The 72,089-nt window shown below is 35.6% G+C and overlaps 2 protein-coding genes across 2 annotated transcripts; one reads left to right on the top strand and one right to left on the bottom strand.

Moving 5' to 3' along the window:
• Positions 1 to 30,316: 30,316 nt before the first annotated feature.
• On the top strand, positions 30,317 to 34,441 carry LOC145675349 (E3 SUMO-protein ligase ZBED1-like). Its single transcript, XM_081745750.1, has 2 exons — positions 30,317 to 30,333; positions 32,629 to 34,441. Exons 1-2 carry the CDS (start codon positions 30,317 to 30,319, stop codon positions 34,439 to 34,441), a joined length of 1,830 nt encoding a protein of 609 aa, XP_081601876.1.
• Positions 34,442 to 41,569: 7,128 nt separating this feature from the next.
• On the bottom strand, positions 41,570 to 41,923 carry LOC145675348 (uncharacterized). Its single transcript, XM_081745749.1, has one exon. The coding sequence runs from the start codon at positions 41,921 to 41,923 to the stop codon at positions 41,570 to 41,572; it is 354 nt and encodes a 117-aa protein (XP_081601875.1).
• Between the last annotated feature and the right edge of the window lie 30,166 nt (positions 41,924 to 72,089).

Here is a 72,089-nt window from a genome sequence, read left to right as displayed (position 1 = left end):
CGTCTCCGACTGTGGATGACAGCACAGCTTTTGTCTGCATTTATTTTGATCCTCCAACGTCTTGCCCATTCTTGAAAACCTATGAGTTGGCGTTGCATGTATATGTAACACTGTGCAAGTGAGCTACTGGTCGTGAAAAAGGCAGTATCGTCGGCGTATGTTGCAACAAAGCAATGGGGTAAGGTCGGGATATCTGCTGTGTACAAATTATATAATAGCGGTGAAAGTACAGCGCCTTATGGAACACCTGCTTTAATAGGTCTAGACGTGGATTTAACTCCGTCAACAGACACATGGAATTTTCTGCCAATGAGGTAGGAACGCAGTAAATGCAGAAGACGATCTGAAAACCTTGCGTGTATAGTTTATATAAAAGTCCAGCTAACCATACTTTATCAAAGGCTTTTGAGACATCCAGATAGACCCCAAGGGTGTGTTGTCTTCTGTTGAAAGTCACTGTTAAATGATCCACTACTCGCACGAGTTGTGTAGTAGTGTTATGTTGTGCACGAAACCTGAACTGATGAAATGGTAGAAGGTCTCTAGTAGCTACATGCTGTTTCAGCCTCCAGAGAAACACAAGTTCAAAGAGTTTACTTAGGTGTGACAGAAGACTTATTGGCCTATAGTTTTCCGGGAGAAGTGGATTCTTCCCGGGCTTGGGGATGGTGATAATACGAGCTTCCTTCCAGGTCTTCGGGAAATGGCATAAGTGAAAGATGGCATTAAATAAATAGGTTAGGAAGACCAGTAGTTTTCTGGTTGGATGTTTTAGGATATCAGATCGAATTCTGTCGGGCCCGGATGCTGTCTTCGCCGGCAGACATTTGATATGTCTTTCTATTTCTCGAGGTGTAACTAAGATGATGTCATGTATAGGGTTTTGTCTAGTTAGGCTATGTAGTGTGGTTCGGATGTGCTGTTTGAGATAGGGATCAAGACGTGATCTGTTAGGCTGGAACTGTTCTTCCAGGGAGTCAGCTAAAATATCCACTTGGGACTGTGGGTCTTGAGTCAGTCCTTGTTGGCCTTGAATGACTCTAGCTCTGGATGCATTTGTAGCACGCTGAAAGGATTTAGAGAATGTCCAAATTTTTCGATCATTTGCTGTGATATTTCGAAAGGTATCTTCCCAGTACTGTTGATTTTGTCGCTTTGTGAGCATCTTGAGCTTCGCACGCAGTTTATTCCATAATGTTTTGTATGCTGGATGTAGTGTATGCTGCCATCGGCGACTAGCCCAACATTTAAAATGGAGATAGATCTGCAGATGTAGACTGTCACATTGTCCTGTGTGTGTTGGAGATATTTTGGTAGTGGAGCTCGCTGCCTCTGCTGTTCGAAGTGCTAATGTGATGCGAGAAACCGCTTGGTCGATGTCCTCAATGGTAGCTGGCCGATCTCGGAGATCTATCATAGTGTTTAGTTTTTGTTTAAAGATATCCCAATCAGTTTCTATTTGCTTAAAAAATAGGGGCAGAATGGGCAATGCTGCGGTGTGATACGTGAAAAATGACTGGATCATGGTTAGAGTCTAAATGTGAGATGACATAAGGATGGACAGTAAAGGATACGTCTTTACAAAGAGCGACGTCAAGCACATCGGGTTGTTCGCCGAACTTTGGATAATGAGTTGGGTCTGGCGGAGCACTGATGTTGAAGTTGGATGTGAGGAGGTATTGGTGTAAATCGTCTCCAGCACTGTTTGAAGTAATCGAGTTCCATTCTCCATGTTTATCATTAAGATCTCCAGCTAAAATGACCTTTGGCCCTAAGTTGGCGATGACATCGAAGTCTGTGGGAGTAGATAATCATGGTTACTTCTGGGCCAAAACTCTAGACCAACACATTTCGGACATATTTTTGACCAGCGCAGAAGGAACCAAATAATTATTCAAAGTTACACGGCCCAAAGTATTCCCATAACTACAATACTAAAGTGAGATAGAATATACTTTTATGACATTTAAAATCATAAAAACTTATATCTAAAACTTATAACTTATAGTGCTGTCTTTGATTGAAAAAGTAGTTTTTGTTTGATTGAAATCGGTCCACAGATGGCTGAATGATGATAAGTTAAAGTTAAGTATGTTGATTCGCTGGTTACACCAGACGCACATACATATATTCAGCTTACAAACCAGTTTCAGTTCAGAGAAGCAAAGAGTATACAGCCTCTCTCTTTCCTTCTTCTCCCCACACTAACATACATATATATACATTAGCCTCCTCACACCAACAGAACTTCTAGCTGCAGTAGACACCAGATGGAGCTGTTATGACGTAATCCCACGAGATAGGACTACGCAATAACTATGACATAATCCCACGGGATGGGACTACGTAATAACTATGATGTTAATTGATATACGTCATTATATCCTTCCACCTTCAGCAAGAAAGAGAGAGAATGACTTACATATAGCTCAACATGATTTCCTCAAATAAAAGAAAGAAATTCACAACTCACAAATTGTACATGCTGTTCTCACTAGATCTCTTTTTAGAATCAGTGTCTCCAACTCAATATTTTTTTCGGAACGTTCAAGGATTTTAATTTTTCAAGATATCGTTTTAAAACATATCGGGATGAATTCACCCCATTACTAATATATATGATAATTGTTAAAAATGAGTTGGCAACACTGATAGTTTCACCCCCAAATAATGTTAAAATTCAATAGCTCGATCCCTAATTAACCGATTTCAAAAATTCAAACGGCAAATGAATACTAATAACATAGCCAATTTTACAAAATGCATAGATGGTTGCATAACCCACAGGATATGTTTCCCTTTTTTAATATCTTTACAAAATTTCATTAAATCGAAAGAATAAAAAATACTACCATAATTTAAATAAAATTTTAAGACTTTTTTAAAGAATAACATTTTCCCGAAAACTCAAAAATAAACCCGCAAAAAATTCCGAAATTTCGAATTTGCTATAACTTCATCAAATAATAACCGATTTTCAAAATTCAAACTGCAATCAATAGAAAAATAAATTTCCTATCTATTGAATGTCTTATAAATTGCGTAACTCTAAGGATATAATTACAAAAACTAAAATAAATCCCTTATTTATACATGTATCTTTAAAATTCAAATGACATTGTGTTCTATATATCCAAAGGTCTTAGTTTTTATAATCTTGAAACTATAAAAGCACTTATACACTTAAAATTACAAGTTCAGATATTGATAACGAAATCATAAAAACACTTATACACTTAAAACATACTTAAAATTACAAGTTCGGATATTGATAATGGAATCTTCTGCTAAGCTCGTTCTCTATAGAAAACAATGACTTCTTAAACTCTGTCCACTGATCATAATTCAAGCTGAATAGAAAGCTGTTAATATCAAAAACTACTTGAACTTCGGTTTGCACATTTTTTACAATTACATTGAAATTATTAGTAAGTATTGATACGGATAGCATCTTAAACAGATGGAAAGATTTCTTTGACGATTTGCTGAACACAGAGCCAAAAATTAATGTGCGTGGAGAAAAGGAGATACACACCGCAGAACCGTATATTCCAGAACCCAATCGAATAGAAGTGGAAGCCGCTATAAAGAAATTAAAGAAACACATATCTCCTGGTGTAGATGAAATTCCGGCCGAGTTAATTTTAGCTGGAGGCGAAAAATTGTGGAACAAGATACACAAACTCATTCTCCTTATCTGGAATAAGGAAGAATTGCCACAAGAGTGGAAAGAGTCAATCATTGTTCCAATTCACAAGAAAGGCGACAAAACTGACTGTAATAATTATCGAGGCATTTCTCTTCTGTCAACATCCTATAAAATCCTTTCAAATATTCTGTTAGCAAGATTGACCCCATACGCAGATGAAATTATTGGAGATTATCAGTGCGGATTTAAACGAAATCGGTCAACTATCGACCAAATATTTACCATTCGCCAAATACTCGAAAAGAAGTGGGAATACAATACCCCGGTACATCAACTATTTATTGATTTTAGAAAGGCTTACGACTCGGTTAGGAGAGAAACATTATACAACGTTCTTACACAGCTTGGAATACCGAGAAAGCTAATTAGATTAATTAAGATATGTTTAAGTGAATCCCAAAGTAAAGTCCGGGTAATAAAATTTTTGTCCACGAGCTTCCACGTCGAAAATGGCCTGAAACAAGGAGATGCGTTGTCGCCATTATTATTTAACTTTGTGCTGGAATACGCTATAAGGAAAATCAAAGATAGCAACCAGGGCCTAGAGTTGAACGGCATTCACCAGGTTATGGCGTATGCTGATGATGTAAATTTAATAGGGGATGATAGGAGAACAGTAGAAAGAAATGCAGAGATCTTATTAAACGCTTGCAGGGACATGGGTTTAGAAGTAAATGCAGAGAAAACTAAATACGTGGAAGTGCGTCGGGACCGTAATACGGCAAATTGTGGAGGCATTAAAATATTAAATAATACTTTTGATAAAGTGGATACTTTCAAATATTTAGGATCAATATTAACAGACGAAAATCATATTCACGAAGAAATTAAATGTCGACTAAAAGCAGGGAATTCGTGCTACTATTCGGTTCAAAATCTCTTGTCGTCGCGAATTCTGTCGAGGAATTTGAAGCTTAAAATATATAAAACGATAATCATGCCTGTTGTTCTATATGGTTGCGAAACATGGTCGCTTACTCTGAGGGAAGAACATAGACTGAAAGTATTTGAGAACAGGATCCTGAAAAGAATATTCGGACCTAAGAGGAACGAAAATGGGAATGGCGGAAGCTTCATAACAAGGAACTACATAGTTTATATGGTTTACCCAACATTGTTAGGGTCGTCAAGTCTAGGAGGCTTAGGTGGGCAGGTCATGTAGCTAGAATGGAAGAAAGCAGAAACGCTTTCAAAGTCTTGACTGGTAGACACATAGGAAAACGACCATTAGGAAGACCTAGGCGCAGATGGGAGGATATTATTAACATGGATCTCGCAGAGATAGGAATACAAAGTAGAAACTGGATCCAATTAGCTAAGGATAGAAGTCAGTGGAGAGCTTTTGTGAACGCGGTACTGAACCTCCGGGTCCCATAGGCCATAGAGTTAGTTAGTTAGTTAGTTAGTTAGTTAGTAAGTATTAATTTCTTTTGAGGATCCATTCTATCCACTCCATTTTTTACTTCTGACGACATATTTTTGGTCATTTTTATTATTTTTTGGATTTACAAAACCGATCCTCATTTGAAATTTACATACAGAACTCAACAGTTGGATAATTATCTTTTAAACCAGTGTATTTGATTTTTATTCCATCTTTAACGATCTCATCAATCATTTTATCTGTTAAGTGTTTTGTAAATCTAGGTGGAAGAAATACCTTAAACTCTTCACATTCAACTAAAATGCTCTTTCCAAACTTAGTTTAAATCTTTTCCATTTTCGCAGTCTTATATTCTGTATCTAATTCTAATTCTCTTAATCCAATAACTTGTTTTTGTTCAAGACTTCCAAGCTTGTTTAAAAAATCAACGTTTTTTGCCATATTTATTATATAGAATTTTTTCTAATAGTCTCGAATTTCGTTAGGTATGTCATTGATTCTGTTAACAATATCTCTTACATTTTCATCTGTTAATTCTCCATTCATGAGCTTAATTACATTAAGCTCATCTTTAAACAGCCCAATTCGATTCACCATATTTTTATAATATTCTTTCTTTGAAGCTATATTAAACCGTGTTGATAGACCAGTGATAACAGCAGAAGCCGAAGCAAATGCAGTTGTAATAATTGAATACACTGTAACAGGAATAAATACATTGATGAACCCTGTAGAAGCTGATAATAGAATTGATAACGTAATAAGAGTAGTATAAACACATTTTATTCTCTTGAACTTCCTTTTGTTTTTCATTAATAACTTCTCAAGATTTAATATAGTATCTTCAATTAACACAATTAAATTCTCACGTGGAATGTTATCTGGAATAGTCATTTTATTAAATAAGTTTTTATGATATTGTCATAAAACACTTACAAACTAAACACATGTAATAAACATATAATTGATTTATATCTTCTCAATTATTTTTTCTTTCTCAACATCATACTCGAAATTTTTCTTACCAATCATAACAACATAGCAAATTGTTTTATCTGGTACATCGCTTTCAAAATTAACAGTCAGTTTCAAATTAGTTCTATCACTTACAGTTACTGATTTATGCTTGCTTGTGTTAATTACGAACATCGGTCTATTTTCTAAAAATTCTTTAGGATAATAAAACATCTCAGTGTTTCCAATTGTAGCTCGCTTATATACCGTATACATTTCATAATCTTTCAAATACTTATGTTTTGCAAAATCTAAGTTTAAAGATTCTAATGGGAAAGATTCATTTCTAGAATTACGAAAATGGATATTCTGAACTTTACAATGATCAAAATAGCTTGAATCTCTTTCTTGATTATCATTTCTATCAGTTTGGAAAAAGGCAATCACAAAATTAGGCATATCAAATTGACTTGAGTTAAATTGTGTGGTTAAATCGAATTCTAAATACTTTCCACTAACAGTCTTCTGCAAACATTGATACGTGTTGAATGAAATAGGAATCTTTCTTCTTTTAACATATTAGATCTTAACAAGGTGGCATAGTTAGGTTCATAATTAACAATAGGCATTCTTAACTCCATATTTGTAATCTTAACTTTACCTGAATGCGGTTGATCATTCTCATATGTTCCATCCTGCTTTTTTGTTTTCCAAATAGCAAATGCGTTATCATCAGAACCACTTCTTTTAAATGTATATTTCAATCCTCCTTTCCACATAATATCTTTAAAATCTGAACAAAATCCTTGCAAAAGTCTTAGCAAAAACACTATTTCTTCATCTGTTCTTGCCCACGTAATTCCTTCCCATCTACATTCATCATAGTGATTTGCCTCTGGTTTTGAAATCGTACATGTGTTTACAGCTGTTGAAGTTAAACCAGGACAATCAATAATATCTAATATCTGTCCATGCTTACTAACTTGAATTTGAGAAAACAAATGTGGTAAGAAATTATTAATAAGTCTAATATTTTGACCAGTAGTATATTCTCCATCAGCATCTCTACCTCTAATTTCAAAAGTTACATAAATATCAGCATAATAAGGATGTATGAAGCCATCACCCACGTCAATATCAAATTCAATAGACCTGTTTGGCTTATTTAAATTCTCGATTGTTTTTTGATTAGGTTTAAAGGATTGTAATTCATATGATTCTATCTTACCCATATTTATTATAAAAATATTTATAATCGTTTTATGAATTAAGCCCATAAATTAAACCCATAAAACTTAAATATAACTTCTCCAAATATCCTTATTCCTATTCACCTGACCAATAATTTCTAAAAAACTATACCCATCTGTAAACATTTTTAACACTGTAATTGCATAAATGTCCACAAATTACCTCGTTAAAATGTTGTATACGGCTGCTATTGTACTCCATATTATGACCAAGATATTTTACGAGTGTTTTTGGCGAATTACCTCCAAATGAATCAAACACATACTTTCTATTTCCTTTTTTCCAATAACAAATCCAATGCGTTCCTATATTTTTAGATGTATCAAAATTAACAATACCACACTCATTCTTCCTTGGTTGTTTAGGCAATTCATCACTCATAAATACACCTCTAAACTTTCTTATCTTAAGTTTTTTAACAAGTTGTATTAGGTCTAAATTACTTAAAGGTTTAATTTCTTCTTTTTCTTTACTGTTTTGGAGTTTACGTTTTTTGAAAGCTTACAACCTTGTTTTTCTTCCACTGCTAAGTTATGTCGCTTTTGTTCATCTAATTCAATTTTATTCTTTTTTGCATCATCTACAGTCTTAGCAATAGCAGCCGCACCTCCAGCAACAGAACCTAGAGCACCTATTAAAGCTAAAATCGTTGGAATAGTAACCACCATAATGAACTTTATTATCATTTGTCTTCATTTTCTTTGTTTATTTTCTTAAGTTGTGGTATAGAAAGAGATAGAGACATACATTGTCCTTTACTTAGTTTTACTTCCTTTTGTTTGAGTTGTTTGTTAGTTTAAATGTGATCTATATTTAATTGTTTAAGCTTCTGATTAGGAATCGTAAATGTAAAACCTTTTAACTGCATATTTGTTATATAATTAAAAGCTTTTTATGAAAATTTCCATAAAAAGTATATATAAACCTAAACCAAATCTTACTTTTGTATTCATCACTAAAGCAGTTCCAAGAGCATGTAGTTTTTCAGTTATTAAATTAGCATCTTTAGCAAAAACTCTTTCCCAAGGTTTATTTTCTAATTCTTTATTTGCAATATGTCTTGATTCTGTATCTTTATTATCCCTATAGTATATATCATGTTCTTTACAAGCCTCATCTAATGGGTTAATACCTTCATCACCTCTCTCTAACCTTTTTTGAAGCTTCGTAAAAGGCCCACAAAATCTGAAGCCTGGTATATGTAACTCCGGTATTCCCTTCATGTTTAAAATCTTATTCATTAGTCCTTTCCCAAGCTTCTCATCATTCCAGAATCGTGGTGGTAACGTATTTAAGATCTTAGTCAAATAACCTATACCTTTTGGATCATTAGGTATAAATTGTATGACTTTAGAATTAATCATATCCATAATACCTACTTTCTCATTATAAAAGTTATCATTTCCAGATTTTTCTTCCCCATCAATAACAATCAAGCGATCAATCAGTTTTCTCACATCATCCATCCATACGTATTCTTTTGATAATTCGTTATATACCTTTATTCCTTCTCCAGATGTTGGTGTCTTTTTTGAAGGTGTTGTTGGTTTTATATATTCATCCCAAATACGTTTGAAAATCTCTTTATATTTTTTTACTTTTACTAGATTTTTGTTTTCTTGTTCTTGGATCATTATTATGAAATGCAACACTAGAATCAATTACTATTTGTTTATATTTTTCTAGATCGTCATCATTATAATTTGTTGGATTATGTTTTGTCAATAATTCCCATAAACCTTCTGTTCCTGTATAATGTCGATTATTAATAACTAAATCATCACCATGAATTTTAACTTCTGCATTTACTATCATATGTATAATTTTCCCATCTTCATCATATGGCTGTATTCCAAAACTTTTATCATCTCTAGTTGCATAGTATCTTGAGGCAATCTTACCAAAATGAGTTGTTGCTAAAGATTCTATTCCTTCTACTTTATATTTAATTTGTATTTTCATGTGTTTTATTTCTTCTTTTATAGGCGTATCACTTTCATTTATAGGACTATCATACATAGGCGGTGTTTCTAATAAGCTTGAATCCACTCTCGCACTTTTATGTACAACTGGAACTAACTCTTGAATTAGATTTTTATTTTCTTCTGCTACTTTTGATATATCATGCCCTAAATCTTTAATTGCATCAATAACAGGCTGATCTTGTTCTTTAAATTTCTCATACTTATTTCGATTACTTTGTTTAATTTCCTTAAATCTTTTAATAAGTTCTTCTTTTAACTTAATATACTTCTTAGCTTTATTAACATCCATTTATTATATAAAGAAAAAATAAAAACATAACATAACATAACATAACATAACATAACATAACATATACGTTTAGTTTACACTTTTAGAAATTCTTTAATTTTATTTCTATATTTACCATTATTCACCTTCCTAGTCATATCTATTGTTAAGAAACCATGTTTTTCACTCCAACACTTATTACATATTGATTGTAATTTTTCAAACGACATATCAGATGCAACAAATTCATCATATATATGTTTTAAATTTACATTGTCCTGTCTAAATATACAAAGAAAATTTAAGTTGTCCCTAATTAATTGTTTTGGTACTTTAGAATATGTTTGTCCAAGATAGAAACAGTTCAAACCCTTATGAGACCTCGAGTAAAATATTCTCTAACGTGATTTTGTTCTTCTAATATGAAATCATCAAATACTACCACAGAATAGTCCTCACATTCATCTAATGGAATAATCTCTTCATTGTTTCCTTTTACTATTGCTATTGTGTCTTTAATATTACGTTCTATATCTCGAAAAAGTTGTATTAAGTGTTGATATTTAGGTTGATTTAGACTTTTAGAATAGATATAAACATTTGCATATTTTAACCATTTAGGTGCCAACAAAAAATTATCAATCATTAACGTCGTTTTACCACAACCACTAGGCCCAACTATTAAACATCTTATATCATCAGGTAACAACTCACTATTCCTCTTCCTCTTCGCTGTTTCTTCTGTTAACCTTACTTTAATATCCCAATTATCCATATTAGTTATTTATAATATAATAAATGAAGGTATTTAATTTAAATGGTTATTCATCTGTATTAAACATGTCTTTGCACTACCCATTTGAAAACAATTTAGAAGTAGCTGTTGCAGGATTTTGCACAACATACTTAACTCCAAACATTACAGAAAAGAACAACAAATTAACATTTTGTAATAGTAACTCAAAACTTACAAAACAACTCATAATTCAGCCTGGTCAATATAGTTTACAAGAATTAGAAGAATATATTTAATCAAACCTTCCATATACCAACGATCCTTTTAAAAATATTCAATTTACTGAGGATAGAAGGAAAAATAGAGTTAAAATATTTAGCCAGCAATGTGATATAACCTTAGATACCATTAATACTGTATTAGGTTTTAGTGAAAAGAACTTGGCTGAAAAGATAGAACATGTTGGGGATAAGCCACCAAGGTTTAATCCGTTTAATACTATAAATATTCACTGTGATTTAGCAGAAGGTATGATTTTAAAACACAATGATACAACACACAACGAAACAGACTTAATTGCAACATTTAGAACAAATGCAGAGTTTAGAGAACCAATTATATATGAACCTAATGAAAAGATATTTTTCCCAATACATCACAATAAATTTAATAATTTCAAAGTTTCGATTAAAGATGAGAATGTTGATTTGATTGATTTTGGTGGAGCTCGTATAACTTTTTTACTTGCTGTTAAATACTTCAAATTATTATATAATAAATATGGATATTTTCGGGAATCTTAAAAGTAAGGTAAGTGATATTAGTGAAGAGCAGCTGAAACAGCCAAGGAATTTAGATAATGTTGTTAAGAATGAAGAATTTGAAAAATATAAAAGAGAAAATTATTACACACATCAAAATTTAATGAGTCGTACAAATTTTAAATCTGAACTAAATAAAATTTTCACAACAAATTATAGATCGTGGATTGATTTTACACAAAAAAGAATAGTTAATATAACTAATGGTATTGATCAACAAGATGCTATTACGTTAAACCAGCTCGAGTCAGTGAAAAGCGATATTAAGAACCATTTAGAAAGTGATAGAAACAAATTTGAAGATGTATTAAAATCATTAGAAGACACACATATAAAGAAAGATGATATTGAGGTTTTAAAAGTTGAATATATGCAAGAATTTAAGAAGACCAATAATAATGTTATTATTCTATTTAAAGCAAAAGTTCCTGTTTCAGAATTTAATCAATATAAGTGAGAAATATCATCCCAATTAAATACACTTACAACAAAAGAAGATTTCCAAATGATGAAGAAGGAAGCTTTTAAACTAATTATGCAAAAAGAAACTATAAATTTATTATGTCGATTGAGAACTAGAAATGTTCCAAATTCAATCTTCAGAATATTTAATTTATCTAATGATTATGAGTTTCTCTACAATGGAAAAATAATGCATATGGAATTAAGTTTGGATAGACAATTTTTAGATATATTTTTGAACAATACTTTAGTGGTAAATTTACCATTAAACATTAAAAAGGGTGATATAATTATGTTTCAAGCACAAAAAGTTCAGCTATGGTTGAAGGACAATCATTGCAAGTTATTATGTATATAGAAAGAGAACTTTAATGATTTTCTTTTAATAAATAATGATGTATTGTGTTAAGTGTAAGAAATCAACAGGTGCAATGAAAGGTACCATTAGAGTAGAAAAACAAAGAATAGGAGATATGTTAAGAAAGGTGTATGTGTTGTATGTGGTACTAATAAATCCCAATTCATTAAAAAGCCCGATTGACTATATGAAGGTGAAGGTATTAGAGAAGACATTGTAGAAGAAATTCATAAACCTGTAAGGAAAAACTATCCCAGGTTAAGTGTTATTGCTAAGGTATTGATGATCTTTGGCAAGCTGATCTTGTAGAAATGGATAGTGGTGTGTTAAAAGGTATTTCCAAAATCAATAAAGGGTATAAGTATTTGCTAACGATTATAGGTGTGTTTTCAAAATATGCATTTACTGTTCCTGTTAAAGATAAGAGTGGTAAGAATGTTACAGAAGCAATTGAATCAGTGTTAAAAGTAAGAAAACCTAATAATTTACAAACAGATCAAGGGAAAGAGTTTTACAATAAAGAATTTAAAAAGTTGATGGAGGTAAATAAGATTAATCATTACTCAACCTATAGTGGTAAGAAAGCTTCTGTTGTTGAAAGATTTAATACAACACTTAAACAAAACATGTGGAAAAGGTTCACAACACAAGGAAATTATAAATGGATAGATACATTACCAACACTAGTTAAAGAGTATAATCATCAAATTCATAGAACAATTGGTTTAAAACCTATAGAAGTTAACAAGAAAAATGAGCGAACAATATTGGAGAAAGTGTATAAGAAAGAATATTAACGTGTTAAACCCAATTACAAGTTAGGTGATTATGTTCGTATAAGTAAATCGAAAGGGTTATTTGAGAAAGGATATACACCTAATTGTTCAACAGAAGTATTTGTTATTAGTGAAGTTATTCCATCTAATCCACCTACCTATAGAATTAAAGATTTAAGAGAAGAGGATGTACAAGGTAGATTTTACGAACCAGAACTATTAAAGACGAAACACAAAGATGAATACTTGGTGGAGAAAGTGTTGAGAAAGAAAGGTCATAAAGTATACGTTAAATGGTTAGGATTTGATAAATCACATAATAGTTGGATAGATAAAAGTAATGTTGTAGTGTAAATATATAATGTCTTTTATGGTTATTATTACATAAAAGGTTAGTGTGAATAGTGAATCATTCCACTTGTGTTTAAGCTAAGATGAATAATGATTGTTTTAGTTGTACCCAAACTCAATCAACCTTCTAAATAAAGTAAAAGAAAAGTATGATTATCATGTGGATGGAGAAGAAGATGATGAGATATTTATAAATGTAAGGGTTATGTAAATATAACTTTTATGATTATTGATCATAAAAGCTTAACATTAATCTACACTAACCTAATTCTACATAAAAACGTGCTATCAATATCTAGAATAAACCGGGTTATCAATTGTTATTATTATGTATAACCGTTCTACACAAAGGACAAGTGTTATTATTTCCTAACCAGGTAACCATACATTCAACACAGAACACATGTTCGCATGCTGTTGTACACAATTCAGTTTTTGTTTCTTTGCATATTGGACATTCTTCTGAGTTTTGTATTAAGCGTAAACTTGATGAAAGTAACATTAGTTTGTTTCTAAGGCGATCGCTAACATGTCTATTCATTCTTAAGAATTGAACTATATTGATATTGTCTTTGATTCTCATTATAAAGCTTTCAGAAAAACTCCTATTCCAACAAGCATATACTATCTGACTTAAATTTAAACCTTTGCTTTCAAACTCGAGAATGAATTTTTCGCTTTTATCATCTAAACTAACATATGGCCAATAAACTTTATTTTGGTGTTTTCTTACATGTGTTTCATCTAGTTTCGGTGTAATAGCTCGCCAATTGATAAGAGAATTAAATTCGCTCAAGAAGGCTGTTTGTTCTTTTCTTTCAATATGACACTTTTTAGAAACTGCATCCCAACAGAGTTTATCTTTAAAGGTTCTTAGGAACTCAAGTGTGAGCAAATTTGTAGGATAAGAGATTATTTCCCAATATAAGTATTCTCTGAATTGTGTACAAAAATTAATAGCTTGTTTCTCTGTATACTTTGTCCAGTTATTTGTTTCAGTGAATGCAAGCCCATCAATCTCTTCTTTAACCCTGCAATACGCGCGCGAATTTTTGTAACGTGGATAGTCGCGCGGGCTACCACTGTAGCCTATTTGTTTTTATTTTATTATGTTGCCTAGCTTTGTTAATATTTCTGTCTCTCATGTATAGAATTGTTTTTATAAATTGTTTTAAGGGTTTTATACACAATTTGAGAAACATGTTTATTTTGAAAGCTGTGTATATACATAGAAGACCAACACCATTCATTTTTCAAAAGAGATACACGAATAAGACTGTAAAAGTTATCTGTAATTATCAATAAATGAACCAATCTGGCGCATTTTAAATTTTCCTTCATCTTAAACTCATGTGTTAGAATTCCTTAAAAATTAAGTATAATTTTTCAAAAAGTTTACAAAAATTACAGATAAAGGTATTATCCATAAAACATATACCTTTTTAGCATAACGAGTTTCTGGTATAAAAGTTTGATTACGATTTTGAATAATTTTACATATGCTATTTACACTCTCGTATTTTTCTTTTTATGTATCCGTATTCATGCCCTTCTAATTCTAAGCATGTTCTGCACACAAGTGGTGAGTGGTCAATCCACACATTCCTTCAAGCATTGATCACTCATCAAAAGCATCAAAATGTCAATAAGGGCTCGTACAATCTCGTCTGTAAGTTTTGCATCACGGTTAAATACAACTCTCAGTCTCAACACTGTCAATGTAAATATTGGTAGAATCAACCTTAAGTCTCAAAATGTTTGCATCTAAAAGCACTTCTAGGTATTCAATCTCCGACAACGCAGACCTACTCCCACCTTTAGGTCCTGGAAAACGAAGCACAATATTATGAGCACGAGCGCAAATATTCCGGGTAGGAGTGACTTTTTTTCCATTTGAGAATGTCTTTTACTACATAATAATTTACTTTAGAACTGTCTTTACTACTATTATCAACAGGTATCAGTGATTCCTGCCGCCGGAATTCTCAGTCATATCTTCTGAGTTTTCACTATTTCTGTGTCCGAAAAATGCAATTTTGTGGTCTCAAAATGTTAACTATCGCCATCTAGAAAACATTCCTCATCAGAATTGGCATTTTGCAAACTCATTGACCATCTGATCAACACTCAAACTATAACGAAAAAACCTTGACGCTTTGGAACATCCATGACATCAATAGTCGCGCGGGCTACAGATGTAGCCCATGAGACTTTCAATCAGAATAACAATGAGCTACTTTCGATTTTACATTTGACCACACAGTAAACACGCAGAATGATAGTTGATAGAAAGGTACACAGATACCCTTTGAGTTATCATCTCGAATTACTTTACGGCAAGGAAAATAAAAACGATGGGCTACAATAGTAGCCCGCCCGCGTATTGGAGGGTTAAACTCATTAAGAAAATCTTCCGTCATTTTTCGAGCATATTCATCAGCATAGTAATACCATCTTATATGTTGTCTTACATGTTCTTTATGTTTTAATACGAATTCTGGTTTTAGATGAAAATATCGCCCATACTTTGGTTCACACAATTTATCCCAGAAAATCATATCGCCATACTTATTAATAAAGATTTCGTGTTGAGTCAGATCTTTTCTTCTTGATAATCTAACCCAATCAATGTGTTCTTTGTGATTTTCAATAAAAGAAAGTGATATATTATGTTTAAATGTAACTGAATACCAATTTATCTTGTTTCTGAAAGTATGTAGAAAGTTATCGGATAAATCCTTTATTTCTGAAATTTGTCTCCATTCTTCGGCATTTCGATTATTAAGCACATCTATAACTATATTTTTACAAAGTGGATTTTCAAAGTAGTTTACGATATGTTCAGGATTTAATTCTTGAGCCATGTCTTTTATAAGTTCAGTTAGTTGTTGTGAACTTGTGGTAGTTGTTCTGTGTTCGTTGATTAAGGTTATTAGTTCTGCTTTTGTAAGCTTTGAATAACCTCGTATTCCCTTTTCTTTACATAAGTTTTTTAATTCAGCAACAGTATGTTTAATTAAACTCATAATTACTCTATCGTTTTATATATAAATTTTAACACTAGAATGCCCGCATTTCCGACATACCTAGAATGCCCAGTGGAACAAAAATGTTCCAATTCTTTCGATTCTATAGCAAATAAAATATATTTTTCAAAATCTTAATATTATATGCCTTAATCCGCTAAAAACTTCAACAGAGACGTATCGCATTATTCTGGCATTGTTGTGTGGCAGGAGAAGTGGGGGAGGGGGGAAGCAGGCTAGAGTGAAGAATATATGGAATTAAGTTCAAGTGCTTTTATACTATATGATAATTTTACGTTACATCTGAACTATATGCGTGAAGCGCATTTATTTGTTTTCTGCTAATATTACAAAAAAGTGTTTGCTAGGAATGATATTTTTTGAACTAATAAATGCGAAAAATCCTAACAGAAATTGAAAAAAACTGTTTTGTGGAAAGTGTTCATTTGAATTGCTACACCACCGTCCTCAAGGTGCAAACAGTATTATCAGTTTGCATGACATGCAACACATACAAATGCTTTCATTTCTTTCGCAGTACACTGTTTGCACACAACCTTGTTGCAATACGTACACACATTGCATGATCGTCCACAGCTCACTTTACACTTCTTGCGTACCTGATAACGCCTTCGTGTAGTTTCCGTAGAGCTGGAAAATGTTTATGTCCACGGTGCCTGACTCTTCTCTCTATTTCTTCCTATAATGTACCTTTCTGCCAGTTCCTCTGCAAGTTGCAAAATAAATTTGCGACGTTCAATGACATTTCCGGTGACCAGCTTGAACAGCACCCAGAAATTAATTGCTACCAGCTCCAGTAAGTTACAAAAAGTGTGTACAGGCCATCGTCGGCTGGCAAGGCTTCACAGAATATTTGCGAGCCATCATGTCAACTGAATCTACTCCACCGTCTACCTGAAACTGTTGTAATATATAACAGTTTCAGGTTTCTTTTTGCCATCTGCTTGCAGTTCCACTTGTGGATGCATTGTGCTCAGTATCATGACCCTTTTGTTCGCTTTTGCTGGTAAACCGTGGGGTAGTTGGTCCATCTTGCAACACCTGTGTGTAATGTAAAGGAGCCTTTGATTTTTTTCACAGAAACTGGAATCTCCCTGCGTGAACGATTCATAGTTCCTACTAGACTAGTAGAAGCAGAACGTACTCTGTTAGCAAGTGCTACCGAAGTAAAGTAATTGTCACACGTGACATTTCTGCCTTTCTTCAAGAAGGGCTGAACTAGTTTAATCGCAAAATATTCTGAAATTCTTTCCTCTGCCGGACGAAATTCATCCTTGCCCAGGTAGGGGAAGGTGTTTACTACATATTTTGTATCATTGTCCACGGCTACCCAAAACTTTTGCCCATATTTATCGGGATTGGACGGTATATACTGCGTGAAAGGACATCGCGCTTTCGACGGGGACAACTGTTCATCCACAGTTATGTCTTGGCTTGGTACATCTGTGAATTCTCCACGAACTTATACCATATTTCTGAAATATGACAAAATTTGTCTGTTTCCAATCTTGAGCTTCTCGTAGACTTGTCGTCGAATCGTAAGTACCTCAGAATCTCCAAGAACCTGTTCCTGGACATCGCCTTTTGGCAGAAGGGTACACCCCATTTCTGGGACCGTAGGAATGTACCTTGAAACCTTTTGTCCCTGTAGCACCACGAACATACATTATTGCAATAAATGCTTCTAACTCATCCAGTGTCATCGATCAACTTTCCTCTCCAGTTTGTCTGCGTGCTTCTTTGTTTTCTGTGTATGTCCGTATTCTATTCAACATAGGATCATCAATTATTAGGCGTCAAGAACTGGCAACCCTGTCATCAGCAATGTGATGTCGGACCTTGTTTTTCTTTAAGTACGTTTTGCTTAGCAATCCTACCACTTGCAGGATTACCTGGACGTACTACCTCCCAACGGGTACCATCTGGAGCAGTAATTGTCGTACCAAGTTGTAAAATGGACTACTCCCTTGCATTACACACACGCTGAATCGGAAGCACAGTTTCTCACATGTATTCGCTACCATCATCTGCCACACAATCTGACATTTGTGTCTCATCAGAACACTTTCCCTCACTCACGTTTGCTACTGTTTTGGTCTGTTGAAACTCACCTTGTGCATCACAGGCTCGTTTATGTGAGAAACAGGAGTCAGAGATGTGGTCACTGCATGATTCATGGAGATAAACTGCTATCACTTGACGACACAGGTATGAAGTTCTCGTCACCGCTGAGACTGCTGTATGACAAACCTCCCGAATCTCCCTCCGATAGCTCACGAAACATTTGAGGCATCTCTTCGTGCTTAGTCCTTTCTTTCGCGACATTTTCAAACACAAATTTCGAAAAAGTTGTGAATTGCAGAGCACAATCGACTGAAACTAACTGCACAACAATGACATGTCCAATGTACCGTAAACTTCACTTCAATTATTTGAGCCAAAAATCAACGCCTCATTCCCATCGACTTAATCAAATAGAAGTCATGACTAGCTGCACAACTATGACACATGAAACAAAGCTAATTACATAGTGCCTCTAGAGTACAAAATTTGAAACACCACATAAAGCATTTGTTTTCCTAGGTAGGCCGTCGAGGGGAAGTGAACGAGGGATGGGTGGTGTTGAGGGAGGGGTAGACGGCATTGAGGGGAGGGACAGGAATGCAAACAGAAGAGGGATAATGAACATCAGTGTAAAAAAGGGGGGATAAAATGTATCTTTCATGTACCTAAGCATGGTGGAACAAAATTGTTCCGCGAGCATTCTAGGGGTATGTGGTAATATCTAAAAATCTATAATTCCTACAAAGGTAGTTTTCTCGCAATCGCATCCTTTTTTCAAAAGATTAAAAGTCACAGAATACAATAAAAATCGGGCGGTAATTAATAGATAAGGACTGCAATGAAGATGATGGTGGAACAAAAATGTTCCGTTGGGCATTCTAGTGTTAAAAAATAATGATCATTTTTGCTAATTTTCTATATAATAAATATGAAGACACATTTTGATTTATTACATGATAGACTTAAACTAATTCATCATGATCTTAAACTCATAACAGCACTACTAGAGAAGCAAATACTGTTAAAGGAAAAAGAATTATTAATAATACAACAAAAACATCTGATTTGGATAGTGATGATGAATATAAATATGGTAGTGATGATTATGACGATGATGAATAAGTTTACAAAAAGATTTAATTTTAATATGTGTATATGTAACTTTGATGGGTTATTCCCATAAAAGTCGTGTTCTAATACAACGCGTAATATGTAGACAATGGCAGGAGTGTACAATGTTAAGTGTTGTATTAGAATATATGGAAGTAAAATAATACAAAAATGACTAGAAATAATCTGGCGAAGATAAAAAATTGAGTAATAGTAAGATTTTCTATATAAAACGATAGAGAATTATGAGTTTAATTAAACATACTGTTGTTGAATTAAAAAACTTATGTAAAGAAAAGGGAATCAAAAGATATTCCCGATTAAGAAAAGCAGAACTAATAAACCTTCTTAAACAATATGATGATGAACAAAGTAAAAGACAGATTAGAGATATATTCCCATTTAAACAAGAAGTAATTGAAGAACCAAAAATCAAAGTTGAATCAGTACCAATTGATGTAAAACTCAAAGAAACGACAATGAAATCAAGATTAGAAACATGGGAATTTACAACAGATTACAAACCACAAGATCCACTTGAACAATATATTACTGCAACATCTAAAGCTATATTAAACAATTTACAAATTAGCTTAAGTAAACATAGTTCATTAAAAGCTAATCTTTATATAAGTTGCACATATAAGAAAGGTAAAGAAACTCAAAACTTCTATTTTAACACTGAAAACCAAGAAATATATCAATCAAGTAATTTAAAAGAAGAAATAACTAAGATGAAACAAAGATTAAGAACAAGAATGGATGAGTTCCAAGCTAGAGGTTCTGGCTGGGCTCTTATAAACATTAACTTTTTACAACTAGCAATCGTCAAATATACACCATATAGAAGATCAACATACATAGAATTACCTAAACAAATTGAAAACAAAAAGGCAGTAATTAATGTAAAGAATGAAGATGAAAAATGTTTCTTATATTCATTATACAGAACCTTATATCCTACAAATTCACATTCTGAGGGAGTACCAAAAAATAATGAACTTTTGTTAAACTTAGAATCTAAATTAAAAAAAATATTCATTTTCCTGTAGAACTAAGCGATATTCCAAAAGCTGAAAAATTACTTGATATTTCTATAAATGTTTATGCATACGATAAAGACTATTCAATCTATATACTACATCACACACAAAACAAGCAAGAAAATCATGTCAATTTATTATATATAAATGAACAAAATGAAGATCAAGTTAAAACACACTATTGTTGGATTAAGGATTTAAGCAGACTAGTATGTACACAGTTAACTAAAAAGAGAGCTCGAAAATATTTATGTGATAGATGTTTGTTATACTTTTACTCACAAGACGCTTTAAATAAACATGAGCAAGATTCTTCGTTAAATGAGCCAGTAAAAATAATAATGCCTGAAGAAGGTAAATGTGTTGAATTTAAAAACTACCAATACACAATAAAAATGCCGTTTGTGATTTATGCTGATTTTGAATGTTTGTTACATAAAGTTATGGGTTGTGAAGAATGTTATCCGGATAACGAGCCATATACGAAAAAATATCAACAACATAAACCATCTGGATTTTGTTATTATATAATAAAGAGCGATGGAAGTAAAACTAATCCTGTGAGAACGCTGCTAATAAATTTATAAGACCGTTAACAAAAGAAGCTAAACACATATCAAACATATACAAACAAAATAACGAATTACCATTAACAAAAAGTCAGAGAAAAGAGTTCAATGAATCTAAATGTTGTTATTACTGTAAGCAGGAGTATACTAAAGAAAATCATAAAGTTAAGCATCATGATCATATAACAGGAAAATTTATAGCACCACTATGTAATAACTGCAATTTAAAAGTTAAAGTACCAAAGTTTGTACCAGTGATCATACATAACTTGACAGGATATGACTCTCAATTGTTTATAAAAGAGCTTGGATGTAATAAAGAAGAAATAGATCTAATACCTAATAATGAAGAAAGATACATATCATTCAGTAAAAAGGTTGGAACTATTAAATTGAAATTTGTAGATTCATTTAGACTTATGGCTTCTAGTTTAGACAAATTATTATCAAACTTGAAACCTGAGCAAATGATACTTACACAACACTTTTATCCTAATCAAGAACAGTTTCAACTTGTAATAAGAAAAGGTGTTTACCCATATGATTATGTTAACAATTGGGATAGGTTTAGAGAAAGAAAATTGCCGTTAAAGGAAGCATTCTTCAACAAGCTTATGAACACACATACAAGTGATGAAGATTATGAACATAAAAATAAAGTATGGGGAACAATTGACATTAAGAATCTCGGACAATACCATGATTTATATTTAAAAACAGATGTATTATTGTTAGCAGATATGTTTGAGAACTTTAGAGAAACATGTATTAAAGCTTATGATCTTGATCCAGCTTGGTATATGACAGCACCAGGTTTAGCTTGGGATGCAATGTTAAAGATGACAAATATAAAATTAGAATTGTTGTGGGATTATGATATGGTATTAATGGTAGAGAAAGGTATAAGAGATGGGATTAGTCAGTGCTCAAAAAGATATGTTAAAGCAAATAATAAGTATATGGAAGATTATGATAAGAATAAAGAAGATTCTTACTTAATGTATCTAGACGCCAATAACTTGTATGGGTGGGCGTTGAGTCAATATCTACCGTATAAGGGATTTAGATGGTTAAGTGAAGATGAGATTGAAGAAATAGATTTTACAAGTATAACTGATGATTCTGGTACTGGTTATATATTAGAAGTTGATCTTGAATATCCTAAAGAATTACATGACTATCACAAAGACTATCCATTAGCTCCTCAAAATATATGTCCGCCTGGTTCAAAACAATCGAAGCTATTAACAACCCTATATGATAAAGAAAAATATGTACTTCACTATCGAAACCTAAAACAATGTCTTTCACTTGGATTAAAACTTAACAAGATTTTGAAAAAGACTTTTATAAGCTCATGAATAATTCAGTATTTGGGAAAACTATGGAAAATATTAGAAAGAGAGTTAATATTAAACTTGTAAGTGATGAGAAAAGATACGAGAAGCTTGTAGCAAAACCGAATTATAAGAGTACTACAGTTTTTACGGAAAATTTAGTAGCAGTTCACATGAACAAGGTTGAAGTGCAATTTAACAAACCAATTTATGTTGGTATGTCAATTCTAGACTTGTCAAAATATTTAATGTACGATTTCCATTATAATGTGATGAAACCAAAATATCAAGACAAAATAGAAGTATGTTATACAGATACCGATAGTTATATATACCATATCCAAACAGAAGATGTGTACGAGGACAAGAAAAATTACATTGATTACTTCGACACGAGTGATTACCCTAAAGATAACAAATATAAGATACCACAAATCAATAAGAAAATACTTGGTAAGATGAAGGATGAAATTAAAGGCACAATCATAGAAGAGTTTGTGGGTTTAAGAAGTAAGATGTAGAGTTGTAGAGTATAAAAGCACCTCAAATAGATTTAACAGATAAAGACTTTAAAGGTAAGTTCGATAAAGAAAAGTGTTGTAAGAAAGGTAAAGGTGTTAAGAAGAGTGTCGTGTATAAAGAACTTACATTTAAAGAATATAAGGACTGTTTGATTAGCCAAAGAGAATATTATAAGAAGATGAATTTGATTAGAAGTTATAAGCACGATTTGTACAGTATAGAAGTAAATAAGTTAGCTTTAAGTTGCGTGGATGATAAGAGGTGTGTTTTAAAGGATGGGATCAATACCCTACCATGGGGTCATTATAAGTTAGAAGAGTTGTAGTTTTAGATGTAAGATTTTAGATTGTAAGTTTTTTAGATGTAAGTTTTTATGATTTTAAATGTCATAAAAAGCCTATTCAATCTCACTTTAACATTATGGGAATACTAGTTATGGGAATATTTTGCGCCCTGTAACTTTGTATAATTAGTTGGTTCTTTCTGCGCTGGTCAAAGATATGTCCGAAATGTGTTGGTCTAGAGTTTTGGCCCAGAAGTAACCATGATTATCTACTTGTGGGCTCTAGTTGTGTGGCCGGGGACCTGGACCCAGTAACCAATATTAATGGAACGCCTGGAGTTATTAGCTCAACAGCAAGTGCCTCCAAAGTAAGTAGGGGTGGTATTGTAACCAACCTGACTGGGAAAGCCTTTTTGATTATAAGTAGTAATCCTCCTTTCTGTCTGCCCACTCTATCCTGCCGATAGACAATGTAATTGGGTAGTCGCCAAGTAGTGATCCGAGCTGTAAAGTGTGTTTCTTGTACAAACATGACATCAACTCTATGGTGTGTAAGAAATCTAATTAGCATTTGTTTCTGCCCCTCGAGACCATCTGCATTCCATGTAGCAAGGATAAGTGTATCATGTAGGACGCTGGAGTTAGTAACAGCCATCGTCAACCATTTCTGCTATTGTTTCTATTACTGCTGCAGCCTTGGAAGCTGAATCTCTTGCTTGACGGAAACGGGTAATACCACGTTTAATATGCGTTATGATTTTGTGGAAATGTAACCCCTTGAGGAATGAAAGAATAGACTTTAGGTCCAGGTCTTCTTTGGGGCTCTCCTGTTTTTCGTTGGACATTAATAATAGTGGGATCGGGAATTGTCTCTGCTGCTGGTTTGTTGACAGTTTTCTCCGCTTTATCTTGAAGTTTTCTCGGCTGCTGTGCCGGCAATTTAAGAGCCTCAGAATAAGATTTGAATACTGGACATCCACGGTAATTTGCCGGGTGATCTCCCTTACAATTTGCGCAAGTGGCGGGTGTGGAGGAGTCGGATTTACTGCAGGACTGGGTAAAATGAAATTGCCCACATTTGAGACAGCGCGGATGCGCTTGGCAGGTGTCCTGTGAATGTCCCTAGCGTTGGCCTCTGTAACACTGTAGCACCGAGGGAGGCTTATATGGTTCGATTTGGACCTTGTAATGAAGTAGGTTGTTGATAGCATAGATCTCTTTAATAGCTGCACTTCGTTCTAGAGCAATCAAAAACAGTGGCATTATAATTTTCTTGTTATCTGTCTTGCTTTTGCGAGACATTTGATGAACGCTTGTTGGTTTGTAGCCCAGTCGGATAAATTCATCCTTCAGATCGTCTAAGTCAGTGTCAATAGGCAGTTTTCGCACAACCACCTTAATAGGTCTTTCGTTTTTTGCTACCCCTGTGGCATACTCAGTTTTCGTTTGAACGCAGTAAGTCTTGATACAATTGTAGTCATTTTTGTTTGCCGCTTGAATCCGAATGCGCTCCTTAGTTGGCTGAGCTAGAGGGGGCTCCTTCAATGCTCGTGACAAGGTCTTAATAAATGTATAGGTGTTGGTAATTCCGTAGATGAAAATCGGAGGCGGCTTGAAACTGTGTGGCTGACTTGTCGTTGCAGTTTTAGTGCTAGTACTAGCATTATCTGATTGTGTTGGGGACAAAACCTAGAACTTATTACTGAGTTGAAGAGGTGGATATTCGGAGACACTATTAGTGAGGTGTTCTGTCTTGATGTTTGCTAAAGACGACCTTCGTCGCTTCAGCGTTCCTACTACCGTGAAGTCCATGTCTTCAGGCTTACTCGAAGTGGATGGTTGTGAAGCACTGGACTGCTTAAGTACAGTGGATTTCAATTTCGCTGGGGCGGCTGCTTGCTTCTTTTTGCCTAAAGGCACTAGAAAATCTTCTGGTTTGTACGTTGGTTTTGCTATTTTGCCCCTGAGACCTGGAATCCGGGGTGATTGTACTTTTTTTTATCTGATTTTGCTGCTGGCTTCTGAGAAGCCATCTTAATAACTAAACTGGGAGATGGCGCCAGCTTACCACAAAAGAGGGTACTGATCGCCCCTGTATACTGTGGTGTCTTAGAGCAATGCTCTAAGGGTGGATTTAATTAAGGTGCCTACTCCTCCGAAGAGGAAGCACTAATATAAATCGTTATCCGGTAGATATGCTAAAGTCGTCAACTAGTTTTGGTGATACCAGCCTCCGAAGAGGAGAATATCGAAAACAATTCGTTAACCAAGAGAATAGCAAGTTCGTCAACAGTAAAAATCAATTAGGTGTATTAGCCTCCGTGGAGGCTTAAAGCCAATTCGACGGTTGTTTCCTTAATCCTCAGAGAGGTAGGTAATCCAACCGTATTTTGAAGTTCGCGATTCAATCAATGGGGATGGACACACTAAAGGACTTGCTTATTTTTCTCCGCCAGCTACGGATACCCTATTTTTTTTTACCTAGTTAGAGATTCCAGGTGGCCAGTTCCATTATTGAGATGTTTTTTTAGGCTAGCCGGAGGCTAGCATCCTTTTAGAGGGCTACACCCTCTTTTAGGAATAGGATGTGAGAGGATACTTTAAGTTCAGAGGAACATTGGTTGGACTAAGTGGTATTCGGTAGGGATCCTTTATTATTTTCATTATCTCCACCAGGACATTATGATCTTTGCGACCATAATCATAGCATAATCTACATTTATTAGACAGAACTTGCAATGTAGATTAGGTGTTACACATAGAAAATATATAATAACAATGACTAAGATAAAATATATACAATAACAATAACTATGAAGGGAACGTGACATAATGGGATAGAGTAAATGTTCATTAGTTGATATGAACACATACTAAATAATTAACATGTGATGTATTAATCAGACAATAATGAGGGCGAAGAATGTGATGAAGTGCGATGCACGGGACAACACATGGTTATGTTAGGAAGACGAATGAGTGTTATCTTCTGCCTAGGGGCATCTCTAGGCTGGTGAGGACGATGGGAGCCCTGTTAGGCACAAGAGGTATCAATGTGCAGTAAATGAAGGGAAAATGTGAGGTAGATGGGCATGAAGTTGATAGTCTTGTAAGAGGACTCGATCTGGATGATCGGGAGGCAGACTGTAGCAGTAAAGGGTGAAAAGGAGACAAAGTGGAGAGTAAACGTACCGAGGACGGGCAGGATGAAGTTCATGAAAATGCATACTGGCCATGAGTAATGGATGCTGAAAGCTGTAACGAGCTGAGATGAATTTCTGTCGGAGAGACTCAAGATGATATGTGATGCTGGTGAATTTGATAAATTCATAAAGGTCTCTGGTGGGGCTGGGTAGCTCGATACGGTGGGCTATGCGGAATGCGTGCCGTTCGAGAATTTGCAGCTTTTCGTAAAAGGAAGCTGGTGCAGAAATCCAGGCGGGGAAGCCGTAGCTGAGAACTGGACGCATGAATGCTTTGTATGTATTAAGGACTATGGTCGGTTGGAGTCCCCAGGTCGTACCAGTGAGGCGCTTCAGGAGATTTAGGCGTTGGTAGGCTTTGGCAGCGATGTGTTGTAGGTGAGCTTTCCAGGTTAGGTGAGTGTCATAAATTATGCCTAGGTAGGTGACTGTTCTGGTTGGAATGATGGGAGTATCGTGAACCCGAAGTGAGAGTAACGACGGGTTTCGATGAACCTTAGAACGTTTGCGAGGTGGAATGAAAGTGATAGCTTGAGTTTTCGCTGCATTAATAGAGAGGTTCCACATGTTGCACCAACGAGTGAAGCGATAAATGGCCTCTTGCAGATGTTGATTAATTTGCCGAATAGTGTTACCCAAGGCTAGAAAGGCAGTATCGTCCGCATATTGAAATAAATAAATGTCAGGAGGAAGCGAAGGAAAATCGGCCACAAAAATGATGTACAATAGAGGTGATAAAGCAGAACCCTGAGGTACTCCAGACAGAAGAAATATAGGATGAGAGAGCTGATTGTTGATGGAGACGTAAGAAAGGCGACAGACCAGAAAGTGATAAATAAAACGAACGTAAGCAGTGGGAAATTTAAGGTGAATAAGTTTGTAAAGAAGTGCAAGATGCCATACCTTGTCAAAGGCTTTCTCCAAGTCAAATAGTAGAAGGCAAGAGGGTTTGATAGAATTGTAGTGGGTTGTGATTAGACTGGTGAGGCGAAGGAGTTGATCGTTGATGGAGTAGGAAGGTCGAAAGCCTGCTTGGTGAATAGGAAGTATACCTTTAGTTTCGAGATACGGATGGAGTCGCTTAACAATGATACGTTCTAGAATTTTACTGAAAGTAGATGCTAACTGGATCGGACGGTAGGAGGATGTGTCAGTTGGATGCTTATTGGGCTTTAGAAACATCAGAGTTTTAGAAGTTTTCCAGTCTGTTGGAAAGAAGCCTGTGCGAAGAATGAATGTGTAGATAATGGCGAGCAGATTCAATAATAATGGAGGACCCTCTTTGATATGCCTATATGTAATGTTGTCAAAGCCAGGAGCTGAATTTCGCTTACGGTTAACAACAGTAATGATTTCATCGGTAGTGATGGATGTTGTAAGTGGATGATTTGGTAACGTATGAGAGACGTTAGGCTGTAAGGCAGGAGATGCAAGACTAATGCGGTTAACAGGGTGTGCATTGGTAAAATTGGTAGATAGTGCAGGTGTAAAGATGTCCTGTAAGTAATCAGCAAAAGCGTTTGCTTTCTCTTTGTCAGTTTGGAGCGGAGCGTTATTGCGAAGAAGTGGGTAATGCGGCTTGGTATATTTGCCACACAGGGCATTAAACCTTTTCCAAAATTTTGTGGGATGGCTGGTTTCATTAAGAACATTACACGTTTTGACCCATTGTCTCAGTTTATAAGCCTTGATATAGTTTCGAACAGTACGCTGTAGTTGCGTATGATGATGAAGAGTATCAGGATTTCTAGTACGGAGGTATTCTCGGTACAATTGGCGGGAACGGCTAATCATAGGTAAGTATTGTGGGGGAAGACGAGGTTTATACGGTGTGGAGAAAGTGGATGGAATGTAAAGTTCTGATGCATGAGTGATAGTGGAGTTAATGGTATTAATGCTGTCATATAGCTGGTCTTCTGTCTCTGGAGGGTGCAGATGATGTAATGACTCAGAGATATGGTCACGGTACTTGTCCCAATTGGCTTTGTCGAAGCGAAGAGTTGGCCGAAGATGTGGTGGATTGGTAGAGTGAGAGGCCTGAGTATGGCGGTACGTCAGCCGAATAGGTGCGTGATCGCTGCCAAGAAGTGGAAGCACATCAACTGTACAGTAGGAGGCAAGAGTATTAGAAGTGATGACTATGTCGGGTGTCGTCTGAGAGACAGGACGAGATGGTGTCGGTAGATCATGAAGAATGCCTGTGGTATTGGAAGTAACAAATTGAGTGAAGGTGGTACGTTCATTATCGGTACGGCTATGGAGATTGATATCTGCCATGATAATATAGTGCTTGTATGTGTTGGAAATATGTTGGAGGAAAGTAAGAGGTATCGGATGCCCTGGTCTTATATAAATGGTGACGAGAGTGATGGCAATTTGAGGGAAATAGAGAGTCGTGATAACATGCTCGGGAAGATTTGGTAATGGACAAGTATGGCGCCGAGAGGGAAGGGTATGGTAAAACCCTATGGCTGCCCCACCATTGGCTCTCTGAGCGGGAAGATGGTTGTCGTGGCGATGGATGTTGTAACGAGCGAGGTGGATAACGTCCGATCTTTTAAGGAAGGTTTCGTTTAGGAGAAAGGCGTTTGCTTTTTCTTCGAGCAGTAGCGTTTCGAATAGTAATTTGTTTTTAGAAAAGGATCGAATATTGAGGAATAAGACAACAAGAGCCATAATGAAGTACAATAGGTGATGGCAGTTAAGAAGTGGGTGGGAGATTTGTTGTGTGAAAATGAGCATCTGCATTAGAGTAAGTTGCGTTGAATGAAACATGAAAGATAATGCGAGCAGCGTGAATGATTTGCTGGAGGATATGAGGACGAATGAAGGGGTGGATATTTTGTAATGCTAATGTAGTGAAGGCAAGAAGTTTGTCGATAGTGACAGGAGTGGAGTCGACGGGAAAGTCAGTGTTTGTGGAGGAGTCGTGAGTCCGCAGTGGAGCTACTAGCTCAGGACGAGAGGTTTCCGGTTGAGGTTTTCCTTTGCACTTATAGCTATAAGTTGGATGCTGTTCATTGCATGTAGCACAGCGAGGCGGAAGTTGTAAATTGGAACATGTGCGGGTTGAGTGACTACCAGTGCAGTAACTACAAACAACTGTCTTGCGACAATTAGCAGTGGAATGCTGATTGTAAGCTTGGCACTTTTCGCAACGAAGAGGAAGTGGTGGTGATGAGCGAGATAATTCTACACGGTGCCTCTTTTTATAGATCAGTGCGCCACGAGTAAGCAATGAATCAATCGTCTCCTGTGATGGGGTTAAGATTCGCATCATGTATGTGGGCCCCTGATCGTTGCGAATACGAAGAACTTTTGTTATGTTGAAACCTTCTAGCTGCAATTCTTCGTGAACTTCCTCATCTGAGTATGAGGGGTCGACTCCCCTAATAACAACAGAGAGAAGAGGAGGTTTCCTAGGAGGTAGTGGTTGCTTATGTCTCGATGAACTGAGTGTTTCGAGTTTCGCTGTTTTCCGAAGATTTCAAAGGAAGCTTTGCTCCGGATGGTGATAGCAAAGTTGGGATCTGGAGATTTCAAGTTATTCCATTACGGGACTTCACTACTTGAGAAAGAGCGATGCTCCGTAAGTACTTGCGCAGTTGAAGAACCACGTACTTAATGTTATCGTACTTAGGATCGAAGATTTGGAGCAGAAATGAATGAATCTGTGGAGCTGAAATGGATGAAATGCCTGATTGCGGATGGGATTGATGTGACGATGATGGATGAGAAATAGCGGTATCCATGGCAACGGAAGTATTGGTTTGGCTCAAATGTTGTTTCTTTGCTGGCGGTGAGTTCATGACTCGCTCAGCATAGCTTTCTGGATGGTGTGGTGATCTAGATCTGCTGGAGGCATTAGAGATAGTGGAGGCTGTGGAGCGCTCTGAAGCTCGGCGGTGCCTATGACCATCCTTCCGCTTTTCCACCTTCGTAGAAGAAACGGGAGGGACAAGAAAGACCGGTGGTAATCCTCCATGATGACCATCTATCTGAGAGCCTACGCCTGAAGCAGGATCCGCCATGGAGTGTGGATGGTGGGCCGAAGCCCAAACCAATGAGATGTGACGTAATGAGATGAAATGTAATAGCAGGTGAGGTGACCCGTTCGGATAGTCACCAAGGTTGGAACAGTTCTCTGGACAAACCCGTAGCACTACACACCCTTGGCTTGATTAGTCTGGAGAGTAGTGCTTAAAGGAATGACACAGAAAAAAGCCCGGGACGAGGAACAGGAAGGATATCAAAATACAGCTGTTCTGACGTCTGGTACGTCACAGCTGTTTGGATCGAATGAAATATCGATCGAGAGTATCATTGAGATGGCAACATCGAAATTAAACAACAAACTTTTTCACACATGCTTTTGCGAGTGTAGGCAAGACCGACTGCGATGCTAACTCCATCTCTGGACAGAGAAATAAAACTCGTGAAAATCCTTCGCTGTTAATAATATGCCTGTTGTTAATAGCTATTCATGTGTTTAGTTTGTTTCGATGGTATTACTGTATATGTGTGTTTAATATGATCAAATAAAGAATGAATAGAAAGAAATTAATCCTCATCACTGTTTCCGTCCAATATTGGAACAATTTCGGTTTTCGTGAACAGAACTGTTGGCTGCTGTTCTCACGTTGCTGCTATTTTGTATTATTTATCATATGCGAGGTACTTATCGAAAATCATTCGACCCGAACGAAAGAAGTTCCACATTCTGACTGTTTGTACTTCTAGTAAGTTATATTGGTTTATCACACACAACATTTTCTAGACCGATACTTCGGTCAGAATCATAGTGCTTTCTCCAAAGTAGGGTCACGATGGCTTAGTGATAGAGCGCTTACTTTTGGTGCGAGATGGACCTCGTTCGATCCCAGGTTATAAAAGTTCGTGGTGGATACCATCGTACCAGTGAGTCTTCTCGGGATTATCTATTTTCACTTACATTCTCATTTCACGAATTATTTTCCAATAATTAGCTTCCATCTATTACCTGTCTGTATTATTGGATCGGATTTGAGTTTAGCATTCCTTCGGTAGCAAAGTTATATGAGCCATGGAGCTACGAATTAACGTGAGATTCAAACCGCTTGCGTTCCTGGCGGGAATCGGAGCCGGGTCTCCTATGCCAAAGTCCCGTATGCTACCCACATAGCCGTGAGTGATTTCTCTGTCTTTATTAGCCTAATTTCAGTTCTTCCTCAATAGCCAATTCTGTACTGAGACAAAGTAGATCAATCAAATATATTTATCTTTCCTTTTTCGAATTCTAACGAGGTTCTTGTATTTGGACCACGTTCTAAGACTTTTGTTAGTTGAAACATCGTCTTTAGTTTTAGTTAGTTTAATCGTATGTCGTTATACTCAACGTTTAATAAAATATCCCAGAATTTCTTCAATTTCTTTGGGGTGACCCTTGCTCCCGCCCTCTACCACATCGAGTTGTGTATTAATGGAAACTATGGCTAAAAATAATAAACATTCCCCTTCCCCCAACTTCGATCCGACGTTTTGTTCTCGAGTTATGGCTTTTCTTTTTGCATCTTCCGACAGATTTTTGGCTGGTCATAGTACCGAAAGGAAGTATTTGTACACCCAGGTTGGTCTACACTTTTTGTCTTATCTTGATGTCAGGAATCTGCTCCCAAACATTGTCAGTGTTGTTTTGAAACACTGTATATGTCTATCCTGTATATTTCTATCCTATTTCTGATTAGCTCCTGTCAGCAAAGCACCTTCCAGATTTCCCAAAACCAACCAAAAGTGAACTACATCCACTGCATCGTCCCCCTCCCCTATGCTTTCTTGTTGTATAGTACTTATTAAATATTTATATTGTAGTTGACAGAAATTGAAAATATTGATTAAGATATCTGGTTAAAATACTAGTAGAGGAATTCTCTCTTTAGTGCAGAAATTCCCTCCGTGTATCTTAACGCCATTTTAGGCGAGAAGGGATTAGGCAAGATGTGAATTCCCATCTCACCTAAAATAGCTGACATTCTTCTCTTGGAGATATCAGTGACTGATAAATCGTTAGGCGAGATGGAATGGAATCTCTTTCTCTATGGAAGATATTTTTCCTTCTCTGATAACTTACTACAAGGATGCTGGTGACCAGAACGCCATCCAGGTTCCCACCACCATAATTTCAAGACAGCGGAAGTACGAACAAATCTCCTGAGGTAAGTTTGTCAGAACAACTGTTGCATGCATACCCACTTAGTGGCTTGATGATTCAAATAGTAATACACTGAAACAAGTTTCAATGCTTATATTCATAATTTCTTTGCTTTTGCCTTTAAAATAAGTTTATATTTAATTTGTTCATAGAATTACATTGTAATTTTTCTTAAACAGAATACTGTGTCATTTTCTTTTTTTAACAGTACCTTTGTGGAAGCTTCCTATTCGGATAGTTCTGAAGATTCTCCTGGACCATCAGACTGTGTTGAGGCCACAAATATATCAGAAGATACTACTGTGAAAGTTTCCTGTGAAACTGTCACCAATGACGAAACGCGTGATGATGTAATTAGAGTCCCTCAAACACACAATAAAAAGCGAACGTATGAACAAAGATCAATAGTAAAGTATCTTATAAATAGCCGGCCGTGCACACACGAACATGAAGAACAGATTGTGAAAAGGATTGCAAACATGATAGTAACAGATCTACTCCCAATTTCATTTATTGAAGGGAAAGGGTTTCGGGAGTTAATGTCCTTTCTTGAACCAAATTATAGCTTACCGTCTAGGCGGACACTATGGAGAAGCTTGCAGGTTTTTTATTCTGAACTGAAAGAGCAAGTACATCAGAGGCTACAGGAAGCAGAAGTAGTTGCTTTAACGAAAGATATATGGACGTCTCGAGCAACAGATTCTTACATTACAGTGACATGTCATGCTCTGTTTAAGAACTTCTGTACAGAAGATTTTGTTCTCAAGACAATTGAACTAGAGGAACGACATACAACTGAAAATGTAGCTAATACTATTAAACTGTGTATGGAGGAATGGTGCATCAAAGACAAAGTAGTTGCATTAGTTCACGACAATGCATCGAATATTATTAATGCTGGACGTTTTTTGCCGGTTTACAATGTATCATGTTTGGCACATACATTGCAGCGATCGATACTGACCAGTTTAGAGAAAAGCGAGGTAACAAATATAATTTTAATCTGTAGCAAAGTGATAGGGCACTTCAAACATAGCACCACTGCTTCAGTCGCGCTTGAAAAGAAACCAGAAATTCTGAAGTTACCAAAGCATCGTCTTATTCAATATACAAAGGCTCGCTGGAACAGTGTATATTCGATGATCGAACAGTTGCTGGAACAAAGAGAAGCAATAATTGCAGAGTTCTCTGAGAGAAATGTCACTAAACCTATGGATGCAAGGAATTTACAATTAACTGAAGACAAGTGGCAAAACATGGAAGATATCGTTCGAGTACTGAAGCCACTGCAAATGGCTACAGCAGTTATATGTGATCAAAAATGTTCCATTTCTTTTGCTTTACCATTAGGCTATGGTCTTATTTCTAACCACCTGAAGGAATGTCCTTCAGATTCTGAAATTGTTAAGAACTTGAAATCTTCAATATCAGTTGACTTAGGAAAGCGTCTTCAGCTCGATGCATTATGCGATTCTGAATCATCAGATTTTTTGTCAAATAGTGTTCTGAAATGTTACTTCTTAGCAACATTCTTGGACCCAAAGTACAAATCATTACCATTTCTGAATTTTAAAATACAAACAAAGATCCATAGATTGGTTCATGATATGCTCGTAGAATCTGAAGGATCAGAAGATGATTTATCACAGCAATCGTCCGGTGGGCCATCAGCATTAGACTATTTGCTTCGAATATTTCCATCGTGTTCAAAAAGTCTTAATGTAACAGATGAGCTTACTCTTTATAAATCAGATCAGTGTCTTTCGCATAGTGGCAACAGCCTTGAATGGTGGAAACTTAACGAACATCGGCTTCAAAAATTAGCATGTCTTGCTAAAAAATTCATGGTGATTTCAGCAACTTCAGTCGAATCTGAACGAGTATTTTCACTTGCTGGTAATATCGTTACTGCCAGTAGATCTAGACTTCTCCCTGAGAATGCAGATATATTAATATTTTTGAACAAATATCTAAAAACTCGCTTGCAAACCGCAATAGGTTGGCACAAGTTGCACTGGTGAATTAAATTTTAAATTAAAAAACGCTTAAAATGCAATATGCAAACACGATTTCACAATCAAATTCAACTCGTAAAATTTATGTTTAGTGAAAGTTTGATAGTTTTTCTTAAGCTATATCAATCAACACCATTTTAAGTTTCCTTTCGGTATATTTTCTTATGTTTCTTTTCTTGTTTTGAATTGATAGAATTCACTAGTGTTTATCTAATAAAAGTCGTTGTCCTTAGGGTTTATTTTATGTAGGTTTCGTTACTGGCGTAAGTAAAGTATTCAATTTTAGGTGAATGAATATAATTATTTGATATCTTTCTTTAGTTTTTGATAACATTCTATTATTTTCCAATTGAATGTTACTGAACATTTTTGAACTTGCCTCATTAAAAAAAACTACAACTGTCCGTTAACTTATAACTTTCGCAAAATATGGGAATTTGAAGCATGTAGTTTGATTGATATTACTTAAACAGTGTCGCAGATCGAGAAATTTCGTCGATTTCTGCATTGAATTTTAAGTTTACATGGGACAGAGTATGCATAAAATACAGAATGAATACGGTAATTTTCATAAAGTACAAATTAAACCCATAATAAATAATAATATCCATCCATAACGTTTTCTTATTTCAATTAGCTGTTTCTAACGCTTTCAATGTCAATGAATCAATGCATATACATGCAGTTTGTATTTGTTTTTGTTTGACTAGTATTGGCGGAGGGCAAATGCTTCACCTGCAGATATTAATATAAGTTTAGGGAGCTTATATCTCAAACTTTGGTTTAAGCTCAGGGGGAGAACAGCAGCACCTTTTTTTTTGCTGCGTAAGTAAACAGAAGTGTAGTTCTTGGTTCTATTGATGTATGTGATGCATGTGAAATATTTGCACAGGGCTTTATTATTTCGCCGCATATACGGTACGTTAGTGGATAATGAAGTAAGATAAGAGTAATATTAGTAATGTTACATTGTTATTGAAACTTGTAACAGAGGAGAGGCGCTTTTGCTATTTTTGATCTAATGTCGTTGAGAAGAATAAAGGTATGATATATCCATGAATCTGTGAGATGTATTTCAGTTTTCTCTATTGGTGAATTTTGGTAAGTCTATGTAATTTATACATTATTTCAAATAATGACATTCCCAGGTTGTGATCATAAATTTGCATGCAAACAAAAAACATTTGTATATGTAAAGAAGCAGTTCTTGTTTTCATTATTAGTGCATTTTTAGGACAAAAGCTCAGTCGTCTAAAAATGACTTTCAGAGCTTCATATTGTATCTTCGTGAGTGGCTGTAAAATTTATTAAGAAATTGGTTGCTGGACACTACCTGTGTATAATTATCAATTTCTTGTAGTTTATTTTTGTCTCTGTGAAGTATTTTTGAAAATAAAATAACTAATTACATAGCACAGCATTAATATTTAGAAAGAAACTTTTTTCATAAAATGAAATAACAACTTCATTGCTTTGTAATGAAGAAACTTGATGTATTTCGAGTTCTAGAATCTTGATGTATTTGGAGTTCATAAATTTGGTCAATGTCAACGCGTGTTCTTTTATCTTGCTTTGATTCTAGATGTAGAAAGTTTGAATTGAAGTATATATCTATTACGTATGTATCTTCCTAATAAACTTATAAAGTGTACCAACAGTATATATAAACATTTAAAAACAAAATAATACAACTCTTGTATCTTTCAACACAAAACTCCACAATTTGCAGACAAATAAAACCGGTTTTGAAGCTTCTAAATAGTTTTGTAATTTATTTCGTACTTTCTTTCTACTTATTTAAGAGCATGTAGAGCAAGGTTAAGATTTAAACGCATAAAGAAATATGAAGGTACTAGCAAATGGCTCCATGACAACACGTATGGAGGATATCTTAGTGAACCATTCTGACTTTTTTTAATTCCTTCTACGTAGCTAAAATCAAAGAACGCTGAAATACGTATTTGTTTATTTTAAACGAGAGGTTCAAATTACATATGTGTAACCTTAAAAGTTTACCTCACATTTAGCGAAACTCACCGTATTTTTTATTTTATTTATTTACTTATTTACTTATTTTTTGGTGAGGTTTAACTAGATTGTTCACGGAACTTGCACAATACAATATTTTAAGTTTTTGTTTGCAAATAAACCTACATCTGTTTTATTTTCTGGTTATAATCACCATAATTTTCATCGTTGGTTTCTCTGAGCAATGAAAAATTCGTATTTTCCATTGAACCGATGTTCAACGTAGTAGTACTTTTCTAGTAGTAGCTTGCAATTCCCATCTAAGCGCTTCACATCGTTTGGATTTAACAGTGGAAATTCTCAAGACTGCGTTTCGTTGAGTTTGACGAGCTGTCGTGATTGTGTAGTCAAGTTTTCAGATCTTACTAGAACCTCTAAACGATTGGGTTTATTTATTTTTACAAGCAATTCGTAAGGGGGGAATAGAGTTCGATCCCAAAACCTTTCGCATGCAGTACAACTGCGTTTACCACTCGATCATCTGTCTTATGTGATAAGCAGCCTCTTATTAGGCTTTTATATTTAAAATATCAACGAATAGACGATAATGATTATTCCAAATTCAATTTTCGCGCCTCTATTTGCCCATTACCCAAAGTAATAGATACAGAATTCGCGACAACAAGAGATTTTGATCTGAATAATAACACGCATTCCCTGCTTTTAATCGACATTTAATTTATTCGTGAATATGGTTTTCGTCTGTTAATATTAATTCCAGATATTTGAAAGTATTCACTTTATCAAAAGTATTATTCCATATTTTTACGCATCCATGAGTTGCCGTATTACGATCCTGACGAACTTCCATGTATTTAGTTTTCTCTGCATTTACTTCTAAACCTATGACCCTGCAAGCGTTTAATAAGACCTCTACATTTCCTTCTACTGTTTACCTATCATCCCCTATTGAATTTACATCATCATACGCCATAACCTGATGAATCCCATTTAACTCTAGACCCTGGTTGCTATCTTGCAAAGTTGAATAATAATGGTGACAACGCATCTCCTTGTTTCAGGCTATTCTCGACGTGAAAGCTCGTGGATGTAAATTTTCCTACACGGAATTTACTTTGTTATTCATTTAAACATATCTTAATTAATCTAATTATCTTCTTCGGTATTTCAAATTATGTAAGAATGTCGTACAATGCTTCTCTTCTAACCGGGTCGTAAGCATTTCTAAAATCAATATAGAGATGATGTACCGGAATATTTACAGTGAGCTTATGTCCGGTTAACTTTTGTCCGCTTTTGCATTAATATAGGTGAACTTATGTTCGGTGAGGTTATGTCCGCGACCCGCCGCTACATGCAAGAAGAAAATAAGGATGGAAAACTTGCTAACTTAATTTCAAATATTTATATGTTAATGATAAAAGATCACTTTGGAAGAACTGGGAAATAACGCAACAAACCCTTCCCCCCTCAACTCTGCCTTCCAGATGGTGGTGTGCAACGAACAAGCGCAAATGTGACGCCTGGGGCAGAATTCAAGAAATAGGGGTCTCCTTAGAAGAAAGCGAACTTTTCTGAATATACAGCTGCCGACTTGCCAGACGAACAACAAACCCAGTCCCAAAACTTTAGTATTAGCGATCATCTCATAGGTGACCTTCCCTCCTCTCCCTCCATTTATTCATAAGATCTGTGAGTGTAATCTCCTCGTAGTGTTGATAGAACAACAACGAAAGGCTCAGCACTCAACCATGCGTCAGTCTTCGGCAACAAATTTCCAAGAAAAAGCGATGTACTTGCCAAAATGAAACATCTCATTCCAGTAGAAACGTTGATGACAAACAATGCAAGCAACGCTTGCATTAGGAAAGAATGTGCGGAAACAAGTAAAGGCGGTGGTCACGGTATTGAGGTATATATATATATATATATATATATATATATATATATATATATATATATATATATATAGAGAGAGAGAGAGAGAGAGAGAGAGAGAAGGCTATTTACATCAGCAGTGGATTTTGTTTCAAGAGAGAGGCTTGAGGAACGGGTAAAAATATTTGTGTTGTAAGTGTAATGCGAAGAAATTATCACAAATTTATTTCGGGAGGGGGTTGAGTCCGATAACCACTCCTAAATACGCTACTGTACATGAGTCAACTGTTGCCATATTATCTAGCAGCAACGAAACAAATTTTGAGTAAAAGCAATTTTAATAGCTATCAATATTCGAGACGAGACCGATTTTCCGAGAGTGACCTAAGTCTCGTCTCGATTTATAGAGGTCTATCTCGGTGTCTGTCTCGTCTCGGTATATAAAAGTCTTGGTGTCGGTACCATCACTACTTTATTTGACATAGCATCTGCAAAGCGAATATAATTAAGTTTCCTGCCTACTAGCTACTACGAAAATGTCATCTTCGATGAAATACTTTTTTGGTGTTTCTTATAAATATATACGGTGTTTCAAAACAACATCGATTACGTTTGGGGGGTGATTCCTGACAGCATGATGAGACAAAAAGTATAGATCAACTGGTGTGCACAAATGCTTCCTTTCAGAGTTATAGGCTACCGAAAACATGAAAAAATGAACTTTAAGGGTCCATAGGTCCTAAACTATGGGACGTACCGTTGTCGGGTCAAGACTTTACTTAGGCACTAATATGTGCCCTATGCAAAAATGCATGTTTCAGTATCCTAAGGTACTCAACCAATAATTGTTATCGAGGGAGATTGGCTACAGGCATATAAGTTCAAGCACTCACCAATTACCTCTATAAAAATTGTTGCGGAAATGTCCCAGGATTCTGAAACATGGATATTTGGATAGGCCACATATTAGTTCCTAAGTGAAGTCTTGACCCGACTACAGGACGTCCCATAGTTTATGAGCTATGGACTTTTAAATTCATTTTTTTTCGTTTTTCGGCAGCCTATAACTCCGAAAGGAAGCATTTGTGCACCCAGGTTGGTCTACTATTCGTCTCATCTTGGTGTCAGGAGTCATCTTCCAAACGTTGTCGGTGTTGGTTTGAAAACCCTGTAGAAGTTAGTGAAAGGCAATATATCTGTCAAACTTCGTTCCAACTGTACTTGCCTCCGTCATTTCAACTCTTATTTGTTGGTTAATAAAAGGGTTCGTTCATTAATGGATACTGTATTACACTTTGATTTTTTTCAAAGTGCAAAGCATTCTTATATTTAAAAAAAAATGATTTACTTGGCGGAAGCCAACTCAAACCAACATATACAGCATTTTATCTTTCTCTTTACCCGATAACTTGAAGTAACATATCCACGTAACATGTAGTGTCTAATAAATTAAATTGTTATATATATATATATATATATATATATATATATATATATATATATATATATATATATATATATATATATATATATAATATTAAGTGTATATTTATTTTAGATAGTGCAATTAATATTCCTGATCAGTGAACCGAAGGCTAAAGCTAGCATACATAACGTCTATCTGTAGCCGCGGGTTGGATTCTACTCGTAGTAACTCTGATTTCAAACTTCATGCATTTTTGAGGCATGGCTTTTTAACATAACTTGAAGAACACAGAAAAAGCTTAAAAACCAATATATTAAAAAACTGCTTTTGTTGTAAACGGATCCGGTTTACGGAGAACAACGAAACTCAACTCTGGTGAGAAACGAAACTGGGTTTGAAGAAACTTGAGACCAGTTTCGCCTAAATCCGAACCGTTTTTGGAGAAAACAGAAACCGGGCTTGAAGAGAAAGCCGAACCGGTTTTTGGAAAAAAGTAACAGTTCCTGAAAAAAACGAAACCCGCTTCCGAAAAAAACGAAACCGGTTCCGGAGAAAAACCGAACCGGTCCCGGTGAAAACCGAACCGATTTTTGAAGGAAACTGAAACCGGTTTCAGCGTAAAAAACGAACCGGTTTTGGAGAAAACCGAAACCGGTTTCGGCGAAAAATCGAACCAGTTTTTGGAGAAAACCGAAATGTCAGTATTTCGGATTTCGATTTTTTAGAAACCGGTTTCCGCTTTTTTATAAAAACCGGTTTTGCCTATCCCTAGTATATATTCATATACTATACAACCACATATATATCTATATATAAATACATATACTATAACATATATACATATATACACACACGTATATAGAGATAACTAATATGGACTAATAAATACATAAACACGTGTGAGACAATCAATATATATACCACATTATAATAGATATATGTATTCATAGCTTATACTTTAAGCTTTTTCATCAACCTATTCCACTCTTGGTCGATGATCAATCCTGAGTTCCACTTCATAGCTTTATTACCCTGCATTTCTATAAACCGTGCCTCCTTCCATTTCCTAACTATGCTTCTTTCTTCCTGGCCTAAAATTTTTACTTCATTTCAATTAACTGAATGTCCCCTGCCCTTACGTGTTTGTAGACCGCATTTTTGTTCCTTTGTAGCCTAACGTCATCCTTATGTTGTCTTATACGCTCTCTTAGTCTCTTTCCAGTTTCCCCAATATAACACATATCACACTCACCGCACTGAATTTTAAAAATCAGTCCTTTTTTCTCCATCATTACCCCTTGTTCTTCTTCTGTCTTCTTCCTTCTCTTTTCCCTTATTATATCCAAAAGCCTCTTGCTCCCTTTTCTGTAAGTTAAGAAGTTAAGTCCCCATCTTCTTAAGCATTCTTTTAATGATTTCTGTTTCTTCTCCCAAACTTTCTATCCCCCACCACATTTTTCTTCTTTCATCTATTCCTCATTCACTTTGCTCTCCTTCTCGGCTTATTTCTTTTTCTTCGTTTATCTTCTCCCATCTCCTTCTGTATTTTAGTCTGTTTCTATCGTATCCATTATTCTCCACCTGCTTATGGAATGACTGTATACTCTGTTCCGCCTTTTCTCTTTCACTGGTTATTTGCTTAATTCTATTCTCCATATTAATGATGAAATTCCTCTTGGTCGAGTAATCTACATCACTTCGGGCGTGGCAATAGTTTCCCGACGCGCAACTTTTTTGATACCATTCTGTGTATATCACTCCTTGTTTCCTCCTTATTCTCATATGCAGGAAAACTATAGCCTCTTCCTTTTCTACCTCTATCTCCAGTTGTATGCCTTTCTCTATATCCTCAATTTCTTTACAAACTTTTCCAATTGCCTTACACTTCCTTTCCAAATCCCCAAGCAATCGTCAATATATCTAGCAAAAAACATTAATCTGTCACTTCCTTTCGTCCTTACTTTCTTCTCCCAGTCGTTCATAGTAATTTCTGCTAGCACTGGACTCAACCTGGAACCTATGCTTAGTCCTTCCTTGATTTTCAATAAATTATCACCTATAACACAAAAACTGTTATTCCATATAGTCTTCAGGGCCTCCTTCAGTCCTTCTCCACTCCAACCATTGATCTTCCTATCCTTCATCAATTCAGTGATGACTTTAACAATGTTGTTTCTTCTTAGACTTGGAAACATAGCCTTCACATCGACATTAAAATGATTGTTTTAGCTTTGCTCTGTCCTACTTCCTCCAACCTTCTTCTTAACTCAACCGTGTTTTTCACACTGATACTGTCTTGTTGCCTCCTTAACATTTCTACAACCTTCTTTAACTCCTCCTCCAATGGTTCAAATATATTTCCTCGGCAATCTAATACTGGTCTCAGTTTTACCTCCTCCTTATGAACTTTTGGAAAACCTTTCATTACCGGTATCCTACCTTCTTTATTAAGACCTCTTTCAAAACCTGCTTTTGTTAGTGATACTAAAACTTTTTCTTTAATTTTTTCACACACAGATCTTTCACCTATCACCTCGTAAGTATTATCACAGATATCATTCAATGTTTCTTTGTATCATTGTTTCTCCATCACCACAATGGCACCACCTTTGTCCGCTTGTTGCACACATATGTCTTTTCGTTTCTTTATATCCTTCAACACACTGTATTCGTGTTTTGAAAGGTTTCCCTTTGGCTTCTTTATGTTCCTTTCCACAAACACCTTAGCCTTTCTCCTTATCTTATCCCTTATCTCCTTTTCCTGAACTTGAACTATGGCTTGCTCTACCCAGTATATAACCTCTTCTGCGTCCAATCTTTGTTCTTTCACTTGAAACTTATAGCCTAAACTTAACAGTTTCTTCTCATCATCCGGCAACGTCACATCACCTATTACTACCACCTTTTTTTCTATGTCCTCCTCCTGATTTGACTTCTACCCTAACCGCCTTTCCTTTTTCATTAATATTTTCTTCACTTTCATATTAAATTCCTCTTCCCACACTTCCAGCCTCTTCATAACTATATCCCTAGTAAATATCAACGAACTATCACTAATGTCACTTTTTAAGTGGTATACACATGGTATAGTATTGACTCTCCATCTAATATTCCAGAACATCTAATCATAACTATTTATTACAAATCTTTATGTGTCACAATGACATTCATGTATGTTCTACCAGGTCGTCTTATTCTCCTCCCATTTCAATATATTTCTAATAATTTCCAACATTACCTGATCTCTTACAATATTAACATCCATAGCCGCTCAGACCGAGAGAAATTGCTTTTACCAATTTTATCACTGCCTCCACTACAGGCTTCATTCACCCATTACCAAAAACAATCCCTTCCTGATCTAACACTACTCCTGACATAGTGATCACATGATCTCTCGCCCACAGTATTTTCATCTACATTCTAGATCCTCTGGAATGTAGATCGCTACTAAACTTACTAAACTCATACAATGTCAGCGACCTATCCTCCTTTTACTGAAAATGAATTTAACCCTTCGAATACCAAGACTGGATCAATTTGGCCCAGATGATGTTTTATAAAGAAATGCTACAATATCAAAGAGAGGTAGTGGGCTAATGTTTTAGGTATTCCTGCATTAACCATTCCGCAAGGTACGTGATTCTTTACTCCTCAAAAGTATGTAATCTGTCACATGCTTGCTTTCAAAGCGCACTGCACCAGCAAACCGCTCTGCAAGGACTGTAAGGTGTAATCAAAATACAATGTGTGACAGAATTTATTCCTAGCAAAAACAGCGTATTTCTATTTATAAATTTCTAATGTTACCGTATTATAATTCAAGTATTGTTTGAAAGAATCACGAGCCGCCACTGACAGTGTATACTGCGTATAATATGTACTGTAATATAAAGAACGATCAGGTACATTGCCCTTTTCATTGTACGTTAGAAATTTTAACTCCCTGAATGAAACTTGATATATATATATATATATATATATATATATATATATATATATATATATATATATATATATATATATATATATTACAAGAAGCAGGAATGGATCAAAATAACTCACTTTACCTAACATTGTAAGTTTGGTATTCTAAGGGTTAATCCACTCTAATCTTTACCACCAATCATTCAACTCGCAACTGAGCAGTTCATCTCTCAAACCGCATATATATCACCTCGTCATCCTAAAATTCCTCCGCGCTACTTTCCTCTAGCTAAACACTCACGTCAAATCTATACAGAATATGTTTGCACTGGCAACCACAAAGCTCTTTAGCATAATAGAGCCCTCCACCAAACAGTGTTTAATTATATTAAAGTATATAAATTACGACAATGGATTAAACTTTGAAACACAATTTCTGCCATATCACACCCTTCGCAATATTAGGTGCGTTTCAATGCATTAGCTGGTAAATTTACCCAAACTTCTTATCCTCTCTTACATCACGATCAGGAATTGCACAGAGACCAAGAAGCTAAAACCTTTGCTTCCTAATTATAGGAGATTTTCACACCTCTATCATTCACTTAGCATTTTAATTATTATCCTGTAGACCATTTCAACTTCAATTCACCACATATTCATCTTCAACCCAACATATCTACTCACAAGGCGCTCACTACCTTCATTTCTACCACATCATAAATGTTATAATGACCCTGAAATCAATAACATCTATCGACATGTATGACAATGTCCACCAATACTGCTCAATCTTAGAAATCATCCAAATTTCTCTTGTTTTTTTAAAATCAAGAATACCGTCCGATACAGCTCAACGGAATCTTCACCAAAATCCTAGGAAAAAATATCCTCAAATGACTTCATATATATCTTTCTCATTACCATCATTACCACACCATCAAGCAGGCTCCCGCCCACAAATTAGCATCAACGATCAGTTTCTGCGTCTCCTCAACTGCATCCATAAGCAGTATAATTCCACCAAGCCATCCTGTCTGGTCTCTTTAATTTAGAGAAGGCATTTTTTGACGTGTAGCGTTAGGGTTTGCTTTCAAAACTGCTACATTTTCGCCTTCTAATCGCATATATCCGTTTTATTTACAATTTCTTGTTTGGCCACCGTACTTACGAATACATTAATCAACAGTCATATCAAACAATATTTATGCACTCACGCATATCTAAGGCTCTTTACTTTCACCCTCTTTATATCTACTTTATGTTGTTGACATGCCTCTTCCCCCACAAAATATTCAGTTATTGTCATACGCTGATGATACAGCTTTTCTTGCAATTTGCCGTACAACCGACTTAGAATCTCCAAAACCGTTAATACTTTAGACTCACCATAGATAGATACCTCAGATGGAATACTATGTCTAGGACATCAACAAAAAGGCATATAGTCGACTCAATCTATTAAAACGACTTACTCGCACAACCTGGAGTATTTCTGCAAAGCTACTCTTAAGCACTTATATAGTCATTCTTCGACCTGTGCTTAGTTACGGCCATACCGTTAGGTTTCGGCAGCTACCCGGTTTTATCAAAAACATAAGGTTCTCGAACATCACACACTCAGAATTTTATACCACATCAAACTCCCAAGCTATGTTCCAGAGCTCTATGCTCACGTGACTTTTCCATACATTTGGTTCCATGTAGAAAAACTTTGCCTCAAATACGTCCGGAATGCTCAGTCCTCATCATCCACTCCTCTCCGATTCCACCAATGCCCATATCAATTTTTATATCGTTCACAGCATCAGTCATTCTATCTCTTCCTCCTCTTTACAATGTATCATTATTCCTTACCACCGAATCATCAAGATCTTCCGCTAATCAGAAAGTATCTTCTCTATCACCCTCCGAAAAATATCATACAATCATGTTCTACACAATAATTCCTTTGTCACTAACAGAGTTTCCCACTTCCTTTGATTAATGCTTTAAGCAGCCCCTAAGGGAGAAGAACAACCTATATCCGTCATTTTACAATATCTTATAGTTTGTCTCGTCCAAATGCAAGTCATCTCATAGATATTTCACTCATCAACGCAATATGATGAAATGTAAATCCAAATACTTTCATCATGATGTCTATCATTCATTGTACAATTTCTTTTCTCCACCGTCATTATGATTACGATTGTAAAGACCATAATGTTCTATTTACTTACGTTATATGACATAAAGTTATTATAAATTGTTGAAAATCCCTTAGACCATGTCTAACTCCTTTCTTGCAGTACCCGTGACTTCTCTTTCCCCCGTGGAAGGCATAACCCTCGAGCGGGTAGTTAGCTAAAACAAACATGCGCCATACCTTTACGTTATAATTTCACTTATGATGTTATTTCTAAATGGTGTTTTATAGGTAATTTGTGTCTTGAAGCAACATAGAGTTCTTTGTTTTATACTTTTATCACAAGACTGAAGTCGCTGTGAGACTGAAAGTAAAATTTTGCTCAAATATGTACCCCGTTGGCACTTTCAGATAATGAAATTTTTATAAAATTCCGTATCAGGGAGCCAACAAAAATATAGGGGAAAAGTGTGAGGTGTGTTAAAGTTGGAGATGTGGGACAGTGATATATCTCTCTCGTGATTTGTGTTAAGTCATAGTGGTTGCTAGCAGATCTGGTGGCAACATTTAATGAGCATTGCTACCAGGTTCTGAACGTGCACAAGGTTTTAGAAGCAAAGATAAATTTTCCTTCACCGCTGATAACTATTATGTGAGATGTATATTATAAAAATATTTGACAATATGAAGAGGTAGTAGAGAGTTTAATATAAGAGTAGAGAGTTAGGTATTGAAAGTATATTTAAAACATTTTTGTATGATTCTAATACCAGAGTTCGTGGCTTTATAGTTACAGTAGTAAAAGTGGTACACAGGGAGGATTATGGCATGATGAATTGTGGAGGATTGGGACACTGTCCCACTCCTTTCTACTTACAAGTGTGAAAACATTAGGTAGCTTTATTATAACTCCTGTGTTTCAGCTTGGCTAAGGCTATATTTATTTAGTATTTTTCACATGTGTTTCAGAAAAATGCCACGAAGTGGAATAAGATAAACCTAGACTACATACAAACAGCAAACAGTGATATTCTGCAAGCTGTAAAGATAGTAATAGAGAAAAAGAAGAGTATACGAAAGGTAGCAAGAGAACACAACATATCGAAATCAGCCTTTGCTAGACATATTAAAAAGTACAAGGAAGACTCGAATAGAGATGCTGTAATATTTCAAGAAAATCTTTTTGTGGGAAACTCTCCTTAGTGCAAGTAAGATGAACTATGTGCTTAGAACGAGGCGCAGACGAACTTTGACTCACGCATACGAAAATGTCTTGAAGAAGAATATGCCGGAATCTTAAACTGTGCACAAAAGTGCGGGATATGGCTGCCTTAATGGATTTATGAAGCATCCTCCTCAGTTATCACTGCGATCTCTGGAATCAAAAGTTTATCAAGAAGTACCAGCTTCAATAAGCAGACTTTTTGAACATTTTGAAGTTAGCATATGAGAAATGTAACTTCACTTTGAAGTGTACTTTTAACTCTGATCTAACTGGATTTCGTACCGTACACACAACGCCACGTGTGATAGCTTCGCGAGGACAGAAACAAGTCGGACAGGTAACTTGAGCGGAACGTGATGAACAAATGACAGTCCTATGTACCTTCAATGCAGTTAGGAATAGCATTCCTCCAGTTTTTCTACATTCGAGAGTAGGGTACAAGGATTTCTTCCTGAAGAAAATACCACCTCATAGCTTGACATTAGCAAGGATCACTGGATGGATGATTGCTGAGATATTTGGTGTTTTTTTTAGAACACATTAACCAAATTTCAAAATATTCGAAAGAAAATCAAATCATATTGCTCCTCTAACACCATGAAACCACGTAAATATCATTGAAGTAGAGAATGCTTACCAAAAGGCGTGTTATGAATGTTTTCTTCGAATTGAGGTCACAAAATGCAACTGTTGGAAGTTTGGGTTTGTGGACCTCTGAAGACCCATTACAATCGGGTGTACAATGACTGGCTGATTAATAATCCAAGAAAAAACTATTTCTCCTCGTTCTATTGATGAGTTTATAGGACGGGTATACCCCTGTGCTACGACACAATAGAATATCGTATCTGAATTTAAAAAAAAAGGCTGTAAAATACCCTTTCAACAGTGTTCCTTTTATAGAAGACTAATACCTGATATCTTCAGTAAATGACCGTCCAAATCCCTCGTTGAACAGAAACGCACCGTCTCACCAACGAAAATTATAGACAACCTTACCGCACGGAATATTGCTGGCACATCTGAGGGTATGGACAATGGGTCATCAGAGCTTCTGCCTGAAACCTCGCTTACATTAGCTATCCAAGGAACTACATTTGTTATATTTTGAAGCAATATCTTCCACTACGTTAGTAACCACTCAGAATATCCGTCCTTATCCGAAGGCTGCCTACCCCTCTTAATAAAACCAACCGTGGGAAAAAGAGTAGTGGTCGAACAAGAATACTAACAGCAACTGCAGAAAAGATGAAACCAAAAAAGAAGGCTTTGCAAAGCTAAAGCGAAAGAGATGTCGGTATTAGAATTCATTTACAACAAGTAATAGGAAGGTTGATACAAATTCAGAGTCCTCAATCGAAGACAGTATTTTCTCTCGAGAACACTGTGTTCATATATCCTTTACTAATTCTGTTAGTGATGTAGATCTATCAATGAACGAAATAGGATGGGAAAACATTAATGTGAATGTTGAAAACAGAAATATTATACTTCTTAAATTTTACATCAAAAAGTGTGCAGTGTATTATGTAGGAATTGTCCAAAATGTTTAGAGCAGTGGATGCGAAGTGAAATTGATGCGTAACAAAGTCGGATGTTCTAAATTTGTTTCTCGTAAACAGCAAGATACTAGTTCGGTTGAGCTTCAAAATGTAGTTCTGAAATTAACTTATCCTGCCATGGGTAAGGTAACAGTACGCGTGCAGTTTTCGTATTCGTTTTGCCTTAACCTTTATGCATATAACATCCATTAAACAGTAACCTTTAGAATAGAGATTATTCTTGTCCTCTTGTAATTCAATTAATTTCATATTCGCTGTATACTGTCCCAGAAAAGTCGAACTCGACTACGATAACGTGTGCATTGCTTTGTTGGCGTATTTTCTTTTCTTTTTAATTCTAATTTTCGGCTTTAACCCTATTTTTGGATTTAATAAAAAAAAGCAAAATTATTGTCACACAGGAAAGTGGTAAGATGCCTGCTTACCTCTATTGGCTGAACTATTATTCTTATTCTCAAACTGAAATATTTAGAAGGATGATAGCGTAGTGCACAATGTTGTTTAATCACTTTCAGTATACCAATATAATATACTGTATTTCTCGCCACTTTGTTTTATTTCAGAATATCATTTCAGTCTGTCCCATTCCTCTCTAGGGTTGACAGGAACGAGACAATTCGGGTAGTGGCTAAAATAATTCAATATTTCAGAGTACTTCAACTTAAAACGCAGTTAGTTTATATATATATATAGTGAATCAAAAGTCTAGACACGGTGGAATAACTCAAGATCTTAACTTTGAATCGAAAAACAAAAAAAAACACGTGTTTAGTAATATTAAAGAACTATCTGGCGAAATCAAACTTGAATTTCTAGACCCATTCTCTGCGGCTGGGGTGGGGTCAACTTTGAAATTTCAATTTCAAATGGAAACCCCAATTTTTGATTGCAGATTTGGATTCTGCGGCCCAAGTTATGTAAGGTTTCATCAACACTTTTCCGTCGATGCATAATATGGCGCTATAATCGGCGAAAGTAAATTATCTGTTTGGGATAAAAAAAGAAAAACATTTTGCTGTTAGACCGACAATTGTTACTAACAGTTCCGTCACCGTTAAGGACCTGCCACTTATAAACGAATCGTTCAAGTGAACGTCGCTTTAGCGTGTGAATGAACGAACGAGCAATGCATCCCAATGTTGCAATCCCATGTCATGTGTCACTAAACGTGTTATAATTCACACATCCATACATTGCATGTGAGAAGAGAAAACAATAATGAAACGAATAACACACACACACACACACACACACACACACACACACACACAGGTATCACTTCTTGTACAAATACTCCACTATAATGCGGAAATTACAGGTTACGCCTGTAATCTTCGTCATGTCTATCCCGAACAAAAGGTCGATCAACGTACTTAAGAGGCCTCCATGCCTCGAAATTAAGGTGGTGATATACATACGTATTGAAATGTGCACTCCGTTCACACAATGCTCTTTAATAGTAACTCCTTTTGTTTTGAAATTATATTTGAACGGCATAATCAAATCTTGTCTAGGGTCCGATGTGATCAATTTGTTAATGACACATTATAGACATTTAAAAATTAAAGGATGAAAGGATTAAAAAGAAAAAGAAAAAATACTACAACAGACTACTACTACTACCACTACTACTGCTATTAGTACTACTACAATACTACTACTACTACAACTATTACTACTAATGGTAGATTTATTACTACTACTACAGCTGCTACTAGTTCATGTACTATTACTACTACAACTAATGCTATAATTCCTATTACTACTGATACTACTACTACTACTAGCTGATAATATAACATGCCATAATAATAAAAATAACAAGAAGAAGAAAAGAAAGAATTCGATAATATCAACTATCTAAAACTATGCGAGACCGCGAGCAGTATCGTGAGACTACTCGTACAAGTCAGCCGAAACGATGGCGAAAATCTTCATGATGCCGTCGCTTCGGGGGACGATGTCCTGCCACTGCTGGGCCGAAGACAACCGTCTGTCTCATAGCTGCCGTTCCTGAACAGCGGCGGGGCCGTGACGGTGTCCGCTGCCAAGCCGACAAATAGGCAGCCGCTTTTGAACCAGCACTAGCTCACCCTTTTCGCTGCTGCCACCCAATAACCAGAGACGGTTGGACGATCTTCGTCGGCAATTGTTCATGGGGAACATCTCGGTTCCTAAACCTAATAGAGGTTCGGATCCCACTTTCAACTGTAGGTCCACTCTCTCGCGTCCCACTGCGGAAAAGGAACGATAAACACCCTAACAAACCCAATAGTCACACATTTTATTTTGCTTTTTGGTCGCATATATACTTATTTCACAATGTCCACAGCATTGAAATTAATTAAAATTCATATAGGAAGTTCTCCTGATTTCGCCATTAAGGCGCCACGTCACACAGCGACAACGATATTTCTACTAAATCTTATACAGGTTTGTGCGCAGAATCCGACTCTGCAATAAGAAATAAAAGCTTCCATTTCAAATGTCTCAGCTAACCCCACTTAGCGGTAGGATGCGTTATCGTGCGCTTGGTACCGTTGAATAACTTTGTTGATCCGACGCGTATTTCCCAAAATACTGCACCGTGTACAGGTGGTCGGAGCTAATATCAAGCTCATGAACGAAGAGGGCTAGATTTCCATTTTTTAATGTTTATACATAAAATACCGTGCAGGTTTCTTTTGGCTCACCATTCGAAATAATTGCTGAAAAATGAATTAGTTTAATAATTTTCTTTTTATTGTCTCCTAAGTGATTTTCGATAGGCGATTTGAAATACGTCACATGGCATGGATAAAATTCAAAGGGAGCGTCAGAAGTAATTGTCGAAAAATTACAGTTATTATTTTATGATTTGCGTATATATATACGGGGCCGGATATATCACGTAAAAACTACAGTACAAAAAATACAAATCAGCCTGTACTACGTGGCCACTAAAAAGCACCAATAGGCAGGGCTCTAGAACACAGGTCTCTCTTCCCATTTATCTGTAATATAGACAGAAATCAACGTGCCCTGCGGGGCTCTAACCCGTCTTCAATCGCTAACGCTCGCTCGCCGATTTGTACTTTATAATATTACTGCCTTGCCCAAAGTAAAGAGTTACCAGGCGTATATTACCATTTTAATGACAGGTTATAATAATTCTGCGTGTAGTTATACTTCTGGCGTGCCACTCGAAATCTGTGTTTCCGGGGCATTGCTAATACTATTCTAGTTATTATTATAAACGTATTGTTTTGGATGCTCCGGGGGGCAGTGCCCTCCCAAAAACAGGTCTGGAAAAAACACTGCTCGAAATACTTAGTGAGATATAATTCTTTCGCCACTTTCTTTCTTGTTGTGTATTCAATGATTTTCGCCAAGCGAAGTATAAATTTTTCACTTGGCATAGATAAAATTCAAGGGGACCGTCAGAATTAATTGTCGAAAAGTTACATTTCTTTTACGATTTGCGTATTTATACTGAGTCCTGATGTGTGGATAAGAAGTACAGTACAAAAAATAGAAATCAATCTGTGTTAGCGGGCTACTAAAAAGCACGAATACCATCTAACCGAGTCATGGAGGGTGAAGGCGGGGGCCCAAGGGGGTGCTTCCGAAGGGAGCAGGAACGTACTCTTCTATTTTGATCACCGGATAATGGCGCGTATATTACCATTTTAATGACGTATTCACGATTTTTTTTAGGGGTCAGGCGCTTGGCTAACTTTTATTCCTTGAGATGAAAAAATTCTGCAAGATAATTTATTTACTTTAATACAATTTCAATGGGCTTAAACCCGGAAGCCCCCCTTAAATACACCACTGGGTTATAATAATTGTGGGGATCATTCGAGCAGACGTTTACACCGAGAACAAAATTTTTAAGTAAAATGTAAAGTATTTTTCGTGAAGGAATAAGAGTGTGAATGTAAGTTATTTCTGTCATTGCACAGCTTATTGAAATGGATTTTGAATACAAATAGGGTAGGAGTAAGCGGCGGGAATTTCCGGTTCATACGTCAGTTGTGAACGTCTGCGATGGCCGTAATGTGATTTTCTTAAATAAAGAATTGTGTAATAAAGAGAGAAGGATTATAAAGTTTCTGCAGAGTCATGGTATGGTAAAGCGCCTAAAATCAACTGCGCAAAGTGTGGAAAAGATGTATTCACGAAGAAAAATTCAGAAGAGAGGCAATAGCCCTACATACACTATTTTCAGTTGTAAAGGTGAGAAAGAAAGGGGGTGTAACACACGTGTATTAGCTGTGAATTTTTTTTTTAAGGATAGAAATTAAGTGTTTTTGAAGATAAGAATAATTACAAATATTGTAAATGACCATCCTCTTTTATGCGTACCCCCCACCCCCTGTCGCTGATGTGCCTGCTTCCTACGCTGTCGCACGGGCCCCCTGCTGTGCTTCTGCCCTGACTCGGTTAAATAGCGTTCTTACTTTTTACTGGCCACCTAGCAAAAGTTGTTTCGCTTTTTCTTTTAGAGCTCCTCATTTAGTGCATAGGGGAGCACGGTTGCTTAGTGGTAGAGCGTTCACCTCCGGTGCTTGGAGTCCCTGGTTCGATGCCAACTCGCGCGGTGTCGACTTTGTGGTGAACAAACGTGCTCGTGGGTTTTCTTGGGGTTATCCCGTTTCCCCCCACTTTCTTTATTTTTCATTATCACCGTCTTCTTCAGCCTAAGCGGCGGGACGTTAAACTTATGGATTTTTCATTTAGTGCATGTTCTGCAAAAAGAAACCGGAAGATGCAAGGAATGCGTCAAAATTTGATAAAACAGCCTGCTCGAGTATTCTGCGTGCAGGTTTACTATTGGCGTGCCGCTCGAAATATTTGTTGAAAAATTATAATTCTTTCGCTAATTTTGTTATTGTCTCTTAAGTGATTTGCGGCAGGCGAATGTAAATATTTCACCTAGCATATATAAAATTCAAGGGGGCCATCAGACTAGATTTGCCGAAAAATTACAATTATTCTTGTGTTGTATTGTATTCAGGGTTTGCCCAAGTGGGCCCACCACGGAAAAAACACCGGGTTTTTTCGGGTTGGACCCACCTGAGTTTTTGAGATTTTCGTTAGTATATTATTGGTGCAATTAACGTGATCACGTTGGAAGTGATTATTATCAGATTTTGGACTTTCCTTGGGCACATTAGGTGCTTTCACGTTAAGGTATACAACATCCAAAGTAAGGCCTTTATAAAGTTCTGAATGCACTGAATGCATTTAAAAAAGCCGTACCTTAGACTGAGATAATTATAGAACAAATTCATTTATGGAATGTGCTTATATCCGATTTGAAGTAAAATATGCAATTTTATATTTTAGAAAATACTTTCCTTGAATAGTGTGCTCGCTTACTTAGCGACGCCGAAGGACATTATCCCTCATACATCTGATGGGTTTAGTGCCATAGGTGCTGGTAGTACTAGTAAATATGTAGTGTATTGATAAAACTATTAGAATTATTTTTTATTATCTTTGATGGTAACACTGGTATTCTTCAGTAGAGTTTGGTTTTCCAACAACAGTTTAGTTATTTGTTGCTACTTTTCAAATAAGCTTTCTGTAGAATCAACAGCAGCAATAGCGTAAAATTTCGTGTCAAATTTAAGAATCTTAGTGCTCGGAGTTTCGAAGAGTGCGTAACGCTTACAATTTCAAGTGCTGAATTCAAACTTTGTACTAGTGGAAGTTTCGATGTACAGTAAAGAAAGCTTGCATTTTCGGAAAATAATAATAAACATTCGTCGCGAAAGAAGTGCTCGGGAAATTCCCGCAATTAAACGCACAAAGCATCGAAACTGAATACCGGTACTTCAACAATAAAACTATTTGAAAAAATGAAATGAACTCTTTCAGTTTTACGTCCCACCGTTATGCCTGTTAGGCTAAAGGAGACCGTGATTATGAGAAATGAATGAAATGGTGGAATGAACCAAGTGGGAGGAAACGGATGAACCCGAGAAATCTCATGAGCACGGTGTTTATCCACCAATAAGTCGACACGGCGCGAGCTGGAATCGAACCAGGGACCCCAAGCACCGGAGGTGAACGCTCTATCACTGAGCCACCGCGTCCCTAATAAATCTGTTTATTTTACGCTGTAAGATATTTAGTTTCATTTAAGACAATTGAAACATTTACTTTATGAAATTGAATTATACAGGGTGTTTCATAACAACACCGACAACATTTTTGAGATGATTCCTGACACCAAGATAAGACAAAAAGTATTGACCAAACTGGGTGCGCAATTGCTTCCTTTCGGACTTGTAGGCTGCCGAAAATATGAAAAGATGAACTTTAAAGGTCTATAGCGCCAAAACTATGGGACCTACCGTAGTCGTGTCGAGACTTCACTTAAAAACTGAGATGTGCACTCTCCAAAATACACGTTTCAGAATCCTGCGGTACTCACGCAACAATTTTTATAGAGTTAGCCTTGCTATTGGCATATAATTTGGAGTACTGGCCAACTACCGCTTGTTCATGTTTTCGGCAGTGAACTTCAACAATAGAACCATTTATTTTACGCTAGAAAATATTTAATTTTATTTAAGACATTTTGAAAGTTTTATTTTATAAAACATGAATTATAGATTGATTTGTTTAAATTAAATTAATATATTTGTTTTTCAATTAATATATTTGGCGAATGTCAGTAAGGGTATTAGGCTGATTCGTTCTATATTTGTTCGTTCGTCTGCCTGTACCACACGTACAACAGGGTACCACTTTCCGTCTTTTAAGTTTAAATTTTCAGGGTACAAGTACGAGACAAACTAAATTTCTCATGTTCAGATTTTGGCGGCATACCAACCTAAAATTTCAAAATAGCGGGTATCCACGCCGCAATTTTCAGTTTTTCAAGTTGAAATTTTCAGAGTAGAAGCACAAGACACTCTAAATTAACTGTGTATATTTTGGCGGCGATCCAACGTAAAATTTCAAAATGACAGTCATTTTTCAAAACAGCAGTGAATATAAAATTGTTGCAAGTTGTGACAATCATAATCTTGAAATATAAATCACATTTTAACACTTTTACCCTAAAGGCATTGGAATATTTTTTAAAAAACCTCAATTAAACCCGAAGAAAAAACAAACTCGAAAATACCCGAAAAACCCCATATGGGTTCAGGTGTGTTGGGCTTTTTCAAAAAAAGAAGGGAAGAAGGGTGCTGACGGCGATGGAGGTGGTAAAAAATATGAAATGAAATGAAAATGAAATCTTCAGTTTAACGTCCCACGATTATGTCTATAAGCCTAAGGGAGATGGGTGGTAAAAGTTAGTAGACACGTGTCCCAGAGTTTTTGAAAATTCCGTATATTAGAGTGAAAGAGGCTCAATTGTTGGTCCGACAGTGAAGCGAGTGCGTTTAGAACTAGTTGAAACGTTTAGAAAGAACGTAGTTCATCTCTGCTGCATGGGGTCCTTGGTTCGTCATGCGGGCTTTGTGGTAGACAAACCGTGTGCGTTTGTTTTCTCGGGGCTGTCCCGTTTCCTCCCACTTACTTTATTCCACTATTTCATTCATTTCTCATCATCAGCGTCTCACCCTGGATGCATAAACGTGGGACGTTAAACTAAATGTTTCATTTCATCTTAATTTCCATGTACAATACCTGCTTCTTGAGTTATACATAATATTTTCAATCTGTGAACAATGCTAAACTAGTGTATTAATATAGGTTGCTGACGTTATAGTACCTACAATTCTCCGCAGAATTTGATATTTATGAATTCTGATAGAACAACTTCGTGTAGGCTTTGATTTGGAAGTAATTTGGAAATACGTGACTTGTTAAACAATGCATGCTAGAAAGTATCTCTCATCTATCTTCGCGAGTAGTTTGTTTTCTGCATTACTACTCCCTGAATACAGCGTGGGTGTAAAGTCAGTTCTTATTTGTAACAATGAATATTTCTGAAACTAAACAACTTATCACAGTTTTATTTTCATCGAATACATTATTAGAGTGCACCATTTGGTTATTAAGTTACATTTCAACGTATGCACCCGCATTTTCCACAACTTCTAAAATGTTAACAGTATCACACGCCAGCTAAGCTGATGCCAACTTCTAGGATAATCTAGATTAAAAATAGGTATTGACTTTACAACCACCGTGTATATTCTGAAACTGTTAAGTTATTCCTCGTCTTCCTGTAGATTTCGTAATATTTTTTTTATAGATACGTTGCTTTCATCAATTTCTAATTTACAACGGCAGGGTTGGCTGGTTTAAACAGCTGTTTTTTTTAAAAAAAAAATAACAACAGGTTTAAGCCAAAAAAGAAAAAAAGAACGAAAAATGCTTTAAATAGTGTGAACTTCATGGTGTAGTCTCCACATATCACACCATATGAATTATGTTTATCTACTTTTCATCTTTTAATCAAGGGTTCCCGTGTTCAATTCTCGGTCGAACCACAACCCATCTTTCAAGTGTAAACCAAGTAGCGATTCGAGGTGTCCCTTTAAGCGAAAGTCTTCTCCGTGATAACTTTGGTATTTCATAAGGATGTTAAGCCTAAACATACGAAACGAAACCAAATTGTATATTTCTACTTGCCTGAATGTCTGTTGTTTTATAAAGAAGCCAAGGTTGCTTAAATATATTGATAAAAATAATTGGCAAAATGTATCAACTGCCTACGCAGTTTCCAACATCAGCTTGGATTCGACTTTGTTTTAATTTTGTTGAATGTTATCTACATAATAAATTTGTCATTTAATATGATACGTTGACCTTAAAATTTTACATACAAATACATTTAAACTAATAATAGGATTTTCCCAATGGCTAAGGCGGGAGTTTCCTGATTTATATGTAATTCTGTATAATGTTTTTACTTGTGTAACTGCTTATCTTTTTGTAATTCTGAAATGACCCTTGACAATTATATTAACAAGTAGATCTATGTAAAGATCAGTAAAACGTATTTTTATCAGGAGTCCGTGAGTGAGTCGGCAATCTCATTTGTAACCAATTAGTTCCGGTTTGGTGTCGAAATAGACAATTTCTGATGGATGTAAGCCGAGAAGCGGTTTGGAGTCCCTTCCAGCATAACCTTGTTGTTGCATAATAACACCAAGACGAAATAAACTAATGTCTGTCCATATCTAATATAAATACATAGAGTAAATTTTAAACCAGAAAAACCTGGTCTTTTGGATTTTCAATAAAAAACATGGTTTTTGCCTACCCTGTACAACTGCTTGAAAATTAGTATGTAACTTTCTTTTATTGGAAAAACTAAATGTTAGTGCAAGTATTAATTTTTGAGGATGCGCCAATTGCACCTGACTCGGTGACACTGTCGTTTAAAATCAATGTAATTTGTTTAAGAGCATCAGTTGTATGCTCTAAATTTCCATTACTATTACTTGAGTGCTTAGTGTGTATTTCGTTACAGGTCTAAGAAATGAAAAACTTGGATGTCACAGCTCAGAAGCCATCACAAGAAACATCACGGGTGAAAAAGACGGGTGCAATAGCTGAGCAATTTAGTTGGCACGGTGCAAAAGGAAAGAACATCTACTCATTAATCACTAACACAATAATAGGTAAGAAACTGTCCCTACTGTTCTTTAATCTCATTTTCAGAATGGAAAAAATTATAGAAGTTGTCATTTGAAGAGCGATACACTATGTTTAAAATCTTGTATATACATATAAAACTTTCTGGTGCCCTTTTTATTTTCCTTCGCTTTAAATTCATACTATTGTGCCATGAATACTTCTCAGAATCATCTTCCTGTAAACTTTATTTCCCAAAAGCATGTACTACAAGCGCTGTTATAACATTTAAAACACTTTGAAAATCCTTATTTTAGCAAAATGTGCAATTTTCCCATTTTCAAGTGATACGTTACATTTAAGTGGAAGGGAGAGCTGAATATGTATAGAGTATATTTCATCCTTTTACTGAATTGTTCTGTTATGTTGGTAGTTTTCTTGAGCATTTCATGATTCATTCCTACATTCGCTATTTTTTATATTCTTTACAATGCACCGTTATCAAAATTATTCATTTCTATAAGGCAAAGTAATATGTATGGCCTGCTCCGTGGGAAAGAAATCGAGCAAGGTAGCGGTCATCAAGGCCTTAGTAACAATCTCGGCATTCACCTGGTGCGACTGAGGGGAAAAGAATGATCGGGTCCAGATTTGAGATCGGGGCCTTCGGAATGAGACGCTAGTTCTCATCAACTCAAATGCTGCCACATGTTCTCTTTTTTTTTAATATTAGGTTTAAAATTTATAAGATGCTGTACTTATTAAAAATAAAAGTGTGACCGCTTCAACATGTTACAATGTCCTTAATTAAGCTACAGTCTTAGGTATGCCACTTTCAGCTGTAGCTGTTGTCTTCCTTGCCATTTACATTTTCTTCAGGATGTTACTTTTGTAATACAATATTGTCTTCACAAGCTGCTGTAGGTCCTACACAAACATTTTAAATATTTTAGTAAGTTTAAGATGTAATAATTGATCTTTAATAATTCCATGCTGTTATTATGTTATTAAACGCTAGTAGTAATCGCGTCACTTTGCCGAACTTTTTGGCCCCTGGGTCCCTGCCTCAGGACCCATGGTCCCTGGCCGGGGTCAATGACCTAGGGGTACATAGAACCACCCCTTCTAAATTTTGGCAGGGGTACCATGGCCCACCCCCTAAATTTTGGCAGGGGTACATAGGACCACCCCCCTTAAATTTTGGAAATTGCCAAATCTAAAAATTTGGTATGGTAGGGTAGGACCATAGTATGTACCTCTATCAGTATTGGGGGTCTATGTCGTTCCCTTTCATGGGTAAAAAATTGCCAAAAAGTCAAATTTCGGTGGTTTTTGACCTAATTTATCCCCTTGGATGAGGTGTTATTACCCTATATGGTTATATGGGCGTATACAGGGTCCATTCCCTTTCATAAGACATGGGTATGTTAATGCACCCCTTGAAAAATTTGGGAGGGGCACCTTGGCCCACCCCTTAAATTTTGGAAATTGCCAAATCTAAAAATTTGGTATGGTAGCCTAGGACCACAGTATGTACCTCTATCAGTATTGGGGGTCAATGTCGTTCCCTTTCATGGGTAAAAAATTGCCAAAAATTCACATTTCGGAGGTTTTTGACCTAATTTATCCCCTTTGTTGAGATGTTATTACCTTATATGGTTATATGGTCATGTATAGGGGTCCATTACCTTTCATAAGATATCGGTATATTTGTACACTCCTTTAAAAATTTGGGAGGGGTACTTTGGCCCACCCCTTAAATTTTGGAAATTGCCCAATTTAAACATTTGGTATTATAGTACCGGACCTTAACATGTATTATGATAAATTTGGGTGTTCCACCTCGTTCCCTTTTAGGGGTACAAAATTGTCAAAATATAAACGTAAGCAATACGTAGTACCACGTGTTTGGTCTTTTGGCCCAATTTATCCTCTTGGATGAGGTTCTATTACCTTATATGGTTATATGGTTATGTATAGGGGTCTATTCCCTATCATAAGACATAGGTACATTTGTGCACTCCTTTAAAAATTTGGGAGGGGTACTTTGGCCCACCCCTTAAATTTTGGAAATTGCCCAATTTAAACATTTGGTATTATAGTACCAGACCTTAACATGTATTATTATGATAAATTTGGGTGTTCCACCTCGTTCCCTTTTAGGGGTACAAAATTGTCAAAATATAAACGTAAGCAATACGTTGTACCACGTGTTTGGTCTTTTGGCCCAATTTATCCTCTTGGATGAGGTTCTATTACCTTATATGGTTATATGGTTATGTATAGGGGTCTATTCCCAATCATAAGACATAGGTACATTTGTGCACTCATTTAAAATTTTTGGGAGGGGTACTTTGGCCCACCCCGTAAATTTTGGAAATTGCTCATTTTATATATTTGGTATTATAGTACCGGACCTTAACATGTATTATTATGATAAATTTGGGTGTTCCACCTCGTTCCCTTTTAGGGGTACAAAATTGTCAAAATATAAACGTAAGCAATACGTTGTACCACGTGTTTGGTCTTTTGGCCCAATTTATCCTCTTGGATGAGGTTCTATTACCTTATATGGTTATATGGTTATGTATAGGGGTTTATTCCCTATCATAAGACATAGGTACATTTGTGCACTCCTTTAAAATTTTTGGGAGGGGTACTTTGGCCCACCCCTTAAATTTTGGAAATTGCTCATTTTATATATTTGGTATTATAGTACCGGACCTTAACATGTATTATTATGATAAATTTGGGTGTTCCACCTCGTTCCCTTTTAGGGGTACAAAATTGTCAAAATATAAACGTAAGCAATACGTTGTACCACGTGTTTGGTCTTTTGGCCCAATTTATCCTCTTGGATAAGGTTCTATTACCTTATATGGTTATATGGTTATGTATAGGGGTCTATTCCCAATCATAAGACATAGGTACATTGGTGCACTCCTTTAAAATTTTTGGGAGGGGTACTTTGGCCCACCCCGTAAATTTTGGAAATTGCTCATTTTATATATTTGGTATTATAGTACCGGACCTTAACATGTATTATTATGATAAATTTGGGTGTTCCACCTCGTTCCCTTTTAGGGGTACGAAATTGCCAAATTTTAGTACAACCACGTGTTTGGTCTTTTGGCCCAATGTATCCTCTTGGATGAGGTTCTATTACCTTATATGGTTATATGGTCATGTATAGGGGTCCATTACCTATCATAAGACATAGGTACATTTGTGCACTCTTTAAATTTTTTTGGGAGGGGTACTTTGGCCCACCCCTTAAATTTTGGAAATTGCTCATTTTATATATTTGGTATTATAGTACTGGACCCTAACATGTATTATGATAAATTTGGGTAGTTCACCTTGTTCCCTTTCATGCGTAAAAAAAAATGCCAAATTTTACTACAACCACGTGTTTGGTATTTTGGTTCAATTTATCCCTTGGATGAGGTCCTATTACCTTATATGATTATATGGTTATGTATATTGGTCCATTCCCTATTATAAGACATGGGTATATTGATGCACCCTTTAAAAAATTTGGGAGGGGTATCTTGACTCATCCACTCAGTTTTAGAAATTGATTAATATAAGCATTTGGTATCTTCGTACAGGTCTTCAATATGTGCCACTATAAATTTGGATGGTCCACATCGTTCACTTTCATGGGTAAAGAACTACCAAAAATCAAATTTCGGATGTTATTGACCCCTATTTAATACGTTATATGGTTTATTACCTCTATATGTTTATGTTCTCTTTTAAATTTGGGAATTATCAAATAACAAAATTCGGTAAACGTTTTCTAGGACCCATTGGTATTCCTCTTATGGCCAAATATTCAAAATTTAAAGGTTATTGACCGGCTTTATTATTGAATAAGTACAGGATTTATTACTTTTTCATAAGACACAGGTGTATTTGTGTACCAATCTTAAATTTTGGGAGGGGTACATTTCTTATTGTCATATCAATAATTGGTAATTGTTCTTTGGGTAAATCATTGTGATCACGTGATCAGTTATTGACCTATGATGGGATTAGGAGTCCAGGACATTGGTACATTTAAACTTTGTAGGATAATTTGAGAATGCGTCATTGGTATTGATTATTCCCCGCCAAATATAAACGTAAGTAATACGATGTAAAAAAAATGCCAAATTTTACTACAACCACGTGTTTGGTATTTTGGTTCAATTTTTCCCCTTGGATGAGGTCCTATTACCTTATATGATTATATGGTTATGTATATTGGTCCATTTCCTATTATAAGACATGGGTACATTGATGCAACCTTTAAAAATTTGGGAGGGGTATCTTGACTCATCCACTCAGTTTTAGAAATTGATTAATATAAGCATTTGGTATCTTCGTACAGGTCTTCAATATGTACCACTATAAATTTGGATGGTCCACATCGTTCACTTTCATGGGTAAAGAACTACCAAAAATCAAATTTCGGATGTTATTGACCCCTATTTAATACGTTATATGGTTTATTACCTCTATATGTTTATGTTCTCTTTTAAATTTGGGAATTATCAAATAACAAAATTCGGTAAACGTTTTCTAGGACCCATTGGTGTTCCTCTTATGGCCAAATATTCAAAATTTAAAGGTTATTGACCGGCTTTATTATTGAATAAGTACAGGATTTATTACTTTTTCATAAGACACAGGTGTATTTGTGTACCAATCTTAAATTTTGGGAGGGGTACATTTCTTATTGTCATATCAATAATTGGTAATTGTTCTTTGGGTAAATCATTGTGATCACGTGATCAGTTATTGACCTATGATGGGATTAGGAGTCCAGGACATTGGTACATTTAAACTTTGTAGGATAATTTGAGAATGCGTCATTGGTATTGATTATTCCCCGCCAAATATAAACGTAAGCAATACGATGTACCACGTGATTGACCTTGATGAGGTAGTGTACAGGGATACATAGCTATCCTTATTGAATCTTATGACTCATAGTCTTAAGGGAATACATGCTACAACACTGGCAAAGTTATTGTTAATGCAATTTCATTGGTTGATCACTATCTTTCGTGCAATCTGATTGGTTGATCACTATCTTTCGTGCAATCTGATTGGTTGCTGATTTTCAAATCTTTGCTGTATTCAGTTTTAAGTTTTGTTTAACATTTAAAAATCTTAGTTTCGTTCAACATTTTGCACTCACTGATAAATATGATCAAAACCGTTTATTTGTTAATCGAATAGTTAAAAAAGCGGATAAAGTTTGACGGTTAACCGTGAAACGTAAAATTTTTTAGTTTGAAAATTTTTTGTTTGAAAGTTTTTGTTTGAAAACTCTTGTTTCAAATTTGTGTTTGAATTTTTTGTTTCAGAATTTTGTTTGAAATTTGTTTCAAAATTTTTTGTTTGAAATTTTTTTGTTGCAAAATTTTGTTTGAAAATTTTTTGTTTAAAATTTTTTGTTCGAAATTTTTTGTTTTGAAATTTTTTATTTGAAACTTTGGTTTGACATTTTTAAAAGTTTGTGCACTCGTTAGTAAAGAACCGGAACTGTTAGAACAAAAACCTCTGGCAACATTGTGTTGCAATAGTACATGTCAGAAAATGGTGCAATAGTACACGTCAGAACACGATAATGCAACGTCATCAGTTTTGCATCATATATAAGTATCGTTGGAGTTAGTATTCATAATAACGTCATCATGGCTACTTGTCTGCAGTTTCTAAACACACGTGATGTGATGAAATCATTTACCAAGATTACTGATTTACAACAGAATGTACCTCATAGAATCTTAGCTAGCCAAATGATACCTACAAAGTTTGGATTAAGAATCGTAGTGAAGCTTGAAACTGATAAGAATATAATTTTACCAGCAAGATATTTTCCCATGGAGGCATCAAAACAAGAAGAACTGCTGCGTTTCTTAAATACTGGATCTGTATCTTTATGTTACAAAGGATTCTTGGGTCGAAGTCATCAATTTGAATTTAGTCCATAGCCGGATTCGTCAGCAATTGTGATAAAATCATGAATTCAAACGTCAGCACGTCAGACATAGTTGTATGAATTTGGTTGGTCAGCATGACGTCAGTAACTGTGATGAAACCATGAATTCAAACGTCAGCACATTCCTTCCTATGACGTCAGCCGTAGTTCTATAAATTAACCAATACCGTGAAATCATTTGAGCAAGTGCTTTTCAGGAGGAAAGATGTGTACTTCTAACGATAAAGAGTTCATCTTCGCAAGCTATTATCCAATAAATATATTTCAAACAAAACATGTGATGATTGGTATCAGTGCTAGAACATTTGAACCAGTGATTCGATTGGGCAAAGCAGAACAATTTGGTGTACAACTGACCTGTGAAGAATGGCAAATATTATGTTCACGAATCGACCAAATGAACGATTATTTTCATGATGAGCTAAATGTGACCATAGTCAAATCATTAGGCTCAAATCATGAAGTGGTGCTGCGTACAGTCCTCGAAGAGAAAATGGTGCTGTTACGTAAAAAGAGTACATTTCATGTCCCTCGCAACATGGTGTATCTAACGGAAACAGAATGGAACAAATTTATCTACGTATTTCAGTGTGTGAAACATGCAGTGGAAGTGTGCAACAAAACTAGTATATTCCTGAAAAAGTACTATTTTGAAAAATGTGTTATGCATATTGTACAACATGTATCTAGATATTGTGATGGTTGTCAACATCGTTCGTGGGTGCATACCTGTATTGATAAACAGTTTATTTGTGATCAAATGGACATTGAGTTTCCACCAATTGATATTGCATTAGACCTTAAAAGACTTCAACTGGAATTAAAATTATATGCTAAAGACAAACTAGTGCAAGAAGTTCAAAATACATTGTATCGACAATATCCAGAACCACTATCTGGTATGGATGTATGTGGAGTGTAATAAAATGATCCATTTCAATGAATTGTGTTTTTTTCATTTCAAGTACAACCCTATGTTCTGACGTGTACTATTGCACCACAATGTTGCCACAGGTTTTAGTTCTAACAGTTCCGGTTCTTTACTAATGAGTGCACAAACTTTTAAAAATGTCAAACCAAAGTTTCAAACAAAAAATTTCAAACAAAACTTTCGAAACAAAAAAAATTTGGAAACGAAAAATTTCGAAACAAATTTTCAAAGAAAAAAATTCAAACCAAATTTTCTTCTAATCAGTTCCGGTTCTTCACTAATGAGTGCATAAACTTAAAAATTTGAAACAAAAATTTCGAAACAAAAATGTTCAAACAAAAAATTTGGAAACGAAAAATTTCAAAACAAAATATATCGAACAAAAAATTTTAAACAAAAAATTTTCAAACAAAATTTTGCAACAAAAAATTTCAAACAAAAAAATTTTCAAACAAAAAATTTTGAAACAAATTTCAAAAAAAATTCTGAAACAAAAAATTCAAACACAAATTTGAAACAAGAGTTTTCAAACAAAAACTTTCAAACAAAAAATTTTCAAACTAAAAAATTTTACGTTTCACGGTTAACCGTCAAACTTTATCCGCTTTTTTAACTATTCGATTAACAAATAAACGGTTTTGATCATATTTATCAGTGAGTGCAAAATGTTGAACGAAACCAAGATTTTTAAATGTTAAACAAAACTTAAAACTGAATACAGCAAAGATTTGAAAATCAGCAACCAATCAGATTGCACGAAAGATAGTGATCAACCAATCAGATTGCACGAAAGATAGTGATCAACCAATGAAATTGCATTAACAATAACTTTGCCAGTGTTGTAGCATGTATTCCCTTAAGACTATGAGTCATAAGATTCAATAAGGATAGCTATGTATCCCTGTACACTACCTCATCAAGGTCAATCACGTGGTACATCGTATTGCTTACGTTTATATTTGGCGGGGAATAATCAATACCAATGACGCATTCTCAAATTATCCTACAAAGTTTAAATGTACCAATGTCCTGGACTCCTAATCCCATCATAGGTCAATAACTGATCACGTGATCACAATGATTTACCCAAAGAACAATTACCAATTATTGATATGACAATAAGAAATGTACCCCTCCCAAAATTTAAGATTGGTACACAAATACACCTGTGTCTTATGAAAAAGTAATAAATCCTGTACTTATTCAATAATAAAGCCGGTCAATAACCTTTAAATTTTGAATATTTGGCCATAAGAGGAATACCAATGGGTCCTAGAAAACGTTTACCGAATTTTGTTATTTGATAATTCCCAAATTTAAAAGAGAACATAAACATATAGAGGTAATAAACCATATAACGTATTAAATAGGGGTCAATAACATCCGAAATTTGATTTTTGGTAGTTCTTTACCCATGAAAGTGAACGATGTGGACCATCCAAATTTATAGTGGTACATATTGAAGACCTGTACGAAGATACCAAATGCTTATATTAATCAATTTCTAAAACTGAGTGGATGAGTCAAGATACCCCTCCCAAATTTTTTAAAGGGTGCATCAATATACAAATGTCTTATAATAGGGAATGGACCAATATACATAACCATATAATCATATAAGGTAATAGGACCTCATCCAAGGGATAAATTGAACCAAAATACCAAACATGTGGTTGTAGTAAAATATGGCATTTTTTTTTACGCATGAAAGGGAACAAGGTGAACTACCCAAATTTATCATAATACATGTTAGGGTCCAGTACTATAATACCAAATATATAAAATGAGCAATTTCCAAAATTTAAGGGGTGGGCCAAAGTACCCCTCCCAAAAAAATTTAAAGAGTGCACAAATGTACCTATGTCTTATGATAGGTAATGGACCCCTATACATGACCATATAACCATATAAAGTAATAGAACCTCATCCAAGAGGATACATTGGGCCAAAAGACCAAACACGTGGTTGTAGTAAAATTTGGCAATTTCGTACCCCTAAAAGGGAACGAGGTGGAACACCCAAATTTATCATAATAATACATGTTAAGGTACGGTACTATAATACCAAATATATAAAATGAGCAATTTCCAAAATTTAAGGGGTGGGCCAAAGTACCCCTCCCAAAAATTTTAAAGGAGTGCACAAATGTACCTATGTCTTATGATAGGGAATAGACCCCTATACATAACCATATAACCATATAAAGTAATAGAACCTCATCCAAGAGGATAAATTGGGCCAAAAGACCAAACACGTGGTACAACGTATTGCTTACGTTTATATTTTGACAATTTTGTACCCCTATTAGGGAACGAGGTGGAACACCCAAATTTATCATAATAATACATGTTAAGGTCCGGTACTATAATACCAAATGTTTAAATTGGGCAATTTCCAAAATTTAAGGGGTGGGCCAAAGTACCCCTCCCAAATTTTTAAAGGAGTGCACAAATGTACCTATGTCTTATGATAGGGAATAGACCCCTATACATAACCATATAACCATATAAGGTAATAGAACCTCATCCAAGAGAATAAATTGGGCCAAAAGACCAAACACGTGGTACTACGTATTGCTTACGTTTATATTTTGACAATTTTGTACCCCTAAAAGGGAACGAGGTGGAACACCCAAATTTATCATAATACATGTTAAGGTCCGGTACTATAATACCAAATGTTTAAATTGGGCAATTTCCAAAATTTAAGGGGTGGGCCAAAGTACCCCTCCCAAATTTTTAAAGGAGCGTACAAATATACCGATATCTTATGAAAGGTAATGGACCCCTATACATGACCATATAACCATATAAGGTAATAACATCTCATCAAAGGGGATAAATTAGGTCAAAAACCTCCGAAATGTGAATTTTTGGCAATTTTTTACCCATGAAAGGGAACGACATTGACCCCCAATACTGATAGAGGTACATACTGTGGTCCTAGGCTACCATACCAAATTTTTAGATTTGGCAATTTCCAAAATTTAAGGGGTGGGCCAAGGTACCCCTCCCAAATTTTTCAAGGGGTGCATTAATATACCCATGTCTTATGAAAGGGAATGGACCCCTGTATACGCCCATGTAACCATATAGGGTAATAACACCTCATCCAAGGGGATAAATTAGGTCAAAACCACCGAAATTTGACTTTTTGGCAATTTTTTACCCATGAAAGGGAACGACATAGACCTCCAATACTGATAGAGGTACATACTATGGTCCTATCCTACCATACCAAATTTTTAGATTTGGCAATTTCCAAAATTTAAGGGGGGTGGTCCTATGTACTCCTGCCAAAATTTAGGGGGTGGGCCATGGTACCCCTGCCAAAATTTAGAAGGGGTGGTTCTATGTACCCCTAGGTCATTGACCCCGGCCAGGGACCATGGGTCCTGAGGCAGGGACCCAGGGGCCAAAAAGTTCGGCAAAGTGACGCGATTACTACTACGCTGCCTATTTTATTTTCAGAAACTGTGAAACACAAGAAAAACGTAACTAACGATGAGATCGCGTAGAATATTGGGATTTGGCTTCAACATGCCATACAGAGACGAACAAGAAGATCAGTTAAGAATTCAGCTGCAGTTCCACAGAACTTTAACTGACAATTCGCAGCGTCGAAATTAGAGTTACTTGTGGTAATCAAAAGTGACATTATAAAGAAGCAAATATGTATTTCTTGTTATTCAGCAATGTGATATTTCTTGAAAGTAACAAAAAGTGACATTTCGTGAAAATATCATTTCCCCATGCGCCGTAGTTTTGTAGAACATTTTCAGCAACACACGTAAATATTGTTGTTGTTGATTTTTATTTAATTACTGTCAGTGACATAATTTTCTAGAACAAGTGTTTACAAGTTAAAATGTGAATTTCTGATATTTGAGAAGATTGTTCTTAATGTATAGAAACAAATAATACGAGCAGCATGAAGATGCTGCTGAAGAGAATTTAAATAAAGCCAGAATAGTGTACATTTATATTTTTATTTAACTACTAACTGATATAAACTGATATATATATATATATATATATATATATATATATATATATATATATATATATATATATATATATATATATATATATATATATGTTTATTATAGTGGACAGTGTAAATTACAACTACATAATGTTAGCTTGCTCTCATTAGGCTTTTTTTTTAAAAAAACACTCAAAATCTTATTTACTCAATGTTTCTGGGTGTTCCATTGCTACTACTGGTATGTGGCCACGCAGTCTATGTATGTTGGGTTGTCTTATGTGATGTTACGAGGTTCAAACTGCAAATTAGAGCCTTCACAATCATCGCGTGCCAGTTTTCAAAGCGGCTATGTTGGATTTATTATTTTTAAGATTGGAAAAGGATTGCCAACAATTGTTTCCTGGATTGGATGTCTAAACTTCAATCCTTTTCGTATTTTTATTTTTTTAAAAATAATCCAATACAGCCGCTTTCAAAACTGGCAGTCGACGATTGTGAACACACTGATATGCAGTTTGAATATCGTAAGTCACATAAGACACTCCGATATACACGGCATGGCCACATACCAGTAGTACCAGTGAAACACCCAGAAACATTCTGTGTAAATAAGATTTTGAGTAAAAAAAAAGTAGTTATAATTTACACTGTTTATTATTATTTTTGTTTTTATTTATTTATTTATTTTTGTCTGAGTCTGTGGGCCGCAATGGTTCTATGGGCTAAGGCAAAGGCGTCCAAGCAGGTAAAATTATACAGAAGAATCTTATGTTTTTTTCCAGCTGATATGTCACAGCCTGGCCACCTTTTTTCAACCCACTATTTGTTCCCAGCAAGAAGCCGCTATATATGCAGTGACGCAATATTCCGGAGCCCATAGGTCAACTCGGTCCATGGGTACTATTGCAGATATGATAACAAGGTAAGATATGTAAGGACTCTTTTAAATTCCAGCAACACTTTTGTTTTTTGTACTAGTGTACCGCTCAATAAAGAAAATGCGTTACCATGCATCATGTCGGGCTACACGAATGAAAAGAATGTGTGGTTTGAAATTAGCTACACCGAGAAGAATTGAAAGGAGACACAGTGAAGGAGAAACATGCAAATGCAATATCCACACCAGTGGCATAGCAACCACGGTGTTGGGGGGAGGGGAGCAGATACGAAGGACGCGAAATTGGGTCTTGCACTACATTTTTCATTGTGTTTTTCCGTTCCCTTTGGTCCAAATAATTTCAAAGCACACTTTCCTTCATTCAGTGTTATCCAACAGTCGCAGCGTTGTACTTTTCGTTACTATTGGGCGGTATACTAATATAAAAACAAAACTTGCTGCATTTTAAAAAAGTTCCTTCTGCATCTTACCTTGTTTTCGTATCTGCAATAGTAACCGAGTTGGCCTATGGACTTTGGGTTCTATCATGTACAGAAAATATTCTGTAAATATTTTGTCATGTACAGAAAATATTCCCTAAATATTTTATCATACACAGAAACTATTCTGTAAATATTTTCTGTGATGTACAAAAAATATTCACTAAATATATTTTGGGATATGTAGGAAAATATTGTCTGTGTTATTGGTAAATAATTTTAAAATATTCCATCAGAAACATTTTAAAAACCATTCCGTTATCATTGTATAAAACGTTTCAAACACATTTTCAGTAATGTTTGGAAATCGTACAGGAAACATTTTTTGGAAAACTTTTCTAACGGCGTATAAAATATTTCTACAACGTTTTTGAGTGTATTTGGAGAATATTTTCAGTACTCTTTGGAAAATGTTTTCAACAACATATGGAATATATTTCCTTAAGGGAAGTAGGATACATTTTCTGAAGGAAAATGATGGCACGTTTTAGAAACGTTTTGAAAATATTTCATTGCTGTGTGGGCAGTGTCTATAGTTATGTGAGTGTGTGACTCATGGAATATTATTGAGTAGATGTTGTTGAAATAAGAATTACCTCGAAGGGAAAGAAGACAGTTTGAAGTCGCTCGGTTGTATCCTTGAATCATATGAGGTATGTGAAAATGAATGCTTCGTGGCCCTTTTTCTCTTTTTCGTTGTAATTCTTAATTTGGCCCTTGTACTTAAATGTGTATCCTTGTGGTGCCCTTGTAATCCTTCAACAATTTGAGGTATGTAAAAATGAATGCTTCCTGGCACTTTTTCTCTTTTTCGTTGCATTTCTTAATATGGCCCTTGTACTTAAATGTGTATCCTTGTAGTGCCCTTGTAATCCTTCAACAATTTGAGGTATGTAAAAATGAATGCTTCCTGGCACTTTTTCTCTTTTTCGTTGCATTTCTTAATATGGCCCTTGTACTTAAATGTGTATTCCTGTAGTGCCCTTGTAATCCTTTAACCATTTGAGGTGTGTGAAAATGAATGCATCTTGGTCGTTATTCTCCTTTTCGTTGCATTTTTAAATGTTGCTCTTGTACTTAACATATATGTGTAGTGCCCTTGTACTTAATGTATGAGTATGTGTGGGGGCAATTGAACGCATATCGCATATTTCGTGCACGTGGATACTTCTTAATGTTGTACTAGTTATAAAATTGATATCATTTGATGTACAAGTGGTAATATAACACATAAGAAACCCAGATCACGTTGCATTCTCACTTCATATTGGAGTGTGAATACAACATGATTTGGGTTTCTTCTGTGCTGCATTACCACTTGTACATCAAATAGAATCAATTTTGTAGCTAGTGCAATAGTAAGAACTATCCTCGTGCGACGGAGATAAGAAGTAGCTGTTCTTAACAATTACCCTCATCTGGTGTTAAATTAGCGTATAGATCCCCTGTTGTGTATTTTGTTACAGGTTTTAATGATGTTGTCCGCAGCTTGACACGGCAGTGATGGTGGGCACACCGCAAATACGTAGTTTATTATTACGCCCGGATCTTGAGACCGCGGGAGAGAATTCCTGTTATGTTGTCAGCATTTCAGTTCGTTAATTTTATCTTGTGATCCCACTCGACCGTGGAACTGAATAATATCTTGAAGTGGTTTTCTCATTTGAAAGGTCCAACATATTCTTATATCTGGCTTTC

Source organism: Thermobia domestica, chromosome 18 (assembly GCF_964235325.1).
Source record: "Thermobia domestica chromosome 18, izTheDome1.hap1.1, whole genome shotgun sequence".
NCBI lineage: Eukaryota > Metazoa > Arthropoda > Insecta > Zygentoma > Lepismatidae > Thermobia > Thermobia domestica.
Note: the sequence above shows the minus strand (reverse complement) of the source record. Positions and strands in the feature narration are given on the sequence as shown.

What these genes read in the sequence shown, in the direction of transcription:
- LOC145675348 (XM_081745749.1), bottom strand. Translation starts at nt 41,923, where the DNA reads ATGTTTCCAAGTCTAAGAAGAAACAACATTGTTAAAGTCATCACTGAA.